Consider the following 71,635-nt stretch of genomic DNA (forward strand, 5'->3'; position numbering starts at 1 on the left):
AGCAAATCATTTTATTTTTTAAAAGATTTTATTTATTCATTTGAGACAGAGAAAGAGAGAGAGAGAGAGAGGGAGGGAGGGAGCAGGGGCAAGGAGAGAGGGAGAAGCAGACTCCCTGCTGAGCCAGAAGCCCAATGTGGGGCTTGATCCCAGGATCTGGAGATCATGACCTGAGCGGAACGCAATCGCTTAACAATCTGAGCCACCCAGGCACCCCTAAAACAAACCACTTTAGAAATAAAAAACATGGCGATGTATGCAAAATAGAACAGAATGGGATACCAACTACACACCCACCAGAATGACTAAAAAGACTGACAGCATCAAATGTTGGCAAGTATATGGGACAAACAGAACTTTTATACATTCCTTGTGAGTGTGTAAAATGGTGCAATTGGTTTGAAAAGTATATTCCAGGTTTGTTTCAAGATTTTATTTTAAAATAATCTCTAGGGCAACTGGGTGGCTCAGTGGGTTAAAGCCTCTGCCTTTGGCTCAGGTCATGATCCTGGGGTCCTGGGATCGAGCTCCACATCAGGCTTTCTGCTCAGCAGGGAGTCTGCTTCTCCCTCTCTCTCTGCCTGCCTCTCTGCCTACTTGTGATCTCTGTCTGTCAAAAAAATAAATAAGATTAAAAAAAAAAACCTAAGCACATAACCTTTTTCTAGGACTCCATGATCTCACTTTTAGGTATTTACTCAAGAGAGAAAAAAATCCACACAAAGAGTTGTATGATTCATAGTTGCTTTATCCATGATAGTCCAAAACTAAGAACGGCTCGATGCCCATCAATGGGAGAATGGACAAGCTGACATATATTCACGCATTTAAATAGAACTCAGCAATAAAAGGAACAACAACACGAGTGACTCAAAAACATGCTGAGTGGGAGAAGTCAGTCACAAAAAAGTACACAGCATAGGATGCCACTCATAGTCCTAGAACAGGCAAAACTCACCCACAGTGAAAAAAATTAGAACAGTGGGAGACGGGGCTGAAGGAGAAGAAGTGGGATGGAACTTTCTGGGAAGATGGAGATGTTCTACAGCTGCACTGTTTGACATGCTGACCAGACATGTGGATTATTTAAATTATTTAAAGTTAACTAAAATGGAAAATTTGGTCCCATAGCTGCAGTAGGCAGCTTTTAATTATTCAACAGCCACATATGGCCAGTGGCTACTGTATCTGGATAGCGTTGTTCCACATCTTCCTAAGGATGCATCCCATGGGGATCATTGTCAAAAGTCACAGAATGGTGACGTTAAGATTTTTGCATTTCACTTGTAAAATTTACGTTTAAATACATTGAACGTGGGTGCCTGGGCGGCTCAGTGGGTTAAGCCTCTGCCTTCTGCTCAAGTCATGATTCCGGGGTCCTGGGATCGAGCCCCGCATCGGGGTCTCTGCTCAGCGGGGAACCTGTTTCCTCCTCTCTGCCTACTTGTGATCTCTCTCTGTCAAATAAATAAATAAAATCTTTTAAAAAATCTTTAAAAAAATAAATACATTGAACTCGCTTTAAGCTATAGAGGCTGATGTGCTTAGGGGTAACGTATACTGATGTCTACAGCTTACTTTGAAATGCCTCCAGGAATAAGATGGACTGATGGAGGGATCGGGAGACGCACTGATGTATGGTAAAGCAAATATAGCAAACTGTTCACCACAGAATCCAGGTGGTGGGTACATGTATCTTCTTCATACAAGTCTTTCAACTCATCTGTGTGAAAACTTTCGTAATACAATTAAGAAGAAAAACAAGGTGACATAATTAAAGAATAAAATCAAGGTAGAGAAACACAGTGGGGAGTCTTAGCTAGGTGGTCAGAGAATAACCAGAAAAGGTTCCTTCCAGAATCACGTTAATTCATTCACTCATTCAGGATGCAGGGATGAATCACACTTGGTCTTTTCCCTTGAATCCAGTTGGTTCCATGAGAGTAACCATTGTGTGAGGGTGCTGAGGACCTACTGTGTGCTTCAGCTGGAGCATGGATCCGTGGAACACCACAGCTTAAATACTTTTCTTTTAAAAAAAAAGATTTTATTTATTTATTTGACAGACAGAGATTACAAGTAGGCAGAGAGGCAGGCAGAGAGAGGAGGAAGCAGGCCCCTGCTGAGCAGAGAGCCTGCTGCTGGGCTGGATCCCAGGACCCTGGAATCATGACCTGAGCTGAAGGCAGAGGCTTAACCCACTGAGCCACCCAGGCGCCCCCAAATACTTCTCAAACTGTGCTGCGCTGCTTCTTGTGGCCTTCATTATCTCTCTGGCCTGAGAGTGCACCTCCCTACCCTTCCTTCACCATAGTTTCAGACAGATCCAAAACTGTCCCTCTGTGAGGGTGGGGACTTTGTTCACCGCTTGATATCCACCACCGAGCACATAGGAGATGTTCAGCAAGTCTGCGCCAAAGAAATATAAGAATGAAAATTGTGATTTCATTGGCCTCTCAACTCTCTGAGGCCTTGGGGCTTGCTGCTTAAGCTGTCTGGACCCCTAGGTCTCTCTGGTTCTTGCATCCTCTTTTCTCACCATTTCTGTCTTCACTCCAGCATCCCCTCCTGCAAGAGGCCTTTCCTGAGTGCCCTGCCTGTCTCCCCACCTCTCCAACGTCATGTCATCCTGCTTTTTGTTTTTTTTTCTTTTGTTAAAAAAAAAAGAAGAAGGCGCTCAAAGCAATCAATACCAGGGTACCAAACAATGTGTTTATAGATTTATTTGAAAATCACCAGTTTTATTGAGGCTTCATGATGTTTGCAAGGTATTTATTTGTCCTACTAGTATTAGTCTCTCCCCAGATGTTCACTATAAAGCAGGGAGGCTCTCCGAGTGAACCTCGTCCTTGTCTTCGTTCCTTCATACTACTGTCATCTTTTTTGCCTGTTTTGTACGCTTGGTTGCTTCTCGCCTGTCTCTTCTAAGAGGGATGTTCCAGGATGGCAGGAACTTGTCCGTTTTGTCCGCAGCCCCATACGGTAAGTGCTCAGCGACACAGCCTTGCTCCATCAGCGGGCACAGCTCCCGCAGCCTCGCTTCTGCAGTGGGAGGAGGGAGCCCAGGCCCACGGTCCAGGCAGAAGATGCTAGTGGAGAGTCTGGGACTGTGGACAGTCCCCAAAGCCACGCCCCCGAGCCCCGCCTCCGCCCGGGCGCGTGCAGCAGCCTCGATCTGGGGCCAGAGCCTGCGCGCTCGCACCCCGAGCGCCCCGCGCCCCGCGCCCTCCGCGCTCCTCGCGCTCCCAGCGCGCCCCGGCCGGCGGGGGTTTCTTCCCTTCCTCCTCCACCGCTGTCATGTCTCCAGGCCCGGCGCGGCGGGGTGGCGCGGCCCAGGCCCCGGCGCCCGCGGCGAGCGACCGCCAGGGGCCATGATCCGGCTCGGCGGCTGGTGTGCGCGGCGGCCCCGCGGCGCGGCGTGCCCGGCGGGACGGCGCTGGGGGTCGGGCGGACCGGCGGGCCGGGCGGGCGGCCGCGCCCTTCGGGTGCTGGTGGACATGGACGGCGTGCTGGCCGACTTCGAGGGCGGCTTCCTCAGGAAGTTCCGCGCGCGCTTCCCCGACCAGCCCTTCATCGCGCTGGAGGACCGGCGCGGCTTCTGGTTGTCCGAGCAGTACGGCCGCCTGCAGCCCGGCCTGAGCGTGAGCATCCCCCGCCCTGGCCCCGCTCGTCGCCCGCCGCGGGGCCGCCGTTCTCGCTCCGGGGCCCCGAGCCCAGCCGAGCCTGGCGGGACTGCGGCCCTCCTTCCCGGTCCTGGACCGGGAGCCCGCGTGACCTTGGGTGGGTCACCTCCCCGAGCCTCGGGAGTGGTCCTCTCGTAAGACAGGGGGGCCTGGGGAGGGGTCCGGGGAGGACCCAGGGCGCCGCGCCCCGCGCAGCCCCGCGCGCGGGAACTGTTGGCTGTCTTCGAGGGCTTCTCAAAAGTCAGGAGAATGCGAAGCGTAAAATACGAACTCTGTCTTTAGCTGACTTTTTAATTTTTGGCCGCAAGTCCTGAAATTCTTTAAATGAAATAAACGTTACAAGTAAAGTCCTCTTTGACCCCGGCCACAGTCACACGCCCGTTTCTTCATCCTCACAAATTTGATGAGTGTCTTTGCCGTTCTTTTTTGTCCCTTTTCCGTGAATGCATAGCTCCCAGTGGTATTTGAGGCCCAGAGACGTTGAATGACTTTCTGGACATCACACAATGAGTCAGTGGTCAAGATGGGGAGGGTTCAGCTCCTTGGTTTACCCCCTTGCTTGGGTGGCCCTGCTGAACCTGAGCCCACCACATCCCCCTGACTCCTACTGTGCTTTGCTCTCTGAGTCCAGGATGGATGGAGGGGAAATATCCAGGCTTGTTTCTAGACAGATGGCTTAGTTTTTTAGTTGAAACTATTTCGGGAAAGGAACGGGAGTTTGCCTTGCACAAACTTAAAGAGGCGGGGTGTTTTCCAGCATCCCTTGCTTGCCTATCCAGGGTCACCACCAGAAATTTGATGATGATGATATTTGAGCCTAATTTGTACCACAGGTTGACTGCATTGTCTCCCATGTGAGGCAGACATTGTTATCTTCATTATGCAAATGAGGAAACTAGTCCCAAGCCCCGTAGCTAGGATTCCAACCCATCTGCCTGCCTGCTCAAGCACATTTAGCCTTCCCCACCCGCAAAGTCCTCTTCTCTGTCCTGCTCTAACAAGTGGCATTTCTTTTGACTTAAAAAAGGTAACTTAACCATAATTGGCTTGTTGGGAGGCAGGTGTGAAACAGAAAATCAAGTGCCACGGCTCTTCCTCACCACCAGGTACTTGAGGAAGGTGACTTTCCCAGAGCTCTGCATGCTTGCTTCTCCCAACTCTAACACCCAATTACCAACTTCAAGCTGGAGAGAATACCCTCGTGGTTTCTGTAGCCTCAGTAACAGACTCCCCTGCTCCGTGTGGGTGTTGGTGTATAGACAGTACACAGTACCGGCAGTCTGGCACCTCATTCCCTCCCAGGAGTATACTGAGGTGAGGACATAAAGCCCACCCCAACTCTGAAAAGGACAGAAGTCTTTGTAGTCCTTTGTACAGACATGCAGGCTCCACATCTAAGGAGATCAATTTACCATTTTCTAAGGGCAAGGCAAAGGAAAGGGGCTCCTGGGACACGAAGGAGGCAGTGTTCTTCTGGGACACGAAGGAAGGAGTTCTGCTCCTGGGAACATTGCAAAATTTTCATAGATGAACACATCCTCTTGGTTCCCAGCAAAGCTCCCAGCAGATGTCCCTGGGTCTCCCCTTGACTGAGCTGGCCCAGCACCTAGAGTTAAAAACAGCTGATGCACCAACCCACCTTAATTATGAAGGCATTTCTTCTTTACAAAATACCACTCTATTGGTATCCCCTTTGATCTTCTCAGGGCTCGGAGAGGTAAAGAGAGCAGAGATGGAAGGCAAAGCTCATTTTAACCGACTTAGAATCCCGCAGTGTTAAGGCAGTTGAGGAACTCAGCCCAGAGGGAAGAAGTGCCTTAAGGAGGGTTTCAGAGCCAAGTTAGTGATAGAGGGAGGGAGGGGATGCTGGGACACTGATTATTGAGGAAAGGCGGTGAGGCCAAGGTCATGCAGCCAGGGCCACGCAGTACCCGACTTAATCCTGCATCATGTACGCTTTCCCCTGGGCCCCACTGTCTCCCTGTGAGTCAGAAGCCCTGAGTCAAGTTCTGATAGTATCACTCGTTAAGTGGCCTTGTAAACAATCCTCTGTAAGCTTCTTTCCTTATCAGTAAACTGGGATAGTCATTCTTGCCCCTTGTGGGTGGTGACGGCCAAACAAGAGAGACGGTCTATTAGCCATCACCGCTCATTTGCTTCAGCCCACATAGTTCGCAGCCATAATGCCAGTGTGATCTCAGGGCACTCCACCTCTAAGGAGGACATGATGGTGGTGCTTGTTCCATAGTGTGCGGTTTCTGGCCTGGCAGAGACACCCCCAGCTGCCCACATGGGATTTAGGTCCCATTCCTCGGAGTCTGGGGGGTCTGTCTTCCCTCCCCTTGTCCTGGGCCTGGAAAAGTGTAACATTCTGCAAACTCAATTTTAGCCCAGTGACATAAGGCAGAACCTTGTAGCTTCGTAGCTGGGAGATGGTGTTCAGCTCTAAGCAGTGTTTTGCCATGTGGCATTGAGTAAATCCCTTCCCCATTCAGAGCCTTGATTTTCTCATATGAACAATGAGGGCCTGGGTTTTTGGCTTTCAGACTTTAAAAGCAGTAGAATGCTTTTTAAACAAAGTACTTAATGGTATACCAATGCGGAAGACAGATATAAGAGCTGTTCCAGTTGATGTGGGGGAGGAACCTAGAGTTCTGCTCATCTGGCCTGCCACTCGGCCCCCGGCCCCCCTTACCCCACATGGCACAACGGGGCTCTTCAGAATCTCTGAGTTTCTCCAGCTCTTGAACTTAAGGACTCTAGAGTCATGGCAAGACCTGGTCCACCTCAGAGGCCCTGAGTGAGATGCCTCTAGCCGTTAGAATCAAGCAAGCACACAATCCACAATGACTTGCCTTTGGTCCCAGACAGCTCTAGCCATGCCTCAAGGAGAGCAGGCTTTGGAGTCCATAGCTCCTGATCCCTTACCTGGTCTCTGTTGGATCCTTGCTGAAGTCAGACCCCCTGGAGAGGGGCTGGAACACACATGTGCTCCCCCCAGGATACGACCTTGGGTGTGTGTGTGTTTGCAGGGGGGGAATGTGGAAGGCTCACACTCTTCTTGTCAACAGCTCTTCCCAGCTGTGACATCGTCTCTGTGATGAGGCAATGTGCGGAATCCCCTGATCACCCACTTCTCTCTCGTCTTCTTAGGAGAAGGCCATTAGCATATGGGAATCAGAAAATTTTTTTCTTGACCTGGAGCCTCTCCCAGGGGCTGTGGAAGCTGTGAAGCAGATGGCCAACCTAGAAAAGTAAGTTTGTCTTCCTGCCTGTGCATTTGTGCCTTCCTCTTGTCAGCGCCTACCCTACTCTTCTGCTTCTTGCCCCCCCCTCCACCGCATCCCTTTCTCCTCTCTATTCACCCCTGCACAGGTCCATGCTTGTTCCTTTGGTGCTCAACTTGGTAAAACCCTGAGTGAAACAGACTCAGCTGGTAAGCAAGTGAGGCGTTTTGATCTGGTAACAGGAGAAAATATTGAGTCTAACTGGACCTGGTTGACTGGGTGCCAGACATGCATTTATTCAGCAAATAACTGAGAACCGACTGTTAGATGCTACAGGACATAAGTGATACAGAGATGACCAAAGTGGTCCTGAGCTCACAGAGCAGACATTAAACAAAGAATCTCACAAGCAAAGATAAGCACGGATTGTGATAAGTGCTGAAAAGGAACAGAGGAAGGAGTACAATGAGGTCTAACAGAAGACCTAACAACACATGGTGAGGACGCAGCTGAAGGAGCAGTGTGTGAGGTATTTCTGTTTCGTTCTAGTGAAGGAGCTGCTTCTGGGAGCTGAAGCCCCAGTTCCGTAACTATTCACTAAAACCCATTAGCAATTACAGATGATGTGCTTCCCGGAGGACGACATAAAAAACAACAGCCATACTGAGATATAATTCACATACCCTCCACCCATTTAAAGTGTACAATTCAGTGGTTTTTAAGTCTGTGCCCAGAGTCGATTTCCAAAAACTTTCAACAGCCCCCAAAAAAACCCTGTACCCATGAGCAGTCACTACCCCTTCCCCCACCTTCCCCTGCTGCCTTAGGCAGCTGCTGTCTTCTTTAGAGCTCTGTAGATTTGCCTGTGCTGAACATATTGTGTATATTTCATGTACATTTCACATAGTACTCTATGTGGTCTTTTGTGATTGGCTTCTTTTATGCAACATTGTGTTTTCTGGGTCATCTCTTTTATAGCACAAATCTGTACTTCATTCCCTTTCATGGCTGAGTAATATTCTGCTGTATGGACATGACACATTTTTGTCTATCTGTTCATCAGTTGGTAGACACTGCATTAATTTCTGCTTCTTAGGTATTAAGAATAATACTGCTGTGAGCACTCATGTATGAGTGTTTTTTATGAATGTCCGTTGTCATGTATAGGTTGTATAAACCTAGGAGAAGAATCACTGGGTCATGCGGTAAATTCCTGTTTAACATTTTGGGGACTGCCAAGCTGTTTTCCAAAGTGACGGTACCATCTGACATTCTCATTAGCAATATGTGAGGGTTCCAACTTCACACCCTTGCTAACACTTGTGGTCTTTTTTATTCTAGCCATCCTAGTGGGTGTGAAGGGGTATCTCATCATGGTTTTGATCTGCATTTCTCTGATGGCTAATGATGTGAGCATCTTCTTCTGTGTTTTTGGCCATTGTTTTTGTTTTTTGGAGAATTATCTTTTTTTTGCTATTTTTTTCAATTGGTTTATTTATCTTTTTATTGCTAATTTTTAAGAGCACTTTATATATTTTATTTTTTTAAGAAGGTTTGTTTATTTGAGAGAGAGAGAGAATGAGTAGAGGGAGGGGCAGAGGGAGAAGCAGACTCTTTGGGAAGCAGGGAGCCTGATGAAGTACTTGATCCCAGGACCCCCAGGTCATGACCTGAACTGAAGGCAGACACCTAACTGACTGAGCCACCCACGCACACGAAGAATTCTTTACATATTTTAGATGATAAGTCCCTTATCAGATATATGACTTGCAAATATATTCTCTCATTCTGTGGATTGTTGTTTTAATCTCTTTGTGGTATCCTTTGAAACCCAAAATTTTCATGTGGATGTTAAATTTATGTTTTTTTTTCTTTTTTCTTTTTTCAAAATTTTATTTATTACATAGAGAGAAAGAACATGATGGGGGGGTAGTGTCAGAGGGAGAAGCAGACTCCCTGCTGAGCAGGGAGCCTGATGTGGGACTCAATCCCAGGACCCTGGGGTCATGACCTGAGCAGAAGGCAGATGCTTACCAACTGAGCCACGCAGGCATTCTCTTTTTTTTTTTTTTGAAGAATTTATTTATTTATTTGAGAAAGAGAGCATGAGCAGGAGCAGAGGCAGAGGGAGAGGGAGAAACAGACTCCCCACTGAGCAGGGAGCCTGCCACGGGGCTTGATTCTAGGACCTTGGGATCATGACCTGAGCCAAAGGCAGACTCTGAACTGACAGAGCCACCCAGGTACCCCTGTGTTTGTTTTTTTTCCTTGGGTCATTTGTATTATTGGTTTCATATCTAAGGATTGTTTTCCTAATCCAAAGTCACAAAGACTTGCTCCTCCTATGTTTTCTTGTACGAGTTTTATGGTTTTAGCTCTTACATTCAGGTCTTTGATCCGTTTTGAGTTAATTTTTCAATATGGTGTGAGGAAGGCATCCTACCTCATTCTTTTGCATGTAGAGACCCACTTTTTAGTACCATTTCTTGGAAAGACTCTTCCCCACCCCCATCCCACCCACTGAATTGTTTTGGTTTCCTTGGCAAACATGGACTGACCATCAACGTTAGAATTTATTTTTAGGTCTGTATATACTTTTATTGGTCACAGTTTTGCTTGAATTTACCAATCTGAAACACTAATGAAACATAAGGTATGGCTTCGTCTTTATTGTATCATATAAATGCCTCCAAAAATCATCAGCGTTCAAAGTTCTGACCTGATAAATTGGCATCAGAGGGACACAAAATGCTTAGGGTTTGAGTTGAATTGTGGACTTGTTCAGTAATTTATTTTTTAGACTTGAGTCAGGCCGTGCGGAGTAGTCTGTTTCATTCTGGTTTAGGATTTGAACTTGATTTATAGTGGAGTATTTTTGTATAACTTTTTGCAGCTGCAGGAAGAGCCCAGAGAGGCAAAGCAGTGTATTTGCACTGCAGCTTTTCAAAACCCTATTTGTGTCTGGATTAGCATTTCCTGGACCACATTCAGCCAACTGTATCCTGGGGCGCTAGATGGCACAGTGGTTGAGGTTATGTCCTAACTGGAGTGAGACTGCCCAGGCTTGAGCCTGGGATTTTCTAGAACCTAATCCTCAGACGTTGGGCACGTTATTAAGTTTTCTGGGCCTCAGTTTCTTCAACTGTGAATTGAGGGGAATGAAAAAAGCCTCACTATAGCGCCTGGCACATAGTAGGTGCTCAGTAAAAATTAGCTGCAGTTGTTAATATTCTGCAAGATTTAATAGGTCTGCAACAAAAAAGCGTTCTTTAAGTTTAACAGTGTGGGGGACATTGGATTAGAAGGTTTCCTTACCACAGGACTTCGAAGGGCTTTAGGTTTGCTAGTATGCATTGTGATTCTTCACAAGCAGAGGATGAAGCTTTTCTTCACATGTATTCTAGTCCAGAACTCTCTTTCCCACAGCTTCCCTGTGAACCCTTTTGTGAAAACGCAAGTCTAGACCATACCAGTGGTCTGTTACCTCCATTTTGGCTCTTAACGGGGTGGCTTCCCAAGGTCAGTTCACGCCGAAAGTGTGGACAGAGACAGAGGTCTAGTCTGTAACTAAGTGGATAGCTTTGTGTCTGGTGCTGATATAGCCAGAAACCAAGATTTAAAATGTTACTGAAGGCATATTTGTAAGGCAGCTGCTATGGGCGGGACCCTCTACTGATGCCGCAGATACAGTAGATAAGACACAATTCTGGCCTTCAAGGAGTTCTCTAGGAAACCAAGGACTAGAACATAGATCCAAAAGCGATGTGGTAGATGTATGCGAATGGAGACAGGCAGGGCAGCTCCCCAAGGTGGGGCAGGCAGGGACCTTGGAGCCCTTGTGCTGAACAATGAAAAGAGATCTGCCAGGTGGAGAAGGCAAAGGCGTTCCCGGTAAGAGGGGAACAGTGAGCAACCACCTTATCTGCCCGCTGTCCTAGAACCGCCTCCCTGGAAGGCTGTGGACCGGCTCTGGGAGCACTCAGTGCAAGGCTGTGTCTCCCTGGGCCTCATCTAATGTCCAAGAGCTTCCTTGGAACATCTTCAGGGGCGACTACCCTTTATTCAGTATATATGAGTGTATTCGTACGAAACACTCCAACAGTAGGAACATACGTGAAAAAAATGTGAGTTGCCCATTTTGTCCCTCTCTCCCCATGCACATCTCCCCCCATCCTGCTCTTCCTGTCCTGGTGAACAATGCAGGGCGCGTGCTTCCAGACCTTCTCAAATGCATTTATGTAGGTATTTGTATGTAGGTTTGTAAACTTACCCATTCTATCCGGCAGCCAGAGCAGTATTTCTAAACGGAATTCTGCTGATGTGTGTCCCCTCTTAAAACTCTCTCTTGGCTTCTTTTTTACACTCCAATAAAACCTGAACTCAGCCAGGCTTGCAAGGTGGTCTGTGACCTGGCCGTGCTACCCTCTGACCTCTTTGCACCTGTTCCAACCACGCTGGCTGTTTCTGCCTGTGGATGCGCCAGGCTCGTTTCTGATCTCACAGCCTTTGTTCCTGACACACCCTCCTGGAATGTTTCTCCCCGAGTACTTGGCACGTGGCCACATTGTTTTTAATCCTTCCGCTCTGAACACCTTGTGTGTCACCATCTCAGAGAGGCCATCCTGCCGTAGCTAAAGGCGCTGCTGTTCCCAGCTAGTCATTCTGCCGCGCTCCCCCCAACCAACCAACACCCCCCACCCCCGGCTAAGCCAAAGTTGTGTGTGTGTGTGTGTGTGTGTGTGTGTGTGTGTGTTTGTCCCTTCCTCTGTCAAATGTCAGCTCCCTGAGGGATCATCTTGGTCCCTAGAGTGCTGCCTGGCACGTGGCACACGCTCAGGCATCTGCTGAAGAGACATTCACATCACAGCATCATAGTTGTTGCTTATAAAATAGGATTGCTCTCGTCTATAGGATGACACTGCTTTCTCTCTTTTACTTAACAATATGTGTTCGCTATCCTTCCATAACAGCACTATCGAATTATTTTATTCTTTGTAACTACTGCGTAGCATCTTATTGTATACCTTGTACTGTGTAAGGTAATGATTTCCGCAGAGACATTGAAGTCAGTTCTTCCTCCTTCCTGTGCATCAGAGCTGCAGGGAGCGTGGACGTACGTGTGCAAGTGTTTCTGTGCAACACTGGGCTGGCCGAATCAAAGGCCTATGCATTTAAAAATAATTTTTGTCTAGGTATAATTAACACATGAGTTCTCTTAGTTTCAGGTGGGCCGTATAGTCCACAATTGTATACGTTACTCAGGCTCATTCCCATAAGTGTAGTCTTTTATTTTAAATATTTATTTATTTGAGAGTGAGTGAGCACATGCACACAAGTGGGGGAAGGGACCAAGGGAGAGACTCCCCAAGCAGACTCCCGGCTGATCAGAGCCTAATGAGGGCATTGATCTCACGACCCTGAGGTCATGACCCTGGGATCATGACACCAGAAAGCGAGAGGTGGACACTTAACTGACTGAGCTCCCTGGGTGCCCTGAGCAAGTACTTTGGCGCTGGGGACTCCATACCGTTTACTAGTTTCATTCAGGGTAACACTGATGGGGGATCAGGTGGCTGAGGATCCTGGGTTGTATAGCTGTTCTCTGCAAAGTACTGATCTTAAGCCACAGATTTTATAGAGCAAGGGGATGTACAGAGCGGATCGTGAAGTCAAACATTTGACAGATCTCGTGGTGCCATCTGTGTGCTGAAAGAGGGTGGGGAAGAAACTATGTTACCTCTTCTAGTTATCTAAACAACTTTAGGGAGATCAGAAAAAGCCTTCCCGCGTTCCGGTCAGGGCACATGTTAACCTCCCAGAGACCTGGAACATGTACCCCCAAGGGAGGTCATTATGTGGACAGGAACAAGATGGAGTCAATGTTGTCAGCCCACCTACAGTTGAGGAGCCTGGTGTAGGAGGTGATGTATTCATTCACCCAGTAGACAGATCTGTTTTGTGTCACTTACTATGTCCCTGCCACTGTGCTAGTCCTGGGGATCTATTTGTAAATAAGAGACCCAACCTAAGGTCTCAGGTCTTGAGGAGTTTTCGTTAAAGTCGGGGGGGGTGGTGCTGGCAAGTAAGAAGAAAGATAATTTTAGTTTGCAGCAAGCTTCGTGAAAGAAATAGACAGGCGATGTGTTTGAAACTAAATGGGGGAAAGGGCTACTTTGGGCGGGGTGGAAAGGTGTCTCTGAGAATGTGACAGGGGACTTCAGAACTTAATGTTAAGATGAAGTAGTTATTAAGAAGCCAGGGTGCAGAGGTCCTCAGATGGGCAAGGATTTGCTTACTTGAGTAATATTTTGGAGGAGACCAGTATGGCTAGAATTCAGTGAGCTTGACAAGGATGGGACGGACAGGGCCCTGGTGGACTGAAGAGACAATGATGTGATTTAACTTAGTTCTTTTTTTTTTTTTTTAAGATTTTATTTATTCATTTGACATAGACACAGCAAGAGAGGGAACACAAGCAGGGAATGTGGGAGAGGGAGAAGCAGGCTTCCCACTGAGCAGGGAGCCCAATGTGGGTCTCAATCCCAGGAGCCTGAGATCATGACCTGAGCCGAAGGCAGACGCTTAACGACTGAGCCACCCAGGCGCCCCTTAACTTAGGTTTTAAAAACAATATGGGCTTGGGGTGATAAGTTTGGACAGGTATTTCTCCAAAAAGATAACCAATGGCCAATGAATGCATGAAAATTGGCCCGAATATTATTAGTCTGTTGTGAAATGCAAATCAAAACCACTTCACACCCACTAGAATGACAATAATGAAAAAAAAAAAAAAGAGGGGGCACCTGGGTGGCTCAGTCAATTAGGCATCTGCATTTGCTTTTGCTTTTGGTCATGATCCTGGGGTCCTGGGATCCAGTCCCACATCGGGCTCCCTGCTCACGACCCTCCCCCCTCTCATACTTTCTATTTCTCTTTCTCTCTGTAATAAATAAATAAAATCTTTAAGTGGAGGGTAGGCACTTGGGTGGCTCAGTCATTAACAGCCTGCCTTTGGCTCAGGTTATGATCCCGGGGTCCTGGGATCAAGCCCCACATCGGGCTCCCAGCTCCACGGGAAGCCTGCTTCTCCCTCTCCCACTCCCCCTGCCTGTGTTCCCTCTCTCGCTGTCTCTCTCTCCCTGTCAAATAAATAAAATCTTAAAAAAAAAAAAAAGACAATCGTGTTACCAAGGATGGAGAACATTTGGACTCCTTATTATCACTGATGGGATCGGAAAAATGGTGCGGCTGCTGTGGCAAACACTTGGGAAAACATTTCCTCCAAATGGTAAATATGGAGTTACCATATGAGCCCACAGTCGCACTCCTGGGCGTATGCTTGAGAGAAATGAAAACACGCGTCCACACAAAAACTTGTGCATGAATGTTGCTAGCAGCATTGTTCGTAATAGCCAAAACGTAAAAACAACCCACGTGCCCATCAGCTGATACGTGTGTGAACAAATGAGGTCCATCCGTCCCCACGCACTGGGATATTACTCAGAGTTAAAAGGTGTGAAGCCCGGGTACATTCTACAGTGTGGGTCACCCTTGGAAACCTTTTCCTGAATGAAGGAGGCCAGCAGCAAAGACCGTGCACTATCGGATTCCATGTATGTGAAATATACGGAACAGAGATAGGAAGTAGGTTGGTGTTCTCCTAAGGCCAAGGGCAGAATGCAGAGTAACTGCTAGTGGACGCAAGGTTCCTTTTGCGGCCGTGGAAATGTTCTGGTGATTGTTGTCAAAGTCGGCAAATGTAGTAATATCCATTGGATTACAAACTGAAAATGGGCAGCTGTTAAGATTTAGGAATTAAATCTCCATTAAGCTGTTTTTTTTTTTTTTTTTTTTGCTTTTTTTTCCAACTTAAAAATTTTTTTATTTATTTATTTGATAGAGAGAGAGTACAAGTAGGCAGAGAGGCAGGCAGAGAGAGAGAGGGGGAAGCAGGCTCCCCGCTGAGCAGAGAGTCCAATGCGGGTTTGGATCCCAGGACCCTGAGATCACGACCAGAGCCAAAGGCAGAGGCTTAACCCACTGAGCCACCCACGTGCCCCTGTTTTTTACTTTTTATTTATCTTTTTAAGATTTTATTTATTTATTTGACACAGAGAAAAAACAAGAGAGAGAGACAGAGACAGAGAGCAAGCACAAGCAGGGAGAGAGCTGCAGGCAAGGGAAAAGCAGGCTCCCCACTGAGCAAGGAGCCTGACTCGGGGCTCTATCCCAGGATCCTGGGACCACGACCCGAGCTGAAGGCAGCCACTTAACTGATTGAGCCACCCAGGTGCCCCTATGAAGCTGTTTTTTTTTTTTTTTTTTAAATGAGTCTGCCCGAAAATGAAAGAAAACAAAAACAACCAATTTTGGATGAATTTAATAACATGAGTGAGTCCCAGAAATACCTTTACTGGATGGAAGAAGCCAGACAAAAAGAGCATATACTCTGTGTTTCCATTTATATAAGATTCTAGAACACACAATCTGATCTGTGGTGACAGAGAGTGGATCAGTGGTTCCCTGGGGCCCGGGGCCGGGGTAGGGACAAGGAGGGGCAGGTGGAGAGAATATAGGAGGGGGCCCGGAAAATTTAGGGGACTATTTATTATCTCGATTGTGGAGATCTGTTTTTCCCATGCAACTTACCACATTCTACCTGTGTAGTTTACTGCATGTTAATCACACCTCAGAGAAGCTGTTTAAAAATAATCCGTCCTGGGGCCCCGGGTGGCTCAGTCAGTTGAGCGTCTGACTCTTGGTTTTGGCTCAGGGCATGGTCTCAGGGTTGTGAGATCAAACCCTGCTTTGGACTCTGCTCAGCACTGAGTCTGCTTCAGATTCTCTCTCTTTCTGCCTCCCCCTCTGCCTCCCTCTGTCTCCGCTCACACAGTCTCTCTCTCTCTCTCTCTCATAAATAAAAAGAAAATCTCGAAAAAAAAATCATCAGTCTGGATGCTGGGTGGAGAAAGGCTTGGCGGGGGCAGAATTGGAAGGGGAAGAACCAAGAGAGGTGGCAGTCCTTAAGACTCGGGTGGCGACCATGGAGGGAAGTTGATGGAATGAAACACACGTTGAGGAAGAACCCATAGATCTGGCGATGGATACTGAGAGTTGGAGGAAGGGTAAGAAAAGCAGTGATCTTTAGGTTTTTTCCTTGAGCAGCTGGCTCTATGTAATAGTGCCATCAATGAGGGAAGGAGCAGGTTTGGGGAGTAGGGAGAACTTCGTGTGCCATTTTGGAAAAAACAAGTGTTGGTGAGGTGCCCACGCAGAGATATTCGGCAGGATATTAAGGACGTAAGGCTAGCCCTTGGGTACAGGGCTGAATGGTGAAGGTAAAGTTGAGGGGGGGCGCCTTGTGTAAAGCCTTGGATGACATCACGGAGCAGGGAGTGTAGATGAAGAACCCCTGAGTGGTTCTTCAGAATCACCAGGGAGGCCAGGAGATCATGCTGAGGTGGCTAACGACGGGTAGGCGTGCCGGGATAGGAGCTCCCACAAAGGAGGGCAGGGCGACTTGAGTGCTGGTGGGCCAGAGAAGGAGAGGGCAGTGTGCGTTGGCTACGGTAACGTGAGGGTCCTTGGTGACAACAGGCACTTTTTGGGGAGTGGAGGGGATGGACTCCAGGTTGGGGTAGATCGAAGCACACACAGGAGGTGAGGAAGTGGGGTCAGCAGGTGCAGGGTGCTTGGTAGATGTCTTGGGAGCAGAGAGATGGGAGTTCACGGGAGCGGGTATGAGGTCAAGGTCGTGTGTGTGAGTGTGTGTGTGTGTGTGTGTGTGTATGTTTTGAGATGCAAGAGAGCAGCACATGTTTGAATGAGTTGTGGGGAAGAGCAGTCCCGGAAAAGGGAATATGGAAGGGTAGCTCCTCCTTGTGAAGAGGGGGGGGGGATGGAATCCAGCGCACAAATGAAGGGCTTGCCTTGACAGCCGGGAGGGATGGCTGTTCCTCTGTGCAGCGGAAAGGTAGAAGGAAGATCAGACATGGACGTGCTTCTAGATTCCACCATGAGAAGCCAGGGAGTCTCAGAACCGAGAAGGTGGCGGTCACGGGTGTGGTGTGTGGCGGCTGTGCTGGAGACGAGTAAGGCGATCACATGCCAGGGCCCTGGGGACAGGCTGCCTGGCGATGGCACCCTTGCCTTGGGGTTGTGGTTATGAATTTAAGGTGAAAATGGCCAAACTGATGATGTGAGCGTTTTGTTTTGTTTTTGTTTTGGTTTTTTCCCCCCAGCAACATGGGGTTGCTTGGGTGCAGGTCGAAGAAGCTGGAAAGTCAGGTTCTTTCCATTCCCAGTGGAGGGAGAGAAAAACCAGCAGGGGGATGACAGTGGGGCTCCAGGGGCCCCAGGGAGGATGGAGGCACGCTGAGCCTTGGCGGAAGGACGGCAGGTGACAGGGTGGTGACAGCAGGCGGAATGGCCACACGCAGGTAGTCACGGGGCACAGGCTTCACCGAGTCAGGGATTTTGAAGGACTTACTGGATGGACTGGGGGGCTGAGGTGACCCGACCAAACAATGTCGCTGGAGGCTCTTGGTCTTCTCTGGAGAAAGGCTTCATAGACTATGGTTATGTAGCATGATGAAGGAATGATGCTTTGTCAGCCGTCTGGAGCCTGTCTGGTTGGATCCGATTTCTCGTGGTTTTGTTTTGGAGTACTGCCTGGACAGGCCTTTGACTTTCCTCCTAGTTGACCATGACGTCTTCTCGGCCGGCCTCCAGGCATCCCATTAAGTCCTAACTGACCACCCACTCTAATGGGAGAAATGGTCTGGAAGTGACAAGGGAGGGCGAGGGAGACCCTTCACACCTTGTGTGTCTGTAGCAGGTGGGGTATGGGGGTAACACAGCTTCGTCTCCAAGGCGCACAGGGGAGGCGGCTTCCTCGTGTGGGACCAGCTTTCAACGCGGGCAGGAGGCAAGAGAACAGGGAGGAGAGGCCGAGGACCTAGGGGACCGGCCACGGAAGGGGACAGTGAGGTTGGCAGAGGCCAAGAGAACCAAGACTCGGGGTAACTAGGAGGCCGTGCTCTCCGCCGAGGGACCTGGCAGTCTGACGTAGGCAGGACTCTCAGGGGACTAATTTGCCAAAGAGCAAAGGAGCCTGGAAAATCTAGCCTTCCACAGGCTGAGTGTGCGAATCCATCCATGGCGGCTTTCTGTGGGTGTTGGGGACCAGAGGGCTCTGTTGGTGAGGTTCTGGGGCCTGGGGCCTTTGCAGTCAGCTCCCCCTCTGTCACCAGACTGTGGGAGGGGGCGGTCCTCAGCAGACCCTTTGCCCATTGTGAGGGAGCTGAGCCTGGCCGAGAGGAGGGGGCTCCTCCTCCCTCCCCCTCTGCCAGAGGGCTTAGCAGGCACAGTTGACCAGAAGACTGTTCCTTGTGGGGTTCTTTGCTTTGCAATGCACGAGGCCCACAAGTGACTTGCTGTGCACCCCTTTCATGCCTCTCTTACGGCAGATGCTCCTTTCTCTCCATATTTCTCCGTTCAGATTCCAGAGAGCGCGGGTGCTTCGCCCAGTTAAGCTTGGGCTCCGGCCATGCAGAATTGCCATGCATGGACGCCCGTCCCCGAGCTGCTTGCTGGGCCAGAGGAGAGGTCACACGCGGCTGCTCAGGGCTGGGGGACAGGATGTGTCTGGCTGGGAGAGCAGTGTGGGGCAGTGGGTTTTCCTGTTCCAGTAATGGGCGCACACCCGGAGGGCCTGACGCCTGCAGAGCAGGGGGGCAGGGGGGCAGGGGAGCAGGGGTGGCGAAGGCTGAGCAGACGTGGGGGCTCAGTCTGACTCTCCTTCCTCTCTCTCACAGCACCGATGTCTTCATCTGCACGAGCCCCATGAGGACATACAAGTATTGTCCCTATGAAAAGGTAAGATGTGCAGCCTCCTCTCACCTTGACCCCATGGGTTGCGGGTAAAGGGTGCTGACGCTCAGCACGCCCTGGGGGGAGAGGTGCGGACCCTCACAGCACCGCCTGCAGCAGCTGGGGTGGCTTCGTTGGTGCCTCTTTTCCCGTCTGTCCCTCCTGTCTGTGCCCGGCTCTCCTCTCCCAAAGACCTTCGCTAGCACCAGTCTGACATTCCAGCATGTTCTCTGCAGGGAGCCTGGCGAGGATGCCAGGTTCTCTGGAAGGTGTCCACGCCCACGGTAGTGAGGGATCATCTGCAAAGGGCGAGGCAAGGAGAGAAAACGTGTGGCGGGAGGCGCCGGAAGCCACCCAAAGCCAAACCCATACATTATGCGTGAATTTATTTATGCAAAAGTCTTAACAAAGGTGAAATGGTTACGTTGCATTTTGCTCCACACTCATGCCCTCATCTTCATTGAAAAGAAATAGAATTACGTAAAACTGAGGCTTTTATGGAAATTGGGAACCAAGTCCATAAATTCCTTGGTTGCCAAGCCCACAGGAAAGGTGTGTTGTCCAGGAGATGGGCATTTGCACCAGAGGTGGGTTCAAGGGAAGTGGGAGCAGCCTTCCCAGTCCAGGAAGGCAGGACTGGGGGCCCCACAACCCCTCTGCTCTGGGCTGGGAGACTGGGGCAGAGCTCTCTCAGCACAGACCTCTAGGCATGAGTTTTCTCAAGTGTGTTCATATGATCTCTCTCTCTCTCCAACTCCACAAAATGCACACAGTCCGCCAACATTTAATGCCTTTGGTGTGCGTTGACTGGAACGGAGACTCCCCCTTACTCAGTAGTTAAAAGCAGAGTTTGGAGAGGTGCTTGGCGGCCACTGAGTCATCTCATGCTCCTGCGCCCATTTCCTGTGTCTTGTCACAGGAGTTAGCTAAACTCAGGGGAGTTAACGACTTACCATCAGTAAGTGTGGAGTGGGGACTGAGGCTTGGTCCTCCCTGGTCCTAGGTTTCTACTAGAGCAGTGATCTGAACTCAGGTCCCCAGACCAGTGGGATCCACGTCCCCCAGACACTTGATAGAAATGGACGTTCTCTAGATCCTCCTGGGAACGTCTGAGCTGTGAGCTGTGTTTTAACAAGTCCCACAGGTGCACCCTTGAGTGTAAGTGTTTGCCGAGCTGGAGCACTTGCTTCCGCTGTGGTTGTAGTGGGGCCCGTGCTTGTTGGGGGAAGAGGAATACGCTGATTGTCATCCAGGCATTTCTGTGGATCCAGGTTCCATCTTTCTGCCCATGATCCCACATGTGCTGTTCAGCCCGGGGCTGCTCTCTGAGCTCTGGACAACTCGAACCCGATGCATCTGTCCCTGGGCTCCTGACGTCCCGTCCCATGTCCGTCCCTCCCCTCTCGGTAGACTGGCATTGTCCACCAGCCTCTGAGGCTGAAAGCCAGGGAGCTATCCTGGTGACACCCTTCCTACCCCTCACACCCAGTGCATCAGCAAGTTGTGTGTCCTGCTCAGAGTACCTGGTGTCTGCCTACTTTCTCTCCATCACACCACCTTTGCGTTTCTTCCCAAAACCACTAAGAGAGCCTTCTACACTGCCTGTTCATTTCATTTCCACCCAGAGCCAGTGAAGGTCTTTCCTAAAGTAGATCATGTCAGCCCCCTACTAAAAAACCTTTTAACAGTTCCCCACTGCACTTAAAATGGAATTTAAAAACATATACATATATACACACACAAACTCCTCACCAAAACCTGCAAGGCCTCTCCCAGCCACCTCTCGCATCATCGGAGTTCCTGATTCTGCCTTCATAATGTTCCATGTTCCTGTTTCTTGAACATGCTTTGTACCCCTAAACTGTGGGGCCCGCTGTATACCTCCTTCCTCCTCATCCCTCGGGCCTCACTCAGCTGCCCCAGCCCCATTTCCTGACTGTATCTTAAAGCTTACAGCCTTGCTGTTCCAGCCATCAGCCCTTGTTTCCTGTATAAACACTTGAAATGGGTTTGCATCTCTGTCTCTGTCCTGTTACCTGTCTGTCTCCCCAGTGGACTGCAACCTCCATGAGGGCAGCGAGCATGTCTGTCTTGTTGGTCCTGGTGCCTGGCATGCTGTCAAATGAATAGATTAATTAGCTCAACAAACACTTATCAAACATATCTTAGTAAGAATGTTTGCCATTTATCCAATGCCTTCGATGTGCCAAGCTTTATACTTTTCTGATCAGTACAGCAGTTCCCTGTGAAACAGTACACCTCTGGTCTGATGGAGGAGGAAGGAGTCCCTGAGGGGCAAGGCAGCTGATCTCCTGGGTCTAGTGATCTACAGGTGGCGGGGCTTCGTCCTGACCCATGCATCCCCGAGCCTGCGTCCTGAGCCCCTCCCACGAGCTGCGCATGCTCACTGCCGAGGGTTTGGAGTCCAGTGAACACTTGGGAAGAGGATATCACTTGGGACCCCTAAGATGCAGCAACAGGAATGGCATTCCACCAACTTGAACAAAAGTAGAGTTTATGAGGACGCTGTTGGCTTGCTCAGAGAATCACAGGAGAATCTGAGGGAGCAGCCCCTTGACAAGGAGGTTGGGAGCCAGAGCCGGTAGGCGGTCTCCCCAAGCATACGTGCTCGCAGAAGACCACAGACTGGTTCATTCTCCATCTTCGGGTGTCTCTGCCTGGGATTTACGTTCCCAGGAAGGAGGCTTACCAGCTGAGTTCAGGTCACACTCCCAGCCCTTGGCCAGGGGAGGGTGGGCATCCTGATGACGTCCCATTAGGGACAGGGATCTTTGCAGAGAAAAATCAAGGTGCTGAGATCAGAGGAAGGGGCGCAGTGATAGTGGATGGTGGATGCCCTGACCGAACGAGGGGGGAAAAAACAACAAAACCCCAGCTACAGACCTACCACTTAGCATTAGAAATGCTGTTGGCATTTTGAGGTGTTTCTTTCTAGTTTTTCTTTGAGGCATATTAAATATAATACATATATTTTAACAAAACTTGAAACTCATGTAGCTAAGCACCCATTTTCTCCTTAATGGAGATTTAGTCTTTTTTCTGTCCCCAAATATTCTTCAAAAACTTGATTGGTAAGAGCTGAAGTCATCTTGTACCAACATCTTCGTCCGATTATGTCCATAGGACAGATTCCAGGAGATAGAATTCCTGGCTCCCACAAGGAAGGCACATCGTGACACTGCAGGGAGGGGCATATACTGTTGTCGCTGTGCTGGTGGCCGGCCGAGCACCCTCCCCACCCAGGGGCCAGACTGGCTGCCAGGTCGGTCAGTGGAGGAAGTGGGACATCAAACAAAGACATGAAGACAGCAAAATGCGGAGTATGTTTGAGGAACTTTGGGTGAATTGTGTTGGCTGGTGGCCTTAGAGCCTGTGGAGTTGGGATCAGGTTGGGTTGCAAGTGTCTCTCCCAGCCATGTTTTCACCTCCCCGACCCGAATATATTGGAACTAATTCAGTGGAGAAGACAGAGGGAGGGTGTCTTGTGAAGAGATGAAAATAGCCCCAGCCACATCCTCTCCCACCATCCATGCACCCTCCCATCCCTAGTAGACCTTGTGTCCTTGGCTAGTTGGGGCTGGGCGTAGATGGGGGCTGACGATTGTTTTGCCTGGTACCTGTGGTGGGGGAGTATTGGGCTGGTTCTCAGGACATCAACTGAAGATGGATGTTTGCTCTCATTGTGGTCTCAGTGGGGGCACAAGATCAGACCTCTCAAAGAGTTCTTCCCTCCGCTCCTGCCCCCCAGAGCAGCATCAGCCTTGGGCAGCCGAAGTGGGAGTTTTTCTCCTTAGTTGATTCCTCTTGAGACGCAGTCAAAGGAGGGAAGCCTAATTGCTAAGAGTTCAGCTTCTTTATTACACCCAAGAAGTCAGACTTAAGTGCTGTTTGGTTTATCAGAACCTTCTTTCTAGCTGGAGCTTACTGACATTTTAAAGCCAAACCGGCTCGGTAGTAGCTAACTCATGAGTTAGTAATATATGCAAGGGCTTCACCTGTATTGATCCATTAGCCTTCATAATAGCCCTTTCAAGTAGGTGCTATTATTATCCTCATTCTACAGATGAGGGAACTGAGGCACAGAGAAGTTAAGTCACTTACCCAAGGTTGGCAGCAAGACATGGTGAGTCAGGGTTGGGCAGTCTGGCTCCAGAGCTTGTGCTCTGCACCTCTGTGCTATGCTGACCCCCTTTTCTGATTCCACCTCACTCAGAACTTTGCACGATATTACTAGTTTATCCCCCCAAGAGATTTTTTAAAAATCCATGTTAAATTCTCCATACTTGAGCATGACATTTTACTGTTCCTTTCCCTGATTCCACAAGTGAGTGATCACAAGTGAGATTAAGTGAGATGCTTGGTTGTAGCAGTGGGACATGTTCTTTTCATTTGAAGTCTGGTCTCCTGATGATGTCTTCCAGATGATGTGTTTGGATTGAAGAATAAATGTTAAACATTTCCACCACATCATCAAGCCTCTCCACTTAAACTCAAGTAAAAAATATGTAGATAATGAATTAAATTTCATCACACATTTCACACCAACTTGCCCAGCTGCTCCCAGAACTTGAACCTTCTTTTAAGACGTACACTAAAATGTGCATCACTTTCTCTTGCCACCAGCAGAAACCATAGATTCTTTTAGGAGCAGTGAGAGCCACACTCCAGCCTTCCAGGAACTTCCTCTGGTGATACCTCCCACTTTGTGTGCTACCCAGTGTCTAAAACTGGGGCTCATGCTATGTTTTGGCTCAAACTACTATTTATAAAATAATTTGCAGTTCACGGTAATCGGCATAGGGTTTTTTTTGTAAGATGATGGAAACTTTGGGGGATTAGATAGGCAATCGTTGTTCAACATAGAGGATTACTTAAAAAAAAACCACTGAAATGTGCACTCTAAGTTGCTGAATTTTATGGTATGTAAATTATATATAAAAATGACTATAAAGTGAAATAAAAGGAAACAGCCTTTTATAGTATAGAAAAGTGATACACTAAAAAAAAAAGAGGTCTCAAATAAAACCAGAAATGAGAGAGTTAATGCAACAGTGGTTGATACCACAGAAATACAAAGGATCATAAGAGGCTACTAAGAATAAGTACATGCCAACAAATTGGACATTGTAGAAGAAATGGATACATCCTAGAAATACAACCTTCTAGGACTGAATCATGGTGAAATAGAAGATCTGAACAGACCAGTTACTACCTAGGATATGGAGTCAGGAATCAAAAACTTCCCAACGAATACAAATCTATAACCAGATTACTTCACTGGTGAATCCTGCCAAACATTCAAAGAAGAATTAATCCCCTTCCTCCTCAAACTCTTCCAAAAAAATAGAAGGGGGCTGGAGGGACTCTTCCAAACACATTTATGAAGCATTACCATGATACCCAAACCAGACAAGAATGCCACAAAAAAAAAAATTCAAGGCCAATATCCCTGATAAACAAAGATGCAAAATTCCTGAACAAAATATTAGCAAAGTGAATTCAACAATATTTTAAAAGGATCATACACCATAATCACTGGGATTTGTTCCAGGAATGCAAGGATAGTTCAACACCTGCAAATCAATCAGTGTGATAAATTACATTAACAAAACAGATAAAATTATATGATCATTTCAATAGGTGCAGAAAAAGCATTTGACAAAGTTCAACATCCATTTTGTTGTTTATTTATTTGTTTGTTTATATTAAAAGATTTTATTTATTTATTTTGAGACAGAGAGAGTATGAGCAGGGGGACAGGCAAAAGGAGATGGAGAGAGAACCTCAAGAAGGCTCCAGATTGAGTTCAGAATCCTACATGGAGGTCAGTCCCACAATCTTGAGATCATGACCTGATCCGAAACCCAGGAGTCAGTCGCTCAAGCAACTGAGCCACCCAGGTGCCCCTGAACATCCATTTTAATAAAAAAAAAACTCTCAACAAAGCAGATATAGAGGAAATGTACCTCAACTTAATAAAGGTCATACATGATAAATGCACAACTAATATTGTATTTAATGGTGAAGAGCTGAAAGCTTTTCCTCTAAGATCAGGAACAAGACACTTTTAGTCAATATAATATTGGACGTCGCAAGAAAAAAAAAGTATCCAAATTGGAAAGGAATGAGTAAAACTAGCACTATTTGTAGATGACATAATAGTATATATAGAAAAACCTAATGACTCCATCAAGAAACTGTTAGAACTGGGGCGCCTGGGTGGCTCAGTGGGTTAAGCCGCTGCCTTCGGCTCAGGTCATGATCTCAGGGTCCTGGGATCGAGTTCCGCGTCGGGCTCTCTGCTCAGCGGGGAGACTGCTCCCCTCTCTCTCACTCTCTGCCTGCCTTTCTGTCTACTTGTGATCTCTCTCTGTCAAATAAATAAAAAAATTCTTAAAAAAAATAAAAAAAAAAGAGAAACTATTAGAACTAATAAATTCAGTAAAGTTACAGATACAAAACCATACACAAAAATCTGTTGTATTTATTTACATTAATAATGAACTGTGAGAGAAATTAAGAAAATAATTCCATTCATAATTGCATCAAAAAGGATAAGATATTGAGGAATAAATTTATCCAAGGAGGTGAAAGACCTGTATATTAAAAATTATCAGACATTAATGAAAGAAATTAAAGAAGACAGAAATAAACATAAACATGTTTTGTACTTGTGGATTCATATTGTTAAAATATTCATACTACCCAAAAACAATCCACAGATTCAGTGCAATCACTATGAAAATTTCAGTAATAACTTTTACAGACCTAGAGCAGGCAATCCTAAAATTTGGAACCACAAAAGACCCCAATAGCCTAAGTAATTTTGAGAAAGAAGAATAAAGCTGGAGATGTCACACTCCCTGATTTCAAACTATATTACAAAGCTGTGGTAATCAAAACAGTATAGTATTGGCATAAAACAGACACATAGATCAATGGAACTAAGAGAGTCCAAAAATAAACCCATGTATCTATGGTCAGTTTACAACAAAGGAGCCAAGAATATACAATGGAGAATGGACATTCTCTTCAAGAAATGATGATGGGAAAATTGGACAGCCACATGCAAAAGAATGAAACTTCTACCTTATACCATGCACAAAATTAACTTGAAATGGATTAAAGACTTGAATATAAGACCTGAAACCATAAAACTTCTAGAAGAAAAATAGGTGGTAAGCTCCTTGGCATAGCTCTTGGCAGTGGTTTGAACCTGACACCAAAACAAAAGCAACAAAAGCAAAAACAAACTAATGGGACTACATCAAACTAAAATCTTCTGCACAGCAAAGGAAACCATCAACAAAATGAAAAGGCAACCTCCTCAATGAGAGAAAATAATTACATATCCTATATCTGATAAAGGGCTTATATCCAAAATACATATAGAACTCACACAACTCAATAGCAAAAACCACACAACCCCAAAACCAAACAATCTGAGTAAAACCTGGGCAAAGGATCTGAATAAACATTTTCCAAAGAAGGTATAGAGAGGCCAACAGGTACATGAAAAGAAACTCAACATCACTAATTATCAGGGGAATGCAAATCAAAACCACAATGAGGTGCCACCTGACGCCTGTTAGTTTGGCTGTTATCAGAAAGGCAAGCAGTAACAAGTGCTGGTGAGGATAAGGAGAAAAAGGAACTATTGTGCACTGTTGGTGGGCATATAAGCTGATGTATCCACTGTGGTGGAAAACAGAATGAAGGTTCCTCAACTGACTAAAAATAAAACTACCATATGATCCTGCAATTTAACTTCTGGGTATTTATTCAAAGAAAACAAAAACACTAATTTGAAAAGATATATGCACCTCTATGTGTACTGCAGCATTATCTATAATAGCCAAGCTATGGAAACAACCTAAGAATCCTTGGATGGATTAATGGATAAAGAAATTTTGTTACTATATGCAGAGGAATGTGATTTCATCCATAAAAAAGAATGGAATCTTGCCATTTGTGACAACATGGATGGACCTTGAGGGTATTATGCTGAGTGAAATGACAAACGGAGAAAGACAAATACTGTATGATGTCTTATATGTGGAATCTGAAAACAAACAAACAAACGGGTTCCTGGGTGGTTCAGATGGTTAAACATCTGCCTTTAGCTCGGGTCATGATCTCCAGGTCCTAGAATCAAGCCTCAGGATGGGCTCTCAGCTCAGTGGGGAGACTGCTTCTCCCACTCCCTCTGTCTCTCTCTGGCCTGTGCTCTCTCTCTCTCTCAAATGAACAAATAAAATCTTTTTAAAAAAAGATAATAAAAACAAACAAACAATAAAACAAAAGAAAAAACCCCCAAACTTATAAATGCAGAGAACAGATTGGCAGTTGTTGGAGGTTGGAGGTGAGGGGTGGGAGAAATGGGTGAACTGTTTGTTTTATTTTAATTAAATAAAAATTTAAAAATATAATAGAACTGCAAAGGGAAATAGATAAATTCATAATTCATACAGAGACTTTAATATGTCTGTTTTAATCGGTGATAGAGTACGTAGACATCCCCGACCCCAAAAAATCAGTCGGGATGTAGGAGCCTTGAACAAGCATTGGCAACCAGCTGGACCAAGCCGGCATTTATATAACACCTCACACAACAACAGTAGATACCTGTTCTAGTCCAGTGCACACAGAACATTTAGCAAGATAAGCCATGTTTTGGTATAGCGGATATGCTAAATCCCTTGAATTGTATACTTTAAATAAGTAGATTTTATGGTATATGAATTATATCTAAAGAAATTTGGCCATTCAAATGGCTGATAGTTCCAAAACCAACTCTATTCTTCTGCTTAGATGTGGTTATTTTATCATCTTAATTGGGTTTGTGGACAGAAATGCATGATAACCTGTGCAGGACCCTGGGTCAAGCCAATTTCCCTGAAAATCTTGGGCTTAATGGCAACATTTTTCACATCTTCCACTAAATGAAGTAGACTGGTAATGATGACGCCTGTCACTGGGTAATGGCATGTCCCCACCATCTCCCAGGATTTGCATCCCTTCCCTCATTGGAGGCTTGTCCTGGGATCTGCTCATTTGAGCAGAGGAGGACTTTGGGGGAAGTCCACCCAACATTTGAAGAGCAAGGACCATGTCTTACTTTCATATCTTCATTTCTGAGCCATGTGGACCCGCATGGCTGTGAGAGGGCTTTGAGGAGGTGTCAGGGAGCTGCTCCAGGTCCTGTCACTGCCCTGGATGTTCTGCCCCCTGTCCTTTCTCAGCACCAGCCTCGTCACCACCCATGCACCCCCCTTTATCATCTTCACACTCAATTCTTTTTTTTTTTAATAGTTTGGGGTAATTTTTTTATATAACATTTTTTTCAAATTTATTTATTTTCAGAAAAACAGTATTCATTATTTTTTCACCACACCCAGTGCTCCATGCAAGCCGTGCCCTCTATAATACCCACCACCTGGTACCCCAACCTCCCACCCCCCCGCCACTTCAAACCCCTCAGACTGTTTTTCAGAGTCCATAGTCTCTCATGCTTCACCTCCACTTCCAATTTACCCAAATTCCCTACTCCTCTCTAACGCCCCTTGTCCTCCATGCTATTTGTTATGCTCCACAAATAAGTGAAACCATATGATAATTGACTCTCTCTGCTTGACTTATTTCACTCAGCATAATCTCTTCCAGTCCCGTCCATGTTGCTACAAAAGTTGGGTATTCATCCTTTCTGATGGAGGCATAATACTCCATAGTGTATATGGACCACATCTTCCTTATCCATTCATCCGTTGAAGGGCATCTTGGTTCTTTCCATAGTTTGGCGACCATGGCCATTGCTGCTATAAACATTGGGGTACAGATGGCCCTTCTTTTCACGACATCTGTGTCTTTGGGGTAAATACCCAGGAGTGCAATTGCAGGGTCATAGGGAAGCTCTATTTTTAATTTCTTGAGGGATCTCCACACTGTTCTCCAAAGAGGCTGCACCAACTTGCATTCCCACCAACAGTTCACACTGAATTCTTCACTCCTGCAGTGGCCAGTTTTATGAGCTTGCTGCTCATAACCTATGTCTTGAGAGATCCTTCTGGTGTTTCTTTTGCTAACATGTAGTTTGGATTCAGTTTCAGTCATTTTGACAGATTCTGATTTAGGAATGGCAACACAGTTTTATACTTGGATAGCTCTACATTCTTCTGGGCTGAAATATTTTATCCCCCAAGTATTTTTAGGAACTGAAGTTGTGATCAGGTGAATAATGTATAATGTCTTTCTTCCACAACAGCAGCTAGTAAACGTAATGAAAGACACTTGCCCAAGCCTTGACTTATCCTTAAAGGTGCCCCTCAGACACCTGACCCTGCTGAACCCTGGCTGAACCTGAGCATCACACTTTCACTTTTGGGTCTGTGGACCTACCTGTGAACTTCTCAACTCACCTCTCTGGGACTTGGCTTCTTTGTCAGCACACTTGTAGTAATACCTTCATGGGCATTATTAAAGAAAATTGACTGGAAATCAAATTGCATTATATAAATATATCAAGTCAATATATTATATACTTTAAACTTGTACAGTGTTACATGCCAATCATATCTCAATAAATATAAATTAAAAAAACAAAGCCAAAGAAGAAATTTGCACAAACCACCTAGCACTATGCTTGATAGCAGTAGATGTCATCCCCTTGTTTCTGTCTGTCCCCAAATGCTCCTGCCCAGCAGTAAAGAAAGAATGAACTTCAACACACATTTCTCAAACCAGAAAGTCAAACAATTTTATGATTGATTAGTTTTTCTGCATTCTTGGATCCAAGTTCTGTATATAGTTGTCTGTTGTCTATATAGTTTGATTACAGCTGTGTTTTAAAAACAATAAATAATAAGAAGGAAGGAAGTACAGCCAGCTATAGATGTTTCTCTCTCTAACGTTTCTTGATTTTCCAAATTTTTTTTGATAAGCCATTATTTTTGCAATAAAAATGTAAATGCTTTTTTGGTTGGCATTCATTCAGCAAACATTTACTGAGCAATCTGCTACAGTGCTTACAAAATGCCCCGTCTCTGCTTTAGCAAGATAGGTGGTTATCACTGCATCCCAGGTTCTGTGGTCACCCAAGAGGAGGAGGCTAGGCTCAGCTTCTTGGGGAAAAGAAGAATTGAGTTGAATCATGGAGATGAGAAGACAAAGAAGTGGGAGAGCGAGCTCTGAGTGGTGGGAACAGCATGCACAAAGGTAAAGAGGAATTCCAGGGATCTTGGTGTGGGTATGGGGTGTGCAGGGGTAAGGACAGAGAGGCATGGGAAGGAGATGGTGCTGGCAGGGGTGGGCAGTTGGGTTGAAAGGGGAGAGGCTAGAGATGAGACTAAGAGTCAGGGCCTTTGGTAATCAAGAGTTTGTACTTCAGGCCACAGGATCTGAGAGGCTTTTGAAGGATATTTATGCAAAGCTGTTGTAATGGGTGTCTTTGAACACTCACTGCAGTGGTATAGGGGATTCATCGGTGAAGCCACATAGAGCTTGCTGCAGTGACCCAAATGGGCTATAAGGAAGACCCAAGCTAAGACAGTGACAACGACCCACACAGACTTAACTGTTACCATGGGGATGACTTGAGAGGCTTCTTACACCCATAGAGAAAAATGAACAGTGAACACCCTAGAGACAAATGGGCTGTGGAGGTGAATAGAAAGCAAAAACCTACAGTGAACTTACACACAGAGCCCTTAACTTTATTAAGAAAGAAATTACACTTCAAGCTTTTTTTTTTTTTTTGCTATTAGGGATAATTGTTTAAAAATTATAATAACTAGTATTAGGTAAATGTTTGCATTTTCAGATGTGGCTGATGGAAATAAATATAAAACCTTTCTGGGTGGCAATTTAGCAGAGATCTCAAATGCCTTAAAATTTGCCTTTATTGCTGTATTTTTTGCATTTGTTTATTAAGATATAATTGAAACTCAACAAATTTACTTCCTTAAAGGGTAATCACCACCACAGTCAAGATAGAGAAAATGCCCAGCACAACAAAATGCTTCCTCTTGGGCCCCAGTCATAGGGGGACCCACACTGTTGTGAGTTTTGCTTTTAGGAGGTTTGCCAGGTTCTCATAGTAAACCTCAGAGAAAAAGAAATTCCTTACATGTCTCCAAGAAGACATGCTAATCCTTAAAGTGTAAAGTGTATCCACTTAACAACAGTGTCAAAATAGGTGAGGCAAAAACTGATAGAACTTCAGGAGAATTCGATGAATTTACTATTATGTTGTAGACTTCAACATCCCTTTATCAGAAATGGACAGATCCAGAAGGTAGAAAATCAGTAAAGATATGGTTGGATTCAATAATGCCATCAATCAACTAGATATGATTGACATTTATAGACTACTTTATCTAACAACAGCAGAATACATTGTCTTCTCAAGCTCATATGGCACCATCATTCATCAAGGTTGACCACATTCTGAGCCACAAAACACACCTTACAAATATAAATAATAGAAATCATACATGTTCTCAAACGAGACACCAGTAATAGAAAGACAGCTGGAAAATCCAAAAATTCCTGGAGATTAAACAACACACTTAAAAATAACATATGGTTCAAAGAAGGAGCTCAATAGAAGATAAGACAAATATCTAGAACTAAGTGAAAATGAAAACAACTTATCAAAGTTTGTGGGGTGCAGTGAAAGCAGAGCTTAGTGGACAATGTATATCAAAGTCTGGATGACCTTGGACATGATGATGGCTTTTTAGATACAACACCAAAGGAACAAGTTATGAAAGAAATCATCGATAAGCTGAGCTTCATTAAAATGAAGAACTTCTGCTTTGCCAAATATGATGTCAAGAGAATGAGAAGACAGGTCACAGACTGGGAGAAAATATTGGCAAGAGACAACTGACAGGCAACTGTTACCTAAGATATACAAAGCGTTCTGAAAGCTCAACGACAAGGCAATGGACAGCCTGATGAAAAGGTGGTCTTAAGACCTAAACAGTGACCTTATCCAAGAGGATTTACAGATGGTAAAGAAGCACACATAACAGTGTTCAAGCAGAGTAGCGCAGCGGAAGCGTGCTGGGCCCATAACAGTGTTCAATATCCTATGTCTTAGGTAATTGCAAATTAAAACAGCAGTGAGATGCAGCTGTGCACTTATTAGAATGGCCAAAATCTAGGACATTGACAACACCAAATGCTGGAGAGGATGTGGAACAACAGGAACTGTCCCTCATTGCTGGTGGGAATGCAAAATGGTGGAGCCACTTGGGAAGATAGTTTGGCACATCCTAGCAAGACTAAATCTGCTCTTAACTGTATGATCTGCTAATCACACCCCTTGGTATTTATCCAGTTGAGTTAAAAATGTATGTCCACTCAAAATCCTGTATACAGGGGCACCTGGGTGGCTCAGTGGGTTAAAGCCTCTGCCTTCGGCTCAGGTCCTGGGGTCCTGGGATGGAGCCCTGCATCGGGCTCTCTGCACAGCAGGGAGCCTGCTTCCTCCTCCTCTCTCTCTGCCTGCCTCTCAGCCTACTTGTAATCTCTGTCTGTCAAATAAATAAATAAAATCTTTAAAAAACAAAACAAAACAAAACAAAAAAACCCTCTATACAGATGTGTATAGAAGCTTTATCCATGATAGCCAAGACTTGGAAGCAACCAAGATGTCCTGCATGGGTAAATAAACTGTGTTACACCCAGGTAGTGAACTATTTTCAACACTAAAAAGAAATGCACCCTCAGGCCATTAAAAGACATGGAGGAACCTAAATGTATATTACTAAATGAAAGAAGACACCTAAATGTATATTACTAAATGAAAGAAGACCATCTGAAGAAGCTATAATACTGTATGATTCCAGTTATAAGACATTCTGGAAAATGCAAAACTATGGAGGCAGTAAAAAGATCTGGTTGCCAGAGACTAGTGGGGAGGGAGGGATGAATAAATGGAGAGCAGAGGATTTTCCAATTAGTGAAATTATTCATGGTGGATGCATGTCCTTTTACCTCTGTCCAAACCCAAAGAATGTACAACACTGAGAGGGAACCCCCATATGAATTATGGACTTTGGGTGATAACAATGTGTCAGTGTAGGTTCCTTGAGCATAACAAATGCCCCACCCTGTTGTTGGATGTCAGTAAGGGGGAAGTTGTATGTATTTGGGGGTAAGAATTATATGGGAACTCTCTGTACTTTGTGCTCAGTTGCTGTGAACCTGAAACCGCTCTAAAAAATAAAATTAAAAAAATAAAGTGCATTTGTGTCTTTTTCAATCAGCCTTTTTCCCTATGCTTTCCCTCTCTGGGTATTGTTGGTATGAGTGAGCTACTGATGTATTCTCCATTGCTACAGTTTTGCCTTTTACACAGTGTCATATAGTATGGACTCATACAGTCTGTCCCTGGCTTTCATTTAAAGACATAATATTTTTGAGATTCATTCACTGTTGCTGCAAATATCAGTAGCACATTCCTTTTTATTGCTGAATATAATTCTACTGTATGACCGTAGCATCACTTGTTTATCTGCTAATGGATGGACATTTGGGGATGTTCCCTGCTTTTGGCTTTTATGAATAAAGTTCCTATAAACATTCAGGTCCACATCTTTGGGTGGATGTATGCTTTCATTTCTCTAGGGCAGATAGTGAGAGTGGGATTGGCTGGCTTGTATGATAGATGTGTGTTTAGCTTTTAAAGTAACTGTCAAGCTGTTTCTGTCCCATCTTGCATGCCCACCAGCAGTGCATGGGATGTCTAGCTGCTTCACATTTTTTAAAAAAGATTTTATTTATTTATTTGACAGATAGCACAAGTAGGTAGAGCTGCAGGCAGAGGGAGAGGGAGAAGCGGGTTCTCCGCCCTTCTCGGCGGGACTCGATCCCTGATGCTGGGATCATGACCATGACCTCAGCTGCTTAACAGACTGAGCCACCCAGGCACCTGCTACTTCACATTCTTAAGTGCACTTAGTATTTTCAGTCTTCTTTACTGCAGCTATTTTAGTGGGTTCCTCATGATATTTCACTGTGGTTTTGATTTGTGTTTCCCTAAAGACTAGTGATGTTGATCATCTCTTACGAGCTTATTTGTCCTTTTTGATAAAGGGTTCACATTTTTAACTGATTTTTCAATGGGCTGTTTGTCTTAGTTTGAGTAGGGGGAAAATCTTTATTCTAGATACAAGTCCTTTGTCAGATAATGGTTTTTTTGTGGCTTATCTTTTTATTTTCTTAACCATGGCCTTTGAAGAGCAGCATTTATAATTTTGGGTTTTATATTTAGGTTACGGTCCATTTTGAGTTAAGTTTTATACATGGTAGGAGTTAAAAATAGATGCTTTAATGTGTGTGGTTTTATGTTTTATTTTTTTGGCCTATGGGTACCCAACTGTTCTTCTGTTGGAAAGCCTTCCCTTTCTCTGTTGAATTACCTTGACATCTTTGGGTCTGTTTTTTAAATATATTCTGTTCCTTTGATCTAAATGCCTATCCTTTTGTGAGAACCACTCTTTCTAGGTTACTGTAGTTTTATAGTGACTTTCCAAAAAGATTTTACTTATTTATTTGAGAGAGAGTGATAGACAGCAGAAGCAGGGGGAGGGGCAGAGGGAGATGGAGAAGCAGACTCTCGCTGAGCAGAGAGCCAGATTCCTGAGCTTGATCCTGGAACTCCAGGACCTGACCTGAGCCAAAGGCAGATGCTTACCCGACTGAGCCACCCAGGTGCCCCTTTATAGCGACTCTTAAAAACAGTGTGAATTCTCCAGCTTTATTCTTCATTTTAAAAGTTGTCAGGGCACCTAAGTGGCTCAGTCGGTTAAGCATCCAACGCTTGGTTTCGGCTCTGATCATGATCTCAGGGTCAGGAGATCCAGCTCCACATCACGCTCCGCGCTCACCCCAGAGTGTGCAGGAAATTATCTCCCTCTCTCTCTCCCTCTGTTCCTCCCCCTGCTCACACTCTCTTTCTCACTACAATAAATAAATAAAATCTCCAAAAAACCCCCACAAATGTTTGATGATTGTGGCAAAGTGCATATAACATGGAATGTATCATCTGAACTATTTCTAAGTGTGTAATCATCCTATTTCATATTTTTGGTGCTATTATAAAAGGTATTATTTCCTTCATTTCAATATCCAAATGCATAGAAATACAAGTAGTTATTGTGTGTTGACACTGTATCCAGTCACACACACACACACACACCCCATATCTTCTTTTTCCATTCATCTGTCAATAGACATCTGGACTCTTTTCATATTTTAGCTCTTGTGGACATCACTGCTATAAACATTGGGGTGCAAGTGCCCCCTCAGTTCACTATGTTTACATCCTTTGGATAAATACCTAGTTGTGCAATTTCTGGGTCGTAGGGTAGCTCTGTTTTTAACTTTTTGAGGAACCTCCTCCATATGGTTTTCCAGAGTGGCTGCACCAGCTTGCATTCCCACCAGCAGTGTAGGAGGGTTCCCCTTTCTCTGTATCCTCTGTATCCTCGCCAGTATCTCTTGTTTCCCAACTTGTTAATTTTAGCCATTCTGACTGGTGTGAATTGGTATCTCATTGTGGTTTTGATTTGTATTTCCCTGATCGAGTGATATGGAACATTTTCTCATGTGTTTCTTGACCCATTTGTGTGTCTTCTTTGAAGAAAAGACCTTATCAAAGCACCCCCAAAAAAACAAAAAAATCCAATCAAGAAAAGGCAGAAGACATGGGTTTCATATCTCACAGACAAAGGGGTCCACAAGAAATTGGGAATTAAGAAAACAGCCTGTCCTTGGCCTTAGGCAGTTTGTGAAACGGAGCTCTAATAGATAACCTGGCAGACTTAGAACAAGGGGTCTCTCTCCACAAGGCCTTCGAGGCCCCATGGGACCTGGCCTGCCCCCTGCCTCTCTCTTTCCTCCTGCTCCTCTGTTCTCTGCACTCCAGCCACTCAGATAAACACCAAAGTGTGTTCCTGCCCTGCACCGTTTGCATTTGCTGTTCTCTCTTTGTGGAACTTTCTAGACCTTTAATAGCCAGTCTCCACCGTGTCGTGCCCAGTCAATGGCAGGTGTCCCTTCTCAGAGAGGCCTCCTGTCGCCTCCCTCTGTCAGAGCTCCTGGCTGTATTCCTTTGGAGCCCTCATCCCACCTGAACTTGGTTGTCTGTTTCTGTGCCATGTCTCCTGCATTTAGAGTGCGGACTGTGTGAGAGCATCTCTCCCACACACCATGGGCTCCCACGTCCAAGTGGATGCCCAGTAGGCACTAGTGCATAAGGACGGGATGCGGAGAGCGCTGCCTGCTGTATTGGCTGTGTGAGGCTTAGATACGGTGATGGGTGGTGAGTGTTTGCAGAGTAGGTATGCTGGAAACACGGACCCCAGGCCATGGCTGCCTCCCACCACGCTGTCCCACACTGCTGGGCGGCAGTCTCCTTTGTGTCATCTAATGAACTGCTTCAGTGTGTCTTCAAGCTTTGTCCCCCCTTGTCTCTGTCCCTGGAGCCCAACAGAGTGCATACACATGGGGAATGGAGGAGGCACCCCTGGCATGAGTGTTGGATTGTGTAGACCACGCCTGGGCAGATGGTGCTGTGTAGGACTGGAACTGTGGGGACATGGACAAGTCACAGCATCTCCAGAGTGTCCGTTTGCTCGGCTGCCAGTGGGATCATCACAGATCCTAGACAGCGGCCCTTCTTCCTGGAGAAAGCCTGGCTGGGCCCCCGCTCCCTCTGCGTCCAGGTCTGATGGCACTCTCTTCTCCCCCTACCTGTTTGTGTTCCAGTATGCCTGGGTGGAGAAGCACTTTGGCCCTGACTTTCTGGATCACGTCGTGCTGGCCGCAGACAAGACTGTGGTCTCTGCCGACCTTCTCATAGACGACCGGCCAGACATCACAGGCAAGTGGCCTGCGGCAGGTGAGGAGTGAGCGTGGAGCTGAGAGCCGCCAGGACAAACAGCACATGGGGCTGGCCTCATGGCCCCTGTCCTGGGTGGTCCCCACTTGGCTACCAGCAGCATAGTGGGCCTCCAGCCTCCAGCCCAGCACTGACCACCTTCCCTTCCAGGAAGACAAGGCTGTTCTCAGCATCCAGCCTTGGAAGGGGTGCTCCTAGGAGTCAGGAGAAGCAGGTCCTAGCTCCTGGGGTAACTCATTGGGTGGCCTAGGATGAGTCCCTTTATATCTCTAGGCCTTGCCTTTCTTATGTAAAATGAGGGCCAAACTGGCTTCCAAACGTTTGGTTTTAGCCTCAAAGCCATTTCCTCCCCAAGAGCAATTTGGAGTGAACCTACTGTATAAAATGGAAATCCAAAGCATCATTTAAAAATTTTTTTTAAAGATTTTATTTATTTGACAGAGGTCACAAGTAGGCAGAGAGGTAGGCAGAGAGAGAGGAAGGGAAGCAGGCTCCCTGCTGAGCAGAGAATCCGATGCGGGGCTCCATCCCAGTCATTTCTTTAGTTGAAGGTGGTTTTGGAATTGTATTTATCCCTTATAGGTGACTCCTTCCCAACAAACAAACAAACAAACAAAACTTAAACTGACTTAGAAAGGAGAGGGGAAATTTATTAGCGCACCTACCTGGCAAGGTGAGGTAGGAAGGCTTTGGGCATGATGAATCTAGGAGCTCAAACAACATCAGTCCAAATTCAGTTTCTTTGTCTCCCAACTCTGCTCTGGTTTCTTTGTACATAGGCCAGCTCTCTCCTCTTGGCAGCCATCAGCAGTCTGGGGGATAAATCCTATTCTTTTGGACACCTCAGTGGAAGATTCCAGAATATTGGTTCCCTAATGGCTTTTAGAAGCATGTCCATCTCTGCACTAGTCACAGTGTCCAGAGGGGATAATTCATGGGTGTGCCCACTCGTGACCTCCCAAACCACGTGGTTTCACAAGGAGAGTCAGAGCACATGGGGCGCACAGCGCCCTGAGCCGCTTCTATGTCCAGCCTCGGGGAGTGGGATGGGGGTGGGGATGAGGGTGGGGGGTCAGGCCAGAACGAGAGGAGCAGGAGCAGCACCGGCTTGCCAGTGTAGACAGGTGGATATGAGGGATGGGAGCTTAGGGGGGCTCGTGGGGCTCATGACCAAGAGCAGGGAAGCTGCGGGAGCTGGCCCTGGCCGGGGCGGGAAGGCTGAGCCCGCCAGAGGGGACGGGCCTGGCATCAGCGGGGCTCAGCCTCTGATGCTGGCTGCCATGGTGGCTGGCACAGAAGTCCCCGTGTGCTGTGCCTCCGCTGGGTATAGCCCTCCCCCACCCCCCTGCTTCCCGTGGGCCAGCTCCCATACTCCAGGCCACCTGCCACAAGACAGGTGCGAGCTCAGTCACCACTTTCGTGATGGGTAAGAGGACACTTTTTGTACTCGGGGGACTGAAGTGCTGCTTTCCTGCCCACAGGGGCCGAGCCAAACCCCAGCTGGGAGCACATCCTCTTCACGGCCTGCCACAACCGGCACGTGCAGCTGCAGCCCCCCAGCCGCAGGCTGCACTCGTGGGCAGACGACTGGAAGGCCATTCTGGACAGCAAGCGGCCCCGCTGAGCTGGACTGTGCTCTGGGCTTCTCCAGGGGGCCCTGGACCGCAGGGCTCCCAGCTCAGAGCCCCAGTGGGGGTGGGGGGCGCCTAGAACTCTGGCCCCTGGGTGGGGGGGGCTCCCTCTCACATGGCCCAGGCCCACTGCATGTCTCCCCGCTCTCCCCAGCCCTGCCAGGCCTTAAACTGATCTCGGGGCAGGGCTGGCTCGTCCAAGGTCCCTGGACAGGACACATCCAGCCAGGCAGCTCAGGCCGACCTCAGGCCATGGCCAGGCTGGGACTAGGGGCTCCAGACCTCAAGGAGCGGAGGGCCGGTAGGCCTCTTCCCGTCCCTCAGGGAAGTCCCCCCATCTGCAGCCCCTCGGCCAGGGAGCCAGCACTGAGGTGCTTCCGGGGTGAGAGGGCTACAAGCAGGAGCAGATGGGACAAGCCCTCACATTCTGGGCCACGGCCCCTTCCTCCCCTGCCCTCCCACCGGGTCTCCGTTCCCTGTGGGGGCCCACCATGGATTCAGCAAACACTCCCTGAGTTCCAGGGCATGCCAGGCTCTGTGCTGGCACCACAGGCTGCCCTGCCTTGGACCCGCTCAGAAGTTTCTCGAACCCATGTCCCTGCTCTGGGCCCAGGAGTCAGCAGCCTTGAACATTTGTTGAAAGCTGGCAAAATAAATGGGTTTCAAGTGTTGCCCCATAACGTGGCCCTCCCTAGTCCCTGCCCTGACATCTGGCCCCTGGGCACTGCGCTGCACATCTTGTAAGTGCTTGGGTGGCCCCCTGCACTCCTGAGGGGGCCGAGCAGGGTGCGGCCTCACCGCCCACTTCGCCACGGGTGCTGCGGGGGACCGAGGAGGAAGCGGCTGAAGGAGGAGCTGGTGGCCATGGTGGTCCCCTGAGTAGGCCCCCCACCACGCAGACCTGTTTTCCCACCACGCTGACGTGTCCCCCCACCAACATGCCTCCTTCCCATGCATGTCCCGCCCTCCAGCCTCAGCCCCCCTGCCCTGCCTGGTTCAGAGCAGGGCCCCCACTCTCTGCTCCCCTCCCACACCAAGTTCCTCCTGAGATCCCAGGAGGTGTGTGGGGAGGGTCTAGGTGATGTTATTCTCTTCCTTTTGTTCTTTTCGGCCTCTCTTCTTGGCCCACTGGGAAGTGGCAACTTGAACCCATACTCACCTGCCCAGGCTTTCAGGCCTTCGCCCTGCCACCCCCCTGCTGCTCCCTTGCTATCCTCCCCATCACTGCCCTGCAGAGAACCCTTAACTGTCCCATCACAGGCACACTTGGGCTGCCCCAGCAGGTGGCATCTCTGGTGACATCAAGAGAAAGTCTCCGAGGCTCGGGCTGGCTGACCGTCTTGGCTCCGTGGCTCTGGGGCCAGCCTGGCCATCTTGATGAGGAGGAAGCACAGTCTACTGGGTCAAAGGCAGTCTTCCGTGGCACGGCTCCACCTTGACCCCACGTCGGCTGTATCCCTCCAGCGGTGGCAAGCGGCTCTACAGGTCCCCACCTACGAGGAGTATATTCGGGGTTGCGTCGCCTGACCAAGATGGGCAGCGTCTGGGGCGGGTGGGCAGGTCTTGGCCAGCCTGAGGCTCTGGGAAGAACTTAGACCCGGAGGGCTGGCTCCCAGCTGCTCCCCGGAGACCCTCCGTTGCTGCCCACTCGAGGACCAGGCCACTGTCTAAAAGCCGTGAGACGATGTCACCTACATGATGTACTTTCTGCCTGTGTCTGGGGCTTGTGGCCTCCAGCCCCAGTCGAGGGCAGAGGACTGCCCACTGAGCCTTCATGCCCTCTCCTAAGATCCTCCCCCGCTTGGTGGTCGGGCAGGGACCCCCTGGGGTTCCACGGCCCGGGACTGGCAAGGCATCACAGCTGCTGGCTTGGCAAGAACCACCGTCTCCCTGGACTTGACCTTCTGGCTGGGAGGAGGACCCGCAGAGCACCTGCTCCTCGTGGGGTTGGGCTAGCTCAAGGCCACTGCAGCGGACCAGACCCAGCCAGCCCAGTGCCCTCAAAACAAAAAAGCCACTTGCTTATTTCTGTCCTGGGACCTTGTTCTGCTGAGGACGGAAACATAACCCCATCAGGCTTTTCTCAACCACATCTGAGATTCTCTGGGGAGTGGCCCCAGTATGGAGTGGTGGGCATGTTTGGATGTGGGGGCACTTTTCTCGGTGTAGTGATGGCAGCGGTGAAGGGAACCCCCTCCTCATCCTCGTTCTGGTGTCAATGGACCCATGGGTGCTGGCGCTGGCATCGCCTGTCTCCCCGAAGTCAGCTTTAGGACCCCGTGTCTGGAGGATGGGCCACCTCGGTCACAGAGAGACAGTTGCCCCTACGGTACCCTGCTGGGGGCAGGGAGACCCCTTTGCCTGTTCACCTCCTGCCGCTTTTCCTCCCCCTGCTCCTGGCTCCTAGAGAGAGATCTAGGGCCATGGGCTTGAGGAGGGGTGGGGTGGGAGGCCAGGTCACAGCCTCCTCTCAGGGTCTCCCTCCCCTGCATCTGCCAGCCCCTGCTGTCTGCTCCCAGCCTGTGGGAGGCCTGATTGTAGGTCTGCTCCTCATGGAGCTACGGCAAGAGCGCAGTGCTCTGAGTCTTCCAGAGCCTTCCCTTTTCAGCTGATGGGCACCAGGAGCTTTAAAGGCCAGTCTAAAAACTCCAGAGCTACACACGGCTGAATCCATTCTTGGCTCCTCAAGGCTCACTCGCCCTGAGGTAACACTCACCACTTCAGATGCCTCATTCGTTTAAAGGAGAAAAAATAATTGCGGGGCAAAGTTGCTGTAGTCAGTGCTTGGGAAAGTGCCCCCCACCCCCAGGCCATCCAGAACTCACTGTAATTAGAGCCAGTGGTCCAGGAGAGGCCTGGGCATCGCGCAGGGTCAAGCAGAGTGGGGCCCTGGTCTGCCTGATGTCCCGGAGAGGCCCCTTCCAGCAGGGGGCACTGCTGGGGTCTGGGTAGCCGAGGTTAGAGCCCTCTGGCCTGAGGGAAGGCCGTGCAGAGGTCCTGGGGCTGGAGAGTGTGGCCAAAGAGCAGGAGTGAGTATAGGAGGGAGGAATCTGCAGAACAGGGAGCTGGAGAAGAGAAAGGGGAGGTGGGAGGTGGAACCTGGGCTGAAACCAGCACGGACGGCTGCCCACCCGGTGGCTCTCATTCTGCCAAGGCGCTGGCCGCCGCCCTCATGATGTTAGAAGGGGCGGGGGACACCTGCAACAGCCAATGACAGACACCAGGACTGCATGGCGTCGTGATTTTGTTCTTGCTGCCAAATGGAGACACACAACTGGGATGAAGGTGACTTTCTTCAAAGCCTCAAAGCCTCCCAATAGGAAAGCCAGCTTGTCCTGCCCTGAGATGAGGTGGCCCTGGTCAGAAGTGGAGATTTACCCCTTTGAAAATATTGGAAATGGTCTGGGTCCTAGGACCAGAGCCCCTGGAAGGAGTGATGACCTCTGGGTCAGCCAGGGGTTTTAGGCAAAAAAACCTCAGTACAGTTCCTTCACTCTTCTGGGTCACACTATCCCCACTGGGACACATTCCACTATCATAACTGTCATAACAATCATTTCCTCAGCACTGACCCTATTCCAGAAGCTGATGGGCATGTTCTGTGGCCTCATAACCCTTGGGGTCACTCCCACTTGACTGACGGGGCTGTGGTCTCAGCAGAGTCCAGTATTCCGACTGAGGCTGTGCCAAGTCACTGGTGCCGCCAGGATTGTAGCCCAGGTGACTGCTCTGGGGCTTGTGACCTCTACATAACACCGTACTCTTTCCCATGGACACCTGAGCCCTTAGAGAATTCTGGATTGGAGTAAGGTGTCTGTGGTCCAGGGATGGGCCTCTATCTGAAGGTGAGTAGACCTGATGGGAGGTGGGAAAGGATCAGGCCAGACCTGTGCATTGCCTAGAAGTCAGAAGAGTTGACCAAGTTGGCCCTCAGTCACAAGCCCAAGGAAAGGGGTGCTGGGGAGGGGAGAAGAGGAAGAGGTAGAAAGAAAAGGAGGAAGAGGAAGGGGAGGGTGGGGGGGTAGAGCTCACTGATTCCCCTGCAAGCCAGACAGAAGGACGAATGTAACATAGCATGTGTGACACTTGCTAAGGGGCCTGTGGGCCTGATTTGCCTGTGGTCCTCCCCTACATCCTGGCATTCAGGCAATGCCTGGAGTCCCACTGTCCCAAGGGAAGTCAGGCGCAGGTTGTCTAGATCAGAAAACGCGTGATGTGAGCAAGGAGGAGATGGCCTGGGTCAGTCTCCACTAGAGAGAAAGTGACCTGCTGGAGAAAGTGACCACAGCTAGAGCAAGGATGAGCAGGGTTCCTGGAAAGGGACTCCCCCACCCTCTAGCAAATGTGTGTCAGGTGTGGGAGAGACATGATAGCAATTCCAGCAGCCAACCCAGCTGGTTGAGGAGGCTAGTCTTACAAGCAGGGGAGCCATTGAGCTGGTGAGGCCAAGGTGGCCCCCAAGATCCTGGCTCTCCCTGTGGCCCAGAAAGGAATGAATTCAGGGTCCCTGCATGCCTATACAGAAGATGGAGGAGGACCCTGGCTGGGAGCTCATTAGGCAGCCACCAAGGAGGGACCAAGTGGCCCCAGGGCTGAGGGCTGCAGGGGGACCCCCCTCAATCTGGCTGGGGCCCAGAGCAGACCCTCATTACCCCTGAAGGAGGGACTCAGGAAGGCCAAAAGGTAGGGTAAGGCTCATGACCTGAAACCAGGAGACATGAGATCTCACCTTTGCCCCACACAGAAGCCAGCTCCTGGATCCAGACGTCCTCTTGGCCAGGACGGAAATGAGGGAGACCCTCTGAAAAGCCACAGGGGATATCAGACCCTCCGAGGAATGAGGACTTTGAGTTAGATGACACCAAAGAAGGCCATTTTAGGTGGAAAGAGGCTGAGTTAGTTCTAGTTGGCAATTAAAAAAATGGTTATCAGTTATAGTTAATAACAAATATGTGTCTGCTTATCTATAGAGTTTTAGCTCTATAGATATTTGGTTTATTTGGTTTTTCCCACAATCTGCCCAGAAAGCAGGGTTCAGAGAGGTTAATTGATAAGCCCTGGGCCAGCCAGTGGGCGGAGATGGGCTCTGAAGGCAGCTCCCAGAGCCTGCAGGAAAGAGCCAGAGGGCAGCCTGGCAGCGGGAGGGCCTGGGAACAGGGAATCTGGAGCGTGGGTTTGCCACCCGCTTGCTGTGGGAGCTCTGCAAAGCCACGTCTCTCTCAGCCTGTTCCAGAGTTGGTCAACTTCCATGATTGCATGAGAAAGGGTTGCAGGAAATATGGACGTTTATTCCACGATGCTTCTGCTCCCTGGAGGAAACTGACTTGCTCCGTGAAACAAGGTAGTGGGTAGCAGGGAGCTCACCTTGGGGCGGAGGGGTGGGCTCTGGACACTGAATGGGATCCAGGGGCGCGTATCCTGGCTTGACCACCAGGTGGCAGCACAGCCCACTCTTGGAATTGTTGGGGGTTCGGTGGTAGGGCAGGGACAGGTTGCTAGCGATTAGTGAGTACACAGACCATTGCGGGGAAAGAAGGAAGGGCCAGATTCCCTAAACTTCCTGATCCCTCCTGGACCAGCTCTTCTTGCCCCTTCCTGCTGGGCTGTTGTGAACAAGGTGGAGCCCTGGGTGTCAGGCCGAGGACCCTTGTCCAGCCTGCTTGGTGGGCCGGATACCCTCAGGCCACAAACCTCAAACACTAACCACCCTCAAGAACTTCAGGGGGCCCAAAGAGAAAAGTCATCTTGCTTCCGAGTCAGGAGCTTGTGCAGATCCCAAGTCAGCCTTGACTCCCTGAGGGTACGGGGGAGACTCCTCCGAGCTCAAGAAAGACCCCTCCTCACCTGCCTCTGCCTGCATCTCCCAGATACCTGGACCCCTGCAGCTCCTGAAATGCATCTTATCTGTGTCTTCACACGTGCTGTTTGCTGCCCTTTGCTGGAGGGTTTCTGGGCCAACCCTGACCTCTGACCTCATGGTGGGGAGGCAGACTGCCATCTCTCCCAGCCCTGCACCATCTGCAGGAATGAAGGGTTGGATTGAGCTGGTGGCTGCAGTTGCAGGGGTGTGTGTGTGGTGGGGGGACTGTGAGCAATGGGCAGAGGGCGAGGGAGAGCAAGAATGTTAAGCAGGCTCCATGCTCATTGTGGAGCCCAAAGTGGGGCTCGATCTCATGAGTTCTCATGAACCTGAGTTCATGACCTGAGTGGAAATCAACAGTCAGATGCTTAACTGACTGAGCCACCAAGGCACTCCCCACCACATTTGCAGGTCTTTACTCAAAGCTGCCCAGGCCCTGGGGGCCAGGCCTTGGAGACGAAGGTGTCAGCCCAAGCCCCAGAGTGGCAGCCCTCCAAGGATGAGGTTGAGACTGACAAAATGACTCTTTAGGATAGAAATTCATAGAAATAGGAACCAAATCACCTGTCCAGCAAACACCTTAGCCCTGTTGGCAATTTGGATAATTTTTTTTAAAATCCTGAGTTAAATTCCATGAAGCTGGTTCAGAAGCATAGGCTGGAGTCTAAAAAAGGGCAGACATCATCAGGGTACTTAAAATTTAGAGGCCAGGGGAGAAGCGGGGTTGAGGAGACCAAGCCTGTGATGCATTCAGTGTTCTACCAGATTCTACAGCGTCCACCTTGGCTGGGATCCTCTAGGGCTTAGACCGGCTGGAGAGCGGGAGTTGCAGTTCACACAGATGGCCACAGGATGGAGCCAGAGGACCAGCTCCGACAGCTCCATGCCTCCCTGGAGTCCCAAGAGAGACATTGGCCTCCTGGACCAGACTTTCCCATATTCTGGTCCCATACTGGTATTCCCAACCACCAGCCTCTCTTTCTGAACCCCTGTACGCTCTGGAAACTCCTGTGGGCTGAACCTGGGCTGTGCACGGAGGGGACCTCAGCTACTGATTACTGAGTAGATGGGTCAATGGTATCTGCTCTAACCTTGACCTAAGAGAGCAGAGTCAGTGGGAGCAGTTCAAGCTCCAGGGAGAGAGCAGGTGGGAGACTGTAGTCCTGGGCAGGCCTGGCTAGGGGAGAATGCAGGCGCTGAGAGCCCTTATGGGCCCCTCTTCCCACGGAGATGGCATTGCTGCGGGATCCCATCCTAGCTTGCTGCATTCTCTCCTTCACAAGGCGCCCCACACAAACTGGAGGCACAGGCTGGAGTCTTGAGGCATGTGTTATTGGCTAACAGTGTTTTTTTCAGGGGAGCTTTTATACCCTCCCACTCAAGTGCCCCGAGCCTGGCCAGGCGACTGTCCTGGTTGGGCAGTGCTGGACAGAGATGCTGGATGAATGGGCTCACGCCTGTGTGCCCTGGAGGATTTGTCTCCACTCCCTCCATGACCCACCCAGGCCTGTCCACACATTTGAGTCATCTCCTGGCCCCTGGTGGCAGTTGAGCCCCTGGCCTCTGACCCTAAAAAGGCTTACCATTGTTTGCCCAACATGCCCACTCTTGACCTTGTCCTGTTCCCCCCCACCCCCACAGCCTGCAACTACCCCCCCCTTTTCCTCTCCACTCAGTTCACCCCTGCTTGTCTCTGCCACCACCACCACCCATTCCCCCCCGCCAGAAAGTTCTCGCAGACTGCCCTAGCCCTGCAGGGACATCTCCCTCTTCTGACCCCCTCAGCACTAACCGCCTGAACCACTAGTTTCAAACTTAAGCTCTAGGGAGGCGTTTCCTGTCTAGCGGATGAAAGAGTCGGGAGGAGGGAAAGGACCCCACATTTACTGAGTGTACTCCAGACGCTTTATCACGTCATTAATCTTCCCACATGACTACGAAGTCAGACCAGGATAATCTGGTTTTAATTTTGTGAAAATTGAAGCTGCGAAAGTGGAGCCTGGGTTCTGTCCAACTCCGAAGGCCATACCATTCCTGCTATCCAGAGCCGCTGCTCTGAGTAGAAAGGAAAACACCCACAGGCACACACAAGTGGAGAGTCAAGTGGCAGCTGACTCATACTGAAGCCTCCCAGCATGGTCCCAAATCCCAACGATGTGAAAAACAAGAATGGTGCTGCTGGTGAAACAGACATGCCTAACACCTCAAAGGTGGAAGGTAGCTGGGCGTTGTGGAAGGAGGGAGCCTTGGAAGAGGGGTGGCCAGAGGTCCTGGAGGGGAGATCTGGGGGCTCAAGAGGGCCCTGTGCTCCTGGCAGAATAACTATTTAACTGTTTAGGGTACCTCAGCGGGAGCCACCAGGTGAGTTGAACCCTCTTCCCTACTACTCACATGCTTGTCTCTCTCTCTCTCTCACACACACACACACGCACACACACACATGCACACATGCACACAACTGGGCCAGAGAACTCCCGTATCTGTGTTTTGGGGAAGTATGGAGGAGCAAGTATGGGTGCTGTGGCTGAAGAGTTAGGCGTGTCCCAGAAAGCTGGTGACATCCAGGGTGAATGGAGACCCCCCAACACAGAACACTAGGGATCGCATAATGGTACATTCTGTTCCCCCCAAATGAGTGAAGGCAGGCTGTGGGAAGTCGATGTGGTGCCTCCAGCTAGAGTGAAATATAGATACAAAGATGAGTCCATGAATGATGGCATCGCACTCCTCAACAAGAGAATTGAGACCCAAGGAAGGAGAGTTATGTAGCCAGAACAACAATTTGGAACAGGTGTGGTCAATGTCCTTAGAGAGATGTTGTAGAATACTGCACCCTCAAAAAGATCAATTAATGAATTTAGAAAACTAAAATCTAGTCATGGGAAAAAAACTCAATAAATAGGTTGAATAGCAGAGTGGACATCGCAGAATAGCAAATAGTGAGTTGGAAGATTAAGCTGAGGACTCTTACAATGCAACACTAAAAGGACAAAGAGACAGGAGGTACAAAATAAAAGGAGATACAAAGATTGAGATTTTGTTTCCTAGTCCAAAAGGAGACAAGAATGTGGGGGAGAAATTGTCCAGGGTTGAGGCTTGACAGTGTCCTAGAATTCTGACTAAAATAGGTCACCAGTACCAGGCAGGATGAATGAAAAGAGATTGACTATTGGACAGAATATTGAAATTTTAGAACACTGAGGATAACAAATTCTAAATATTTCTGGATAAAAACCAGGCTACATGTAAGCAACACAATGTTAGAAAAAAGAAGAAAATGAAGTAATTATCTTCAAAATCTAAGGGAAAATAATTTCAAACTCAGAATTCTATACCCAGCTAAATTTAAGAAAAAACTCCCTTTTATTAAAAAGAATGCTAATTGATGTGCTCTAGCAAGAAGAAAAATTAATCCAAGAAATTAAGTACAAGAAACAATGATTAACCAAGAACCAATAAAAGTTATTAAATTTAAATAAGTGTTGATTGTGTAAGAATTAATCACTATCTGGAGCTAAGATCATGATATTACCAACTGAGAGAGAAAAAAAAACATAACTAGAAAACAATATCAGGAATAATTTCAAACATTTCAATATTTGCAATAAATGTGAATGGATTAAAATTTGAAGAAGAATCTCCACATAAAAAATACAATCCTGGGTAGGGAGAAGGTGGTTGGGTTATGGACATTGGGGAGGGTATATGCTATGGTGTGTCATGTGAAGTGTGTAAGCCTGACAATTCACAGAGCTGTACCCCTGGGGCTAATAATACATTACATGTTAATAAAACTCTTTTTTAAAACTCTGAAACAAATACAATCCTGCCTTCAAGAGACACATATAAATGGTAATGACCAGGAAGTTTCTGTATAGGATAATAGACATACTGCATGAGTCCTAACAAAGGATTATTGGTGAGTGTAGATCAATATCAGATGAAACAAAATTCAAAGAAGAACATTAAAAGGGGACGAAGTTGGATTCATGTTGCTAAAAGAGACAATCTACAAGAAATTGGAAATTTCACAATCAGAGCAGGAAACTTGAATACATTTTTCTCAGAAACTGACAGATCAAAGAGGCAAAAATAAGGAACATGTATATTACACATATATTTATATAGAGAATTCAAAAAAGAAATTACACTATTTTCAAATATACATGGAATGACTGGGCATGAAATTGAAGTCTTGAAAAAGAAGACATAAAGCGAATTATTTTTTAGACAATATTTCTTCTTAGAAAAGGGAGAAAGAGCCAATGGCACAGTTGTTGGATTGTAAGACCACATGTGAGAACCACTGATTCCCTGGCAGTGGGAAAGGGAAAAAGCAGGACAATTATGAGGGATGACGTTTGGAAAGCAGGGAAAGGGGCCTGGGAGGGCAAGGACAAGAGGACAAAGGGAAGCCTTTTCTGGCTGAAGAGGTGAGAGCTGGGAGGGATTGTCTCCCAAGTGGAGGGAAGGCGCAGAGCTGATGAATCTGGGCTTGCCAATGGTTAGTGAGTGCCAAGCATCTCCCAAGTGGTATATATGAATTATCTAATCTTTGGGTGGGTACTATTAATACACCCATTTTGCAGATGGAAACCCCAGGATGTACATAGGGATAGTGAATCATAGTAGGGTTGGGATTTGGACTCGGTCCATCTTATACCAACACTGCTCTTAATCTCTAAACCATACGAAGAATATAAATCACCATAAACAGGTGCTTTTAACCCTGCTCTGTGTACCCTTCTAGGGATAGTGTCTGTTGGGTTTATCCAACTTTCAAGGAAGTCTATGATCCAGGAAATATTGAGAATCCCCAATTCCCATGTTGGGCTACTTTCCAGAATTTGAAAGGAGGAACTCTGAGAGCCTGGCAGGGGGAGGGTATTGGCCTCACAGCCCTTGGGGCCACTCACTGTAAGCCTGGGCAAGAGGTCCTGGGATAGACTGTGCTGCCCGTTCTCATGCTCTCACAGGTCAGGACAGAACATATGGTTCCATTTAAGCTCTCAGAGAAAGGAGAGACAGACTCTCTGACAGTCTCTCTCTAGTCCAACCCTGCCATCACAGGTAAGGCCTCTGAAGCTCAGAGAAGGTGCCCCAGTCACCCGTTGTCCTACAGCTGGTTGGTGGCTGATGGTCGCAGCAGCTGAGTGGTCAACACCCTCCCATCTCACTGCCATGATCTTGATGGCCCAGCCTCTCCTCCCATGATGTGATATCCAGGGCTGAAGGAAGAATCCAGTTCTACAGGGAACCTGTGAGGCAGCAAAGGGACCAGAAGAATAGGTCATCCTGTGGCCAAATGGGTTGGCTTTTTAAAATTGTGGTAAAATACATATAACGTAAGAGTTACCATTTTAACCATTAAAAAATGCACAGCTGTGTAGCATTAAGTACATTTGCCATGCTGTGCAGCCAGCACCACCATCTAGTTCCAGAACTTTCTCATCACTCCAAACCCATTTGCTGTCACTTTTCATGCTTCCCTCCCTCAGCCCCTGGAAACCACCAACCTATTTTCTGTATGCTCATTTGCCTATTCTGGAGATTTCATGTGAATAGAATCCAACAATGGTCTTCCATGTCTGTCTTCTTTCACTTAGCATATTTCCAAGGTTCATCCATGCTATGCCACACACCAGGACTTCATTCTGTTTTATGACCTAATAATATTCCATTGTGTGGATAGGTTACATTTTAATGTTTACCATTCTTCTCTTGAAGGACACCTGGGTTGTTTCCATCTTCTGGCGATGGTGACTAGTGCTGTTATGAACACTGATGCACAAGTTTTTGTTTGAACACCTGCTCTCAGTTCTTTTGGGCGTATACCTGGGAGCAAAATTCCTGAGTCATATGGTAACTCTATGCTTAACTTGTTGAGGAACCACCAAACTGAAGTCCACAACAGACCAGATTTTTCCTGGCCCTTCCTCTCTGCGTTCAGCACCCTCTTCCTGGACAGCACCACCCCCCTCCCCCCGCCCCCAGCAGCCCACCTGCTCTCCTGGGCTCCAAACCCACCTCTGGGGCCTGCATGACCCCTCGGACCTCCCAAATGCATTGTCTTTCTCAAATCTGCACTAACTGTGCTTGTCTCTTTTCTCCGACATTCAGTGTTGTTGCACCATGGGTCCCAGCAGGTGACAAGCCCCCGCCTCAGGATGGCACCTGGGCCACAAATCATGAGGGTAAGGATGGTAACCTACTGTGTGCTGCTGGTCTAACTATGCATATTGTCCCACTTATCGTCACAGCAAGGCCTGATGCAGGTACTAGTATTGTCTCCATTTGTGAATGTGGAAACCAAGGCTCAAAGAGGTTCAGCCACTTGTCCAAGACCACACAGATAGTAAGGGGTGGAGTGTGGGCTTGAAACAGGCAGTCTGTCTCCTCAGGGGTTAAGACAGATGACTGAGCTCCTGGGAACAACAGAAAATCCCTCTTTCAGAAAAAAAAAGGTCAGAGATTAGGACGTGGGCTCCAGAGCAGACAGATGTTGGAGAGATGATGGCTTTTGAGAGAAGTGTCTCTCTCTGGGTGTTTGGGAGTAGTGAGGTCAGAGTGAGGGTCCTCTCAGGCCAGCTGTCATCAGATCCCATATTTCCTGGCTACTGTGGCCCTCAGGGGTCTGCTGAGCCTGGGGGGAGTTGAGAGATAGCTGAGATTATGATTTTTCTCCAGTGTGAGTGGGACACAACATGTGATTTCTTGGTGAGATGGTTTGTATCCCTACTGGCAGGCTGTGAGTGAAAGGATACACCCCAACAGCCCCATCAAGGACCCAGGTAGTGCACGGAGGTGGGAGAGGGTGCCTACGTGCCTACATGTCCATGTGCAGGGGCCTGAACACAACACACACACCCAGCTGGTGGCCGTTCCACAAGCCCTTCCTCCAGATGAAGAACCAGCCTCCAGGGGCAGTGACTGGCCTCTTGGTGGGCCTCCTCCTCTTCCTTGGTAGGAAGGCTTGGCGTTCGTCTGTGGCTGCATTAGACTTGAGCCAGGACTCATGCTCTCTTCTCAGCCTGGGCTCTGGTTCAGGTTCCAGCTGATCCCTGTAGGCGAAAGGCAAAAAAGAGGTCTTCAGTATGCTGAGCCCTGTCCTAGGTGCAGGATCATGTAGGAAGACAGACCCCAACCCTGCCTTCCTGAGCATAGGGCACACAAGCAAAGGAGAAGGTGGTGGTGGGCCATGAGGAGCCCCACTCTCTCCCCTGTATGGATTCCGAGTAGGGGTGGCCATCAAGGATGCTCAAGAGGCCCCAGAGCCCCAGGGCAAATATGCCAGCACTGAGTGGACACCAGGATCTTGAACCTGAGCCATCTAGTTGGCTGGGGGACCTCGGCTCTCCTGTGGTTATAGTGGTCTCCCAGGTTCCAGGCCCCGGAAACTCCTCCCCACTGGAGCCTCTGGAAAATGGTTTCTGGATCCGAGAACCTGAAGATCAAGTTCCTGATGGTGGAGACCTTGATGGGCACCCACTGTTTTGTGGGTTCTATGAGAGGGAACGAGGGCCAAAGGGAGGGAGGGACAGACATATGAACTGGGACAAGAAGGAGGAGAAAGAGTTATCTCGGCAGAGGAGGTGGTCATGGGGATGGGAAAGGGATGATGTGTGAAGATGCCAGGGCAGGAGGGACATGGCCTTGGTGGGTGGGGCACTGAAATAAGGCCCGTATAGCGAGCGACTAGTGTAGACAGGGACAGGAAACAGGTGGGGGAAGAGGCAGGGGTAGGCAGAGCCTCCGCTGTGTCCCTACCTGGTCCCTAGCTTGTTAATGGCACCTTTAGCTATCAGCCAGCTTATTACAGTGACCTGCCCACACCCTATCCCCCTGGGTGACTGTAAGTGTCTTCCAGGTCAGCCTGTCCTTCTTAGCCTCATCTGTACCCGACACGGGGACTGGTTGGCGCCTGGTGATTGTCTACAGGACCCATAAATAAATAGATGTTCGAATGAACCATCCAATCTCACAGAGAGATAAAAACCAGGATTAGGTGAGGTTGAGGGAACTGTGTCCCTGCTCTAGCCCTGAATTCCTGGAATGGATAGGGCAGCCCCCTGGGTGGAGCTTCCAGGCGCCAAAGAGAGTGTTTAAAGGAGCCAGACAGGGGTTGCCTGGGTGGCTTAGTTGGTTAAGCAACTGCCTTTGGCTCAGGTCATTATCCCAGAGTCCTGGGATCAAGTCCCACTTCGGGCTCCCAGCTCCATGGGGAGTCTGCTTCCCCCTCTGACCTCCCCTCTCATGCTCTCTTACTCTCTCTCTCTCTCTTTCCCGAATAAATAAATAAAATATTTTAAAAGGAATGAATGAATGAATGAATGAATAAAGAAAGGAAGGAGCCAGATAGGGAGAAAGAGAAATCAGGTTTCATAAGAAACACCTTCTTGAAAACTTGGAGGGTCCCTGGAGGAGACGATCCCAATGTAGCTGGCTCCTCTTGCCCCACTGGGCTTCTGACCCACTCTCCCTTGAACCCAGAGACCCAGCCCATTCGCTTTCTGGCAGGGGCTCCTCTCCTCTGGTCTGTGGCCTGGGAGGGAGCAACAGGAAGTGGGAACAAGGCAGTCGCCTTGCTCAGGGACACTGGTTAATTCATCAGGCTTTGCCGCTTTCTGAAGCTCTGCACCCCTTAGTTGAATATTCAGGCTGGCTGAATATTCCTGGCTCAGCCCTGCCTGCGTCTGTGCAGCTCTATTTTTACAGTCCTGGGGATGGCTGACGAAAACATTTAAAGAGACACAAAAATTAAAAAATTTAGAAATCAGGTTGCCAGCTGTTCTGTTTGGAAAGCAGGATGACATCTGTGTTCTGTCTCACGGGAGGGGACACTATCCCTGCCCCCAACCCCCACCCTAAGAGCCCAGGGGCTTCAGAAACCTGGTTCAAACACCTACTTTGCCATGTACCCTCTGTGTGACCTTAGCTAAGCCCCTTCCTGTCCTGTACCTCAGTTTCCACTATGTAATAAAAAGGAGTTTGGACAAGTTGATTCTTGTTTAAATTTGGGTGATTCAAGAAATTTTTCCCTGCAGGAGACAGATGTCATGGGGAGGCAGCTTCCTTTCTCTGTTTCAACATCCCGTCCTTCTCCATCCCGTTGACTAATTCCCGTAAAACAAACTTCACTTTTTACCCTGGAAGAGAGGTCCTGCCAAGACCCTTGTGGTGGTTTGGGAGGCTGGGGGACAGAGATTGGCACTCCCAAGTCCTAGTATTGACCTTGCAAACTTTTGGGTCTCTTTCCATATCAGTCAAAAAGTGGGGGGAATCCGGGGCGCCTGGGTGGCTCAGTGGGTTAAGCCGCTGCCTTCAGCTCAGGTCATGATCTCAGGGTCCTGGGATCGAGCCCCACATCGGGCTCTCTGCTCAGCGGGGAGCCTGCTTCCCCCCGTCTCTCTGCCTGCCTCTGCCTACTTGTGATCTCTCTCTCTCTGTCAAATAAATAAATAAAATCTTTAAAAAAAAAAAAGTGGGGGGAATAACAGTGCCTACTCTGCTTACCTTACATAGTAGTGGTGGGACTCCAGTGTCACAAAAAATGTATGTAGTTGATGAGACTGAGGGTCCCTTCAATGCAACCAAATTTCATGTACTCTAGTCCAGATACCAATAGAGCACTTCAGGTACCGAAAAATTTGTGAGAGTTGACACTCGGGGTGGGGGCAGCTACCTGGGCAAGGTGATTTCTGAGGTCATCCTGGTGAGGAGGAGTGGTTCCTCTCAGTTCCCCTTGTGGGGGTGGAGTCACCAGGATGGGGTAAAGGCTCACCCTGATGACCTCTTCCTTTGCAGGATGTGGTGGCCACAGCAATATCTCTCTCCCACATCTTCTCTACAAAGTGACCTCAACTTTCCCCTTGAATCTGGGTGAACGTGAACTCGCTTAGGGGCACTAGAATGTGCAAAGCAACCTGAAGCTTAGGACAAAAAAGGCAATGAGTTCTCTAATTCCTTGGTGGCTTCGACATTGGGTAGTTGTGGACTCCTTGCTGAGCTGGCTTCTCTGGGGCTCCGGGAGCCTCTTTGGTCAAGGGAGTGATGGCAAGATGGTGGTTGTGATCAGCTTTACTGGTGCTCACCTGAACTTCCATCCCTCCCCCCTACCTCGCTCCCCGGAGGAGGTATGGCCACGTGACTTGACCAGGGAAACCAAAGCAAAAGTGACATCTGACACATCTTCGAGGAAAAGCTCACATGTGGTCCTCCATGGCCTCTGACTTGGACTCATGTCACAATGATGGTGTCACAAGACACCAAACACCTCTTACTCTGTGAAGTTCTATAAGGAGAGAGACCCTTCCCACTAAGCCCAACTTTTGTGGTATGAACCCATTGAGATGTGGGGGTGGTTTGTTACTTAAGCGTGAAGTAACTATCTTGACTGATGCACCGATAAAAACCAACAATAATAAAGGTTTCTCACGGTATTGTTGAGAGTCTGAGTCATCGTGGGCATTCAATTAAATGCTAGCTCTTACTAAAATACCAGTTGCCTATCTTGGGACATGCTGGGACAAAGATCTGAATGCAAGAAGTGTATCTGGAAAGTGATTCCAAGGAGCATGGATAGGGGAGTGGAAATGAGATGGGAAAGAAAGGGGGGTTCAGTTATAGTGTGTAGGCACTAGCCAGTTACTGCTGTGCGCAGTTGGGGTTCAGTTCTTCCCGGGACCTCTGGGAGACCGTTTAGCGTGCATCAAGTTGTCCCAACCCCGAAGGGAGGGAGCTGGGGATTTGCCCCTCAGCACTCATTGTTCTTTAGCTGAGGGCGGCTGGGTGGTGGGGGGCGTAGGGCCCAGGGACTAGAGTGGAGAAGCAGAATGTGGGTGCAGGGGAAGCATCTGCTTTCACAGCCAGGAGGTGGGGCTCCAGAGGTGGGTGCTACAGACCAGAGCTCAACCCCAACCCCCTAACTTCTGGACTGTCCTGGATTGCCTGCCCTCCAGGTGGGAGAAGTGCACACCAGGACAGGCCCCGGGGTCCAACACGGAGAGCTGGGCAGGAAGGGACTTTCTGGCATGCACCTGCCAGAGTGACTGTGATCGTGTGCCATGCGAGTGAGCCCCTTGCACATCGGCTGGGCCCCAGTCACCGGCCTCATTCCTGCCCGGTGCCAGCACCCATGACACCTTTCAACTTTCTGCATCTCTGCTGCCCGTCGCCCACGGGCACCTGACTAAACCAGACTGGGCCATTGGGCACTTGGAGACTGGGAGAACTGGAGGCCACCAGACATTCAGTGTGGCCTGAGCACGGGGTGATGCTGCCTGGAGAGCCCTTCACCTGAGAGTCAGGACCTGCCCATGATCCTGGAGCAGCCAAGTTCTTGTTTGTTCTGCACGTCTGGGAGTGAAGAGATCCCAACATTAATTAGTTCTGACTTCCTCTCATCTATGGGCAACTGACTGCTGAAATAGGATTTAAAATGACTTTGAAGAGGTATGGATATAAACAAAACCACAACGGACCAAAACTTGTGGGATACAGCAAAAGCAGGACTAATTGGGAAGTTTATAGTGGTAAGTGACTACCTTAAAAAAGAAGGAAGATCTCAAATCATCAACAGAACTTCACAACTTAAGGAACTAGAAAAAGAATAAACTAAGCCAAAAGCTAGCAGAAAGAAGGAAACATGATTAGATATAAATAAATAAAACAGATAGATGAATAAAGTAGAAAATAAAATAGAAATACGTAAATAGAAATAGATAAATAAAATAGAAATAAGAAATAAGAAAAAAGGGAGAAAATAAATAAAACCAAACTGGGTTCTTTAAAACATAAGAAATTTAAAATTGACAAGACATTAGCTAAGTGGACTGAGAGAGATCAAGTGGGGGGGACTCAAGTTATTAAAATCAGAAACGAAAGTGAGGACATCAGTATGATTCTAGGGAAATAAAACTGATTATAAGAGAGTACTGTGAACCATGAAAAACTTTACAATAATGAATTGGATAACCCAGATGAAATGGATAAATTTCTAGAAACATGCAACCTATTAATACTGAATCACAAAGAGATAGAAAATCTGAATAGGTGATTGAATCAGTAATCAAAAACCTCCTGTCAGAGGCTCCTGGGTGGCTGAGTCATTAGGTGTCTGCCTTTGGCTCAGGTCATGATCACAGGGTCCTAGGTTTGAGCCCTGCCTCAGGCTCCCTGCTTGTGTTCCCTCTTGCTGTGTCTCTCTCTGTCAAATAAATAAATAAAATCTTTAAAAAACCCCCAAACCCTCCCGTCAAAGAGAAGCCCTGAACCTGATGGCCTCACTGGTGAATACTACCAAACATTTAAAGAACCAGCACCAACATTCCTTGAATATTTCCAAAAAATTGGAGAGAAGGGAACTCATTCTATGAGGCCAGCATTACCCTGAAACCAAAGCCAGGCAAAGAAACTATAAGGAAAGAAAAGAAAAGCTACAAGGAAAGAAAGCTACAGACCAATATCCTTGATGAATATTGATGCAAGAATCCTTAGAAAAATAGTAACAAACTGTATTCAGCAGCATATTGAAAGGATTATATACCATGACCAAATGGGATTTATCCCAGGAATACAAGGATGGTTTAATATACAAACATCTATCAAAATAATATAACACATTCACAGAACAAAGGGGAAAAAAACCCACAAGAATTACATGCAGGGACTCAGACAGGTTTTTGTACACAGAGGCATTATTCACAATAGCCAAAATGTGGGAATGATGCAAGTGTCCATTGATAGAGAAATGAATAAACAAAATAGGGCCTACAATCCAATGGTATATTATTCAGCCTTAAAAAAAGGAAGAAATTCTGACACCTGCTACAGCATGACTGAACCTTGAAGACATTATACTGAGTTAAAAAGAAAGAAAGAAAGAAACAAACAAACAAACAAATACTGTGTGATTCCACTTACCTGAGACACCTGAGACAAAAAGTAAAATAGTGGGGGCTGCCTGGGTGGCTCAGTGGGTTAAGGTTCTGCCTTCAGCTCAGGTCATGATCTCAGGGTCCTGGGATCGAGTCCCGCATCGGGCTCTCGGCTGCGGGGAGCCTGCTTCCTCCTCCCTCTTTCCCTCTCTCTCTCTGCTTGCCTCTCTGCCTACTTGTGATCTCTCTCTGTCAAATAAATAAAATCTTAAAAAAAAAAAGTTAAATAGTGGTTGCCAGGGGCTAGAGAAAATGGGATGAAGAGTTAGTTTTTAATGGAGACAGAGTTTCAGTTTGGGAAGGTACAAAAACTTCTGGTGATGGGTGATAAAGATGGTTGCACAGAAATGTGAATGTGCTTAACTCTACTAAACTATACACTTAAAATTAGTTAAGCCGGGCCCAGTGCTGCAAACCTGTAGTCCCAGCAATCCGAGAGGCTGGGGCAGGAGGGTCACTTGAGTCCAGAAGCCATAGGTTGTGTAAGGAGAGCTGAATCTACCCAGGTCAGAAATGGAACAGGTGAAAAATGGTTAAAATAGTCAAATATTTATGTGCATTTTACCATAGTGAAAATGTATATGTAAAATTCACAAGACAAAAATAACAAGGTAACATATGAGCCCATGGTGTTGTGGAAAAATCTACACCTGTGACACATTTAAAATATAATGTATTGATGAATGTGGTCTCAGGAGAGGTTGAACAAAACGTCATAGGAAGCCAGAGTGGGGAGTAAATACTTGCACAGAGGAACTGAAGACTTCTTTTGAGCCGGACCTCCCAGGAGGGCAGGGTGGAGAGGGGCTTACAGGCAGTGGCATTGCAGAGACAAAGCCTGGAGGGGAGTGAGGGTTGTCCTGGGGTGATGTACTATGACTGGTAGCAGGACCCAGGAGAGGGGCAATCCAGGGGAAAGCAGGCTTCCCTTATCACTTGTGGGGCTTGGGGCCCTGGTGACCCACCCCTGGAGGGGAAGGATTAATCCAGGCTTCTTAACTTCACATGGGAGGAAATGGGAGTCCCAAATGGGGTGAAGTTCTAGGAAATAATTCAATAACGACACAACTGCTAAAAGTCTAATGTGACCATAGCTAGGTATTCTAGGTATTTCACCTCTATCAAAGAAGTTGGTGGGGCTGCTGTGTGTGTTGTGTTACTTTCAAGTAACAAGAAAGGGAATTCATTGCCTCAACTATCTTGAAAGAAAATCCTGAACAGTGTTGTTTCAGGTAGGGCATGCTCTAAGCTCAGTGAGGTCTCTGAGGTCCTACTCCCTGTCTCTCTGCCCTCCTTTCTGTGTGGAGACCTGTCCTAGGGAGGAGGAGGAGCTCCTCCTGGCCCTATGATGGGTGCTGGCTGTTCCCATGCTCAGTTTCAGAAGGACTGTTCTCAGGAAGAAGTAATTTCAGGTGGACCAGCTTGACACTGGCTGGGGATGGAATGTTCTAATTAGCATAGATGGAGTCCTATAATTAGTTTTACCCTAGGATCCAGGTGTGGAGCCAGAACCATATGCATCCCAATTGCAACCGGGGATTATTGGAGAGGAAGGGAAGGGAAATGGATGTTGAGTTCAATTCTGAGTGCTGAATTTTAAGAGATATCACAACAAATGAAAAAAAATGGTATAGATGTTAGAAATGTTTTTGGCTGCCAATCACAGAAAATGCAACCAACAGTGAATAAAATAGGCAGAAGCCTAGGATCTCCCAGTGGCTGGCACAATTGAACTGTCCAGCAATGTTCCCCCAAGGAGGCGCGCTGCATCTGTACTCTTGCGTTTCCACTCTTGGTGTGCTTACCTTTATTCTTTCATTGCTTGATGACTGTCATAGCCCCAGAAATAATACCTATGTTCAAGCAGGGGGATGGGGTACAGATCAAACCTGCAGACTCCCTTCCCACACCATCCTTCTTATTGGGTGCACGAGCCTTTCCAGATGCTTCTGAAGAAATCTCATTTAGGTCTTGGTCCAGAACTGGGTTATATGGGTCCTTGAACTTGTAGGTAGGTTGACAAACCATCTCAGTTTGCCTGGGACTGAGGGAGATCCAGGGACTTTTGGTGTTAAGACTGGACAAGCCCTGGGAAAATGAGATAAGATGATCACATTAACTGGAAGGAAGACTGGGGAAGTGAATTGGGGGCTTCCCAGGCTCTGTTGTAGGAAGTTGCAAAGAAAGAGGGGCTGCTGGTGGGTTTTGGCATAGCCATCAGCAGTGTCTACACAACCAGGTTGGTGAAGGGATTCAAAATCAAGACATACACAGAATAGGCAAAGGGACTTAAAAATTAGCCTAGGGGTGCCTGGGTGGCTCAGTTGGTTGGGCGACTTCTTTCAACTCAGGTCATGATCCTGGAGTCCCAGAACCAAATCCCACATCAGGCTCCAAGCTCCATGGGGAGTCTTCTTCTCCTTCTGACCTTCTTCCCTCTCATGCTCTCTCTCACTCTCTCTCTCAAATAAATAAATACAATCCTTTAAAAAATTAGCCTAAAAATGGGATATGTTATATATTCTGGATATGAGTTGCAGTATATTCTTCCAGGCTATGGGTCGCCATTTTATTCTCAGAATAGTGCCTTTGATCAACAAACATTCTTAATTTCACTTAGTTCAATTTATCACTTTTCTCTTTATGGTTAGCACTTTTGGTGTCCTAAGAAACCACTACCTTCTCCAAGACCATGAAAATACTCTCCATTTAAAAATTTTTTTATTTTTATTTTTTTAAGATTTTATTTATTTGAGAGAGAGAGAGAGGGTGGGGAGAACACAGAAGGAGAGTGAAAGGGAGAAGCAGACTTCCTGTTGAGCAAGAAGCCCGATGTGGGGCTTGATCCCAGCACACTGAGACCATGACCTGAGGCAAAGACAGATGCTTAAGCAACTGAGCCACCCAGGTACCCCTAAAAAAGTTGGCTTTATTGAGAAATAGTTCACATACCATACAATCCATCCATCTAAAGTGTATAATTCAGTGACTTGTAAGATATTCACAGAGTAGTGCAACTGTCATGACAGTCCATTTAAGATTTGCATTACCTGAAAAAGAAATCCTAAATCCTTAAACTATCACACCATTATCCTCATCCCTCCCTCACTCTCAGGCCTAAGTGGCCGTTCTACTTCCTGTCTCAATAGATTTCCCTATTTTGCATGTTTCATGTAAATGGAATCTTACAATATGTGAGCTCTTGTATCTGGCTTCTTTCACTTCATATAATGTCTTCAGTGTTCGTCCATGTGATAACGCGAGTCAGAATTTCATTCGTTTTTGTTGCCAAATAATATTCCATTGCATGCGTATGCCACATTTTGTTTACCCATTCATCCTTCGATGGACACTTGGGTTGCTTTCACATTTTGTCTACTATAAATAGGGCTGGTTTGAACATTTATGTAAAAATTCCTGCATGGGCATATGTTTCCCATGATTTTTTTTTAAAGATTTTATTTATTTATTTGACAGAGAGAGATCACAAGCAGGCAGAGAGGTAGGCAGAGAGAGAGAGGAGGAAGCAGGCTCCCCGCCGAGCAGAGAGCCCGATGTGGGACTCGATCCCAGGACCCTGAGATCATGACCTGAGCCGAAGGCAGCGGCTTAACCCACTGAGCCACCCAGGCGCCCTGATTTTTTTTTTTTAAAGGTTTAATGTTTTACTTTCTGTCTGTATCTGTAGTCCATCTGGAGCCTGTCTTTTGAATCTGGTATGAGGTCAGAGTTAAGATAATATTTCTTCTATAAGGATATCCGATTGACTTAGCACCATTTATTGAAAAGAGCATCGCACTTTATCACAACTTAGGGAACCTGGATGTGTACTTGTTTCTAGCTCAATTCTTTTTTGTTGTTGTTGTTTGTTTTGGTTTTTGGACTCAATTCTATTCTTTCAGTGTATTTGGCCATCCTTGTGTCAAGCCCACACCATCTCACTGAATAGAAATTTACAGCAAGTCTTTTTTAAATTTTTAATTTAAATTCAATTAATTAACATATACTGTATTATTAGTTTCAGAGGTAGAGGTCAGTGATGCATCAGTCTTATATAATACCCAGTGCTCATTACATCACATACCCTCCTGAATGTCCATTACCCAGTTACCCATCCTGTTTGTTTCCTATGATTAAGAGTCTCTAACGGTTTGTCTCCCTTTCTGATTTTGTCTTGTTTTATTTTTTTCCTCTCTTCCCCTATGATTCTCTGTTTTGTTTCTTAAATTCCACATACGAGTGGGATCATATGACATTTGTCTTTCTCTGATTGACTTATTTCACTTAAGATAATAACCTCTAGTTCCAGCCACATCCTTGCAAGTAGCAAGATTTTTTTTTTATAGCTGAGTAGTGTTCCAATGTGTATACATACCACATCTTCTTTATCCATTCATCTACTCATGGACTTCTGGGCTCTTTCCATAGTTTGGCTGTTGTGGACTTCGCTGCTATAAACATTGGGGTGCAAGTGCCCCTTCAGATCACTACATTTGTACCTTTGGGGTAGATACCTAGTAGTGCAATTGTTGGGTCATAGGGTATCTCTATTTTCAACTTCTTGAGGAACCTCCATGCTGTTTTCCAGGATGGATGCACCAGCTTGCATTCCCACCAACAGTGTAGGAGGGCTCCCCTTTCTCTGCATCCTTGCCAATATCTGTCTTTTCCTGACTTGTTAATTTTAGCCATTCTGACCTGTGTGAGATGCTATCTCATTGTGGTTTTGATTTGCATTTGCCTGATACCAAGTGATGTTGAACATTTTTTCAGGTGTCATTTGTATGTCTTCTTTGGAGAAATGTCTGTTCATGTCTTCTGCCCATTTCTTTTTTTTTTTTTAAGATTTTATTTATTTACTTGACAGACAGAGATCACAAGTAGGCAGAGAGGCAGGCAGGGAGAGAGAGGAAGGGAAGCAGGCTCCCCGCTGAGCAGAGATCCCAAGACCCTGAGACCATGACCCGAGCAGAAGGCAGAGGCTTAACCCACTGAGCCACCCAGGCGCCCCCCTTCTGCCCATTTCTTGATTGGATTATTTGTTTTTTGGGTTTTGAGTTTGATAAGTTCTTAATAGATTTTGGATACATCCCTTTATCTGATTTGTCATTTGCAAATATCTTTTCCCATTTGTCCATTGTCTTTTTTAAAATAAAGTTTTATTTATTTATTTGTCAGAGAGAGAGAGAGAGAGCACAAGCAGGAGAGTGGCAGGCAGAGGCAGAGGGAGAAGCAGGCTTCCCACTGAGTAAGGAGCCCAACGAAGGACTCAATCCCAGGACCCTGGGACCATGACTTAAGCCAAAGGCAGATGCTTAACTGACTGAGCCACCCAAGCATCTCATGTCTTTTGGTTTTGTCGACTGTTTTATTTGCTGTGCAAAAACTTTTTATCTTTATGAAGTCCCAGTGTTCATTTTTGCCTTTGTTTTCCTTGCCGTTGGGTACGTGTCTGGCAAGAAGTTGCAGTGGCCAAGCTCACAGAGATTGTTGCCTGTCTTATCCTCTAGGATTTAGAAGAATTCCTGTCTCCCATTTAGGTCTTTCATTCATTTTGAGTCTATTTTTGTGGGTAGGTATGGTATAGGGAAATAGCCTGTTTTAATCTTCATGTGACTGTCCAATTTTCCCAATGCCATTTGTTGAAGGGACTGTCTTTTTTCCATTGGATGGAAAGGCATCCTGCCTTTTTTTTTTTTAAAGTAGCTCCATGCCCAGTGTGGAGCTCAATGCAGACCTTGGACTCATGACCCTGGGATCAAGAATTGGACATTTAATTGACTGAGCCTCCCAGGTGTTTTCCTGTTTTGTCGAAGATTAGTTGACCATAGAGTTGAGGGTCCATTTCTGTGTTCTCTATTCTGTACCATTATATGCATCTGTTTTTATGCCAGTACTATACTGTCTTGATGATTACAGCTTTGTGATAGAGCTTAAAGTCCAGAATTATGATGCCATAAGCTTTGGTTTTCTTTTTCAACATTCCTTTGGCTATTTGAGGTCTTTTCTGGTTCCATACACATTTTAGGATTGTTTGTTCCAGCTCTGTGAAAAAATTTGATGGTATTTTGATAGGAATTGCATTGAATATGTAGATTATTCTAGGTAGCATAGATATTTTCACAATATTTGTTATTCTAAACCAAGAGCATGGGACATTTTTCCATTTCTTTGTGTCTTTTTCAATTTCCTTCATGAGTGTTCTATAGTTTTCTAGGTATAGATCTATTGCCTCTTCGGTAAGATTTATTCATAGGTTTCATATGGGTTTTGGTGCAATTGTAAATGAGATCAACTTAATTTCTCTTTTTCCTGTCTCACTGTTTATATATAGAAATGCAACTGATTACTGTGCATTGATTTTATATCCTGTCACTTTCCTGAATTCCTATATGAGTTCTAGCAATTTTTGGGTGGAGTCTTTTGGGCTTCCACAGAGTATCACGTCATCTGTGACTTTTTGCAACTTCATCTTTACTTCTTTGCCAATTCAAACGCATTTTATCTCTTTTTGTTGTCTGATTACTGACGTTAGGACTTCTAGTATTATATTGAACAACAGTGGTGAGAGTGGACATTCCTGCTGTATTCCTGACCTTAGGGAATAAGGTCTCAGTTTTTCACCATTGTGAATATTTGCTGTTATAAATGATATAGTTTTTTTTTTTTTAATTTGGATACTTCCCTGAAAATACCTGAAGAGTTTTTATGTGCAGCAGAGGGCTGGTCACTGATTTTCCCTGGTATGTGCAGGTAGGCCCCAAGCCAAGTACTGTCCATATTTTCCCATTTGCTCCTCAGCAGCCCTTGGACACATGACTCTTTTCCCCATTTTACACTGAACCTCAAAGGTAGAGCCAGGTCTGAGGCAGGGGCTGACTAAGGACAGAGCTGTGCCACCTTCTGCATTGATCCAGACCTGATGGGGGCAAACCTGTGCCTATGGGTGTAACCCTATGAAGTTCTTTCCAGATGAAAAATTCTGTGACTCCCAAATTTAAATTCAAGGTTCAAATTTGTCCAGCCCAACCTAAATGCAGCTACTAGTGAATCTTGACATTTTTAAAAATAAACAGATCAATATATCAATTAGGCCACAACTGAAAACACGATTTCTTAAATCCATAGATCCTGAGTATCAGCAACATTTTTTAACCATAACCTGAGCAAGGGTTAAAACTCATCATGCAATTTGTAAATAACACTTCAAGTTTGCTTAACATCTCTGGGGGAGAAAGTGGTTTAAATGACATGGTCCAGACCTCCCCATGAGCTCCAGCCAGAATTTGTAGCCAGAATTACTGATACCTCCACTACATGTCTAACATGACCCAAACAGAATTCGCATCTGCCTGTGTCTGGTCAACAATGGTCATACTTTTTGGCTGACCAACACTTTTGATATCCTTCTTAGGTTGGGAGAATATCCCATGTGGTAAGAGAGAAATGCGTTTCTCAGAGTTCCTTACAAACAGGCATCTACATGTGATCTGGGTTTGGCCAGTCACACAACTCTGTGTGAGGTGCTGCAGTAGATCCAGGAGCCACTTTAGTGATGGTGGCCACCATGATGCCCAGGGTCTATTGTACCAGCTGTAATGTCCAATGCAGCTCAGTATCTGGCCCTGGGCACTGCTGCTGTGTTCTTCAGGGTCCACAATCTGGACAGAGCTTCTGGTTCTCCTGAAGAGCCTGCGAACTGGCTTTACACTTAAATAAATCTATCCCTGTATAATCTTAAATAAATTGCTTGGCATGGATTTTATTGTTTGCAACTAAGAACCTTGCCTGACATGCACCCCTCCCCAAGTTTGCTCCCCACCCCCCCCCTTTTCAGTAGAAGGCAACAGGTTCTCTCCACTTGCCCATGCCTTGAATCCATCAGGCACCCTGGTCTCCTCCCTCCCCCTCCATTCCAGGGCCTGGGTCTTACTGATAATTCCACTTCTTGCATCGCTTGAGTCTGTCCAGTTCACCATTTCTGCGGCCAGCCTTCAAGCCCATGCCACCGCCATCTCACCCGTAGACTATTCCTTAAGCTCCCACCCTCACTCTGGAGTGATCTTCCTAGAATGCAGACTAGTTCAGATAGCCCCTTACTGAGGCTCTCCAGTGCCTGTCCCCCTAGTTGATGAATTTTGCTGGGGAAGCCTTTCCTGTGTGACCTCCCTGAGCTCTCCCAACCCCCTACTGGCCCCACCCCTCTTCTTATCTGAATAATGATCATTTCTCTCGCCCTAGGGTTCTTGCTCATGCACTTCTGCCTGTCGTTTTATTACACCCTTTTCTTCCCCCCACCCCTACTTTGCCTTTAGTTCTCAGATCCTGGGGAAGTCATTTTTTATCTTTCCTCTTAGGGAGACCCTCTCTTTCTTGGATCTTTACAGTCCCCTGTTCCTCTGGAAGCTCAGCATCATGCTTACCTATTCAGTCCTTGCCAATTATGAGCTGTGTGACCCCAGGCAAGTTACTGAATCTATCTGGGCCTTAGTTTCTGTTTCTTCATCTGCAAAATAAGGTTAATGATGTACACTGCTCCAGGTTCAGCTTCTACTCTCCTCTGTTCTGTCTGCGGTCCTGGACATTCATGCTTCAGGCTGCATTGCTGTGTTCTCTGGCTTCAGTGGCAGGTGCCATCAGAGATGAGAGGGAGAGAGCAGTCAGGTACTTGCTTTTTGGCTCCTTCCCCTTCCTTGGCTTGGGCCATGTGTCTTACAGAAGAGCAGTTCTAGGGATAGTAACAGCCTCTCACTGTGGCTGTCCTTTGGGGGCCTCTTGATTTTGCCTTAACTCTAAGGCACCATAGTCACCTTGTTAATATGTCTCCTTGGAGCCATGGGTGAATTCTGTTTCTACAGCCCAGAGCTGCTGAGAGGATTAAATGAGCATACTCATGATAATACCCTTAGCACAGCGCCTGACTGGCCTCATTTTAACTCATTACTTTTCCCAAGCATGCACCATCACCTTATTTCACAAGGGATGATTTTTCAGTCTGTTTCTGTCAACAGACTGGATCTGATATGCAAAAAACCTTTCTTAGCTGTATCCCCAGAGCTTAGCACAGAGCTCAACACATTTGATGATGATTTGATGAGTTAATGGTCCCATTTGCCAGTGTGCAGTACTGTCCTGCTGCCAGGAAGAGAAGAGGTAGGAGTACCCATGGGTTCCCTTCTGCAGTTGTTCAGGGTGTGGACTGCAAAAGTTGCCTGGCTCAGGAAACCAAGGCTCAGATCAGCCTGTGCTCTCCCATCATGCTTGGTCTAACAGAGAGAGGTGTTCTTCCTAATTTGCTCAAAGGGGCTACATAAATTAGTGGTTCCTTGGGTTTCTACCTCTAAACCTAGTTTTTATTCATTCACACAGGAGACTCCATGCTCCTACCTATGTCCTGCCTGCCAGCCCCCTGAGTACCTACTTCCCTTTTCATTAGTTCCTCTCTGCCTTCCAGGAGCCAGTAGCTCCCCAGGAAGTCCCTTAAGAGAGGCATGCAGAAACCAGCCAGGTCAGGGCTTCCAGGAAATTTTCCGGTAAGCCTGAGCACCAGAGCCACTGATCTTCCTGATAGATGGGGACAGACAACAGCAAGTGAGTGGTCAGGCCCTGGGGAAACCAGTCGTGGGTGGCTGCAGAAATAATGGCTTTGGCCTCCAACTGGACTAATAGGCAATTAGCACCAGAGGGTCTCCATCCAACCCCCAGCCCATTAAACACAGGGTGACTTCAACCAAATCCTGCCTTAAAGAGCTCTATTTAGAGGCAACTTAATATAAATTGTTCCATAAAGAGGGAAAAAAAAAATCCCACCGATCCAGGCAAGAGAACAGTTCTTAGTGGGAGTTTCTAATAAGTGGTTTGGAGAAGCAGCCAGGCCGTTGAAAAGCTCTGCAGGTAAGCCAGTGGAGGCCATCAGCTTTCAGTTCAGCCTGTTCTGTTTCCCTCTGTGCCAGGGCCTCTGCCTGGCCCCGGGTCTCTTTCATATTCAGAACGAGAAAGGCTGCACTATGCGCTGGGCAGCATCTCTGCTTGTGCACAGGGAGTCAGGCCTGCTCATCCCTCATCGCAGGAGGCCCAGGGTCCAGGTCCTGGATGGAGCATGAGTGTGAGACCCTGGTCACACCCCTGTGTCGTGCGTCCCTTTCCCCTTGCTCCCCCTCCCCCGTGAGGAGAGAGAACTGTTAATAAGGCCTCCCCTCCAGGCAGTACCTGAGCAAGGCACCTCTCAGGAATCACTAGGTAAGTTTTCGGAATGCTGATGTCCAGGCTGCACCTGGAAAATCTGCTGTCCGTCTGCAGCAGCGCCTTACTGTGGGCACTTAGTATGGTGCCTCCATATGCAGGCTTGAGATCCACTAGTCCCTAAGGCCTGTCCTAGATCTGCTCTCTTGCATGGTTAGCCTCCTGAATGCAGCTGGGAGACATGCAGATACACCTCCCTAACCCCCGGAGCCGTGGGTTTTGGGTGGATTTTCTGGACCAGGAGCCTCAGCATCCCTTGGCAATGCGTTAGAAATTCACATTCTCAGGCCCAACCCTAGAGCTCTGGAATCAAACTCTTGGGCAGGGCCCAGCAATATATGCTTTAACAAGCCCTCCAGGGAATTCTGATGTGCTCTCATATCTGAGAATCCCTGCCCTAGAATAATGATAGAATTATCCTTGTAGTTCAATGCTCTTCATTGAAGCTCTTCACTTGCCGTGTACCGGACTCAAATTAAAAGGTGAATTCTGATGCAGCTGGAGGAGGGCCAAGGGTCTGCATTTTGGACACCGTCCCCAGGGCTGCCACTGGTCCGCAGACCATGCCAAGCAGCAAGGTTGTAGATACATTGACTGAGAGCTCGCTGTGGGCATAGCAAGTGCTATGTTTGTGGCTTTTTTCATCTTCCAAAAGCACCAAGAGGTAGACGTTAATTATTATCTCCGAACAGCTTTATTGAGACATAATTCACATTCCATAGAATTCATGCCCTGGAAATATACAAAGGCTTTTCATATATTCAGAGTCTCACCCCCATCACCACAGTCAATTTTAGAACATTCTCGTCCTTCTCGAAGGAGACGCGGCTCCTCTTAGCCATCACTGGTCCTTCTGTAGGCAAACGACCTTCTCTCTAGATGTGCCCCTTCTGGACATTTCATTTAATTTTTTGAAATCCTTTTATTTAAATTAAATTACTTAACATAGGGTGTATTATTAGTTTCAGAGGTAGAGGCAGGTGATTCGCCAGTCTTATATAACACCCAGTGCTTGTTACATCACATGCCCTCCTTAATGCCCGTCACCCGGCCACCCCCATCCCTCTTATCCCCCTCCCCTCCAGCAGCCCTCAGTTTGTTTCCTGTGATTAAGAATCTCTTATGGGTTGTCTCCTTTTCTGAATTCATTTTGTTTTTCTTTTTCCCTCTTTCCCCTATGATCCTCTGTTTTGTTTCTTAAATTCCACGTTATCAGTGAGATCATATAATTGTCTTTCTCCGATTGACTTATTTCACTAGTTCCTTATAGTTTCCTCTATTTCCTTCCATGTCATGGTAAATGGTAAGATTTTTTTTTTGATGGCTGAGTATTATTTCATGATAGATAGATAGATTCAGATATAGATAGAGATAAAGATATAGATTGTATCTATCTATCTATTCCCCATGACTTCTTCATCCATACATGTGCTGATGGACATCTAGGTTCTTTCCATTGTTTGGCTATTGTGGACATTTGCTGCTATAAACATTGGGGTGCATGTGCCCCTTCAGATCACTACATTTATATCTTTGGGGTAAATACACAGTAGTGCAATTGCAGGGTCGTTGGTTGGCTCTATTTTCAACTTTTTGAGGACTCTCCATACTGTTTTCCAGAATGACTGCACTCACAATTTGCATTCCCACCAACAGGGTAAGAGTGTTCCCCTTTCTCCACATCCTCGCCAACATCTCAGACATTTTGTTTAAAAGGATCCATCCAACATGTAACCTTTTGTGACCAGCTCCTTTCAATCAGCATCATGTTTTCAAGGTTGGTCCACGTGACATCGTATGTCAGCCCTTCGTGCCTTTCTCTGGGTGAGAATGCCTTTCCATCATTGGATAGACCCCATTTTGCAGATCTGTTGGACTGTTGGTGGACACTTGGCTTGTTTGCATTACGGGGGGTGGGGATCATGGTTTGTGTCACTGCGGACACTGATACACAAGCAGTTCCATTTTACAGAGGTTGATGGCCATGTAACCTGGGCAATGTCACTGACCATTTGGCAGGGAGGGCACTCTCTGCCTCCTTGCTGGCTGTCTCAGAGGCCCAAGTGATACCACTGCTCAAGAGGCGGGTGGGGGGGGTGTCTGTTTCTGGAGAAGGAGTGGGGGGCTTGGAGCCAGGGCTCCTGGATCTGTGTCTTGGTTTGAGTCCTTCCCAGGGAACCTTGGGCAACTTGTTTAAGTCGAGCCTCAGTCTCCCCAGAAGACAAATAATGAGTCTGCTACGAAGCATGGACAGAGGAGGGGATGAGGATGGGAACAGTGTTCTTGGTGTGGATGAGGCCCTCTGCAGTGTTGGCCGGGCTGGAGTTTCTAGATCGGGGGCCAGAGGGGCCTCTAATGCCCCTTACTGAAGCCTGTAATGTAGGATCCAGGGAGAGAGAGACAGAGAAAGAGAGAGACACAGAGGCAGGCAGCAGGGGTGCCTGGTGGGGTGGGGTGAGGAGGGCTGCCTGATTCAGAGCAATGAAGCTTTTCACCTCCTCCCACAGCCATTTATCCAGCCCTAGGGGTAATTGCCATCATTTCAAGGCTGGGTAATGCTGGGCAGATTAGGGAGGGAAAGTCTCCCTCGGGTTGAGCAGGAACATTAGGCACAGTTATAAATGTCAGCCGCTGACAAGAGCCTAAGCTGGAGGGCACAGGCTCCTAGCTGCTCGCCTGTCCCACCCCTTCTTCCCATTTTGGGGCCAGGGAAGGTCAGGCCCCAGCAGCTGCTTGTGGTACTGCACGCCCCATACCTTACCCACCACCCCTTCTGCCCTTCAGGTCCCTTTAGCACAGGGTTCACCTGGTTCTATTGCTTTGTATGTGCCCTTGGGCAAGTGTGTGCCTCAACCTCTCTGAGTCACATCTGCAAAACAGGTGCAACAGCAACACAGGCTCAAACAAGTGTCTGTGAGCATTTCCCACGGCCAGGCCCTATTTTATCCTCCCAGCAACACTATGAGGGAGACACGTCTGTTATCTCCAGGTATCGGAAGAGGACAGAGAGATGAGGCCCCATCGTGGGCCTCAGTTTCCCATCTGCAGAATGTGGATGTTTGGCTAGAAGAGGAGACCTCAGCTGCCGCTGTCAGGCCCCACAATCTCTGATTGTCCTGAAGATGGGGGCAGAAATCCTGGGCTTCAGGCAGGGCGGTGGGAGGTTGAAGGAAGGCTTTTTCCAAAGTCAGGTGACACGCTTGGGTCCCGTCTTGCGTGACACCCAGGGATGGAGGAAGTCCGGTATCTGGGCTCCCAGCTACAACACCGTCCTAGCTGATGGGGAGGAGAAGCAGAGGGAAGGCCTGTGACAGGCAGGGAAGCCAGGCTGGAGTGGGAACCTCTTCTCCACACTGGGAGTCCAGGGGGGTCAGAATGTGGAGGTGGGGGACCATGCTCACTGGGGGCTGCCACTCACTGTCGCAGGTGACTCCAGCTGTATGCTGCTCAGAGCGGGTGTCAGCCCTGTGTGTAGGCATGGTGATTCCCGCAAAGCCGAGGCCAGACCCAAAAGGGTCACTTTTGGAAAGACAGGGAAGAGACAGATGGAGGGGAAGGGGGAGACGGGGACAGGAACGGAAAGGCCAGCCGTGTTTTCTTCCCACCAGAAAAGCTTGCGGGGTCCATTCCTCAGGGCCTCTGTGCCGATCAGAGAGGTGAAGTCAGTCCCACCTGGGGCCGTCGGGCCCATGAGTCCCCGGAACACGGAGGGGGTCCTACATGTGGGTGTGAGGAAAGGGTTGGGGACCCCAGGGAGGAACACAGACACAGATCACCTACCCTTCCTTTTCCCAACACTGTATTATATTTCAAACATATAAAAAGCTGGAAGAATTTCAGAGAACAGCCATACCCCCACTAGCGATCATCGACGATGCTCTACTGCCCTCATTTATTACACACCCGTGCGTCTTTCCATCCCTCCAGCCACCCATCTTATTTTTTGATATATTTCTCTCTTTTTCAAAGATTTTATTTATTTACTTGACAGAAAGAGAGAGAGATCACAAGTAGGCAGAGAGGCAGACAGAGAGAGAGACGGGGAAGCAGGCTCCCTGCCAAGCAGAGAGCCCGATGTAGGGCTCGATCCCAGGACCCTGAGATCATGACCTGAGCCAAAGGCAGAGGCTTTAACCCACTGAGCCACCGAGGTGCCCCTATTTTTTTATTTCAAAGGAAGTTGCAGAGGTCAGGACACTCTACCCCCTGACACTTTATACACCAGTCATTAACTGGAGGTCCGTATTTGCTAACGAT

At 47.5% G+C, this 71,635-nt stretch overlaps 1 protein-coding gene across 1 annotated transcript; it reads left to right on the top strand.

Annotated features, from left to right (window-relative positions):
• The first annotated feature begins 3,371 nt into the window (after positions 1-3,371).
• Positions 3,372-39,021, top strand: NT5M (5',3'-nucleotidase, mitochondrial). Its single transcript, XM_044249276.1, has 5 exons — positions 3,372-3,641; positions 6,837-6,937; positions 18,727-18,787; positions 36,578-36,692; positions 38,192-39,021. Exons 1-5 carry the CDS (start codon positions 3,372-3,374, stop codon positions 38,332-38,334), a joined length of 690 nt encoding a protein of 229 aa, XP_044105211.1. The 3' UTR covers positions 38,335-39,021.
• The last annotated feature ends 32,614 nt before the right edge of the window (positions 39,022-71,635 follow it).

Source organism: Neovison vison, chromosome 5 (assembly GCF_020171115.1).
Source record: "Neovison vison isolate M4711 chromosome 5, ASM_NN_V1, whole genome shotgun sequence".
NCBI classification, from domain to species: domain Eukaryota; kingdom Metazoa; phylum Chordata; class Mammalia; order Carnivora; family Mustelidae; genus Neogale; species Neogale vison.

What these genes read in the sequence shown, in the direction of transcription:
- NT5M (XM_044249276.1), top strand. Translation starts at nt 3,372, where the DNA reads ATGATCCGGCTCGGCGGCTGGTGTGCGCGGCGGCCCCGCGGCGCGGCG. An exon ending in AGTATTGTCCCTATGAAAAG is followed by an intron (nt 18,788 to 36,577) that starts GTAAGATGTGCA and finishes TTTGTGTTCCAG; the next exon opens with TATGCCTGGGTGGAGAAGCA. An exon ending in CGACCGGCCAGACATCACAG is followed by an intron (nt 36,693 to 38,191) that starts GCAAGTGGCCTG and finishes TCCTGCCCACAG; the next exon opens with GGGCCGAGCCAAACCCCAGC.